Source organism: Aptenodytes forsteri, unplaced genomic scaffold, assembly GCF_000699145.1.
Source record: "Aptenodytes forsteri isolate BGI_AS27 unplaced genomic scaffold, ASM69914v1 Scaffold154, whole genome shotgun sequence".
Taxonomy (NCBI): domain Eukaryota; kingdom Metazoa; phylum Chordata; class Aves; order Sphenisciformes; family Spheniscidae; genus Aptenodytes; species Aptenodytes forsteri.
The window spans coordinates 2,820,281-2,880,154 of NW_008794083.1; the positions used below are offsets into that span (position 1 = coordinate 2,820,281).

General features: G+C 40.4%; 1 protein-coding gene across 1 annotated transcript; it reads left to right on the forward strand.

Moving 5' to 3' along the window:
• Positions 1 to 31,990: 31,990 nt before the first annotated feature.
• LOC103893967 (solute carrier family 28 member 3-like) lies at positions 31,991 to 54,860 on the forward strand (the record flags this gene model as incomplete). Its single annotated transcript, XM_009273273.1, has 8 exons — positions 31,991 to 32,047; positions 40,070 to 40,171; positions 43,892 to 43,974; positions 47,678 to 47,769; positions 49,196 to 49,385; positions 51,377 to 51,521; positions 53,184 to 53,297; positions 54,783 to 54,860. Coding segments are annotated over exons 1-8 (861 nt in total), but the record flags the coding sequence as incomplete, so codon positions are not given.
• Between the last annotated feature and the right edge of the window lie 5,014 nt (positions 54,861 to 59,874).

Here is a 59,874-nt window from a genome sequence, read left to right on the forward strand (position 1 = left end):
GGGGCAACCCCCAGTATCAATACAGGCTGGGGGATGAAGGGATTGAGAGCAGCCCTGCCGAGAAGGACACAGGGGTACTGGTGGATGAAAAGCTGGACATGAGCCAGCAATGTGCGCTCGCAGCCCAGAAGGCCAATTGTATCCTGGGCTGCATCAAAAGAAGCGTGGCCAGCAGGCTGACAGAGGAGATTCTGCCCCTCTACTCTGCTCTTGTGAGTCCCCACCTGGAGTACTGCATCCAGCTCTGGGGTCCCCAGTACAAGAAAGACATGGACCTGTTATCGCAGGTCCAGAGGAAGGCCACAGAAACGGTCAGAGGGCTGGAATGACACTCTTCTTTCCTATGAAGAAAGGCTGAAAGAGTTGGGGTTATTCAGCCTGGAGAAGAGAAGACTCCAGGGACACCTTATTGTGGCCTTTCACTACATTAAGGGGGCTTATAAGAAAGATGGAGAGAGACTTTTTACTAAGGCCTGTAGTGACAGAACAACGGGTAACAGTTTTAAACTGAAGAAGGTAGGTTTAGACTGGATGTAAAGAAATTTTTTACAATGAGGATGGTGAGATACTGGAACAGCTTGAGTTGAGAGAAGTTGTGGATGCCCCATCACTGGAAGTGCTCAAGGTCAAGTTGGATAGGGTTTTGAGCAACCTGATCTAGTGAAAAATGTTGTGGTTGGACTAGATGATCTTTAAAGGTTCCTTCCAACCCAAACTATTCTACAATTCTATGATACTATGAACTTTGTTCCTTATAGCAGCATTGTATTTTGTGTTAACATGGCACAAAGGACCTGACAATATCCCGTTTGGGGCCATTACAAAATTATCAGAGGGGCATATGGGATATTAGCTCCCTAGTAGCACTGCCTGGCATTGTGACAATGGCCCAGGCAATGAGGTTGTGTTCTTATGCGGTCTCCCAACTCTTAAATCATTATTAGATATTCAGCTGAAGTGGGTAAACCAGCTTAGCTGGTTGTTTTCCTCCCTTTTCCCCACTCCAGACACCCATCTTCTAATTTGTGTCCCAACATTACCCCATGTGCTTTTCTAGCACAAGCAACTATGTGGCAAACCAGATTAGGGAATGAACCTGGCAGAAACGTAACCTCTTATTTTAACAGAGTTATTTTTTGGTTTGCCACACAGCCAAGCATAACACAGAGATGGTAAACAAGTGGCCAGGGAAACACTTAGCTACATAAACCCTCAGAAAGTTCCCAAACAACTGCTGCAGGCCTTGCAGTGGGAGTTTGACATTACACCATCTCCTTGGTGAAAATTCTGATGTTACTGCCTCAGGAAGCAAAACACTTGATTTAATATTCACATATACTAGTAAGGAAGTACATCATTAGTATGTATTTCTTATCTATTACACATGAAAGCAAAGAGAGCCTGTATTGTATAGACCCACATAAAGAAAGGGACTGTTTAGAAAATCCACAGTGTTTCCCATGAATACTAATATCTCATGCTCTGCACAACTCACTTCCCAGCTCCCCTCGCTGTGTCATGGGTGACATATATCCTTCAGTCATGTTTACACCAGAAGTGGTATAATCTCTACTATTGTCACACAACACACATGCACACCAAGCATTTACGGTGGTAACACAGCTTCATGCCAACTCAGCTGCCAACTTATGGTCTGGTCATAAGGTGAAATCTATGTCATCTTGATTTGGCCCTTATATATCAGCTATTAGTATACAGTAAAATAACACCACAGGAAAAGGGAAACTTAATTTGAGGTGATTTGGGATTTATTTTTCTTAAGATCACATTTCTATATTTTTCCTTTTTTGGGGGGAAAAGCTTCTGAGATAGTCAGGATTCTCTCAGAGACCAGTGAGCCACGTGAATCCAGAAACTCAGTCAGTTTCTCAATTTGGTTAGAAGAATATGGTGCTGTATTCTCTGAGCTTGCAAATGTTTTTACTTTGATGTTTTATGTTTTGCTCTCCTGAGCCTCCATAAATGAGACTCTAGAAGCCCATTTGCTTCATTTGAGACATTTTAACAGAATATTGAACAAAGCATTAGCTCCTCAAAGAGAACTACTACATAATATATTTATGGATTCAAAAACTGGTATATGCTCAGATTGTATGGGTTTATGTGCATGAGGAAAGAAAGACCTAATGGATGTAATTTATAGTAAGCATGTGAGATTGATACCCTTGTTTATTGATGGCAATAATCTATTAATAATTGAAATACAGCTCCATCCCTATTATTTATACATACTCTACAACATTATTCATATTTATTCTGTGATGGTTTATCAGTATCATCTGCACATTTCTACTAATTATGTTTTTACAATGATATATTTTTAGGGCTATGCTGGATTTGCCTCCAACTTTGAAATCCATGGGCAACCATAAATTCAGAAGTTTAATGAAGTGTTTTAGTTTTTCTTAAGAGAGCAGAGCGAGTGTAGGTGTGGAAAACCTCCAATTAAAAAAAAGCAAATAAATGTGAAGTGAGGAATCAAAGGATTAAAAATCACACCATACAGTCCATGGGAGGAAAAAAAAAAAAAAAAGAGGAAAATATACGTTCTAGCTGCCAAATATATCTTGGGACAAGACACCTGCACTACTTTGCTCACCTTGCTCAGCTCAAACTGCATAAAACTAGTATAAAATGACATCAAACTCCTTGCTGGTGTATCTGTCTTACAGATATGCTTAAGCAGGATTTATACGCAGGATCTGGAGTGAATGTATTTACATCTGAACTTCCATTCAGGTGGAAAAATGAGGCAAGGAAAGGTATATTAACTATCACATTCTGTTTGACCTGAGACTTTACAAGACATCAGCAGTTCCATTTCTAAGCTTGACCAGAACTACTTTAGACTGAAGAGCTAGGTGTCTAACTGCCATAAAAGCATACAAGAAAAAGTGGAGGAATTTTTAAGTTCTTTGATAAGCGCTGTCCAGTTGGATACTGTGAGTACTTTTCTTACACACAGACTCTGACTGAAGTTTGTTAGCTGCTTTCTCTCAAAATGCAGCCAAAAGAGGCCCCTCTCATTTTATGTAACAACCCAGCAAATAAAGCAGTTACATAGGTGATACAGAATGAGTTTCTGGCCCTCCTTTGATGAGGTTCAAGCCATGAAAACACTCTGACAACCAGGTTATAGGTCATCAGAAAACATACAGAAGAAAGCTAGGAACACGGACTGGCATCCCTTTCTCCTACCAACTTAAACAGTAAGCTACCTCCTTCTGGCCCAAGAAATTTTATACTCTTTTACCCAATCATAAAATGTGCATAGGACACAAGAACTCGTTGTAGACAAGCACAAAGTTGAGGAGCACACGTTGAGGACCTTTACAACCCAAACCTTCTACGATGAAGAGATCTTTAACAGCACTGAGGAAATTCTAACATATTAAGATGGCCCCTACCAACTCCTCAGCCCCTCCATAAAGGGATAAGATTTCACCACACCCCTGCTTCCAGGCATTTCCTATTGACTTGTTCAGGATACAGACTTTGTGGAGCACTGCTCTGAAATACACACTATCCTGAAATACACACTGTCTTTACAGACTATAAAAGGAAAAAAGGGCCTTCAGCTCTGGGTTTTATATTCCAGTCCTGCACCACACCTTTGACTTCCAGGTGTTCATGTTTATTGGTTTGAATTCTCAACCTTAAGTGGCATCAGGTCAGCTCTTCAGCTTACTCCCATAGAATACGCCAGAAGAGCACTAAAAAGCCTATCCTTCAAGAACAATCTGATGTGAACATTACAGTAATTACTTTACTACCTCATTTCATACTGATTCAGTTTTTAGCTCACTTACAACTTGCCTTTAATGAGGCGCTAAGTCTTTCAATTAAAGACAAAGGCTGCAGAGAGACCTTTGCTCTTCACAGATGTGCTACTTAAAAGATTTCCCCTTCTCCACTCCCCAGCTGTTAGCAACTGCTTGCCGGCTGGAGGTTGCCACCCTTGCAGAACAATGTGTATGAATGATGCCTAATCCACTGCCGGCAAACCAGCTGCATTAATTTAAACAGTTCATATAATGGTTTGAATTAACTTGGTTTATTTTGCCTGAACTGGATTAGGGAGTATTCCAGGATCACTGTAACCCGCCACAACCGTGGGAGGTGGAAATTTCAAACCAGCCAAGAAAGACACTCAGAGGGAGCGGGCAATAACGTCTTCAGCTGAAGCTGGTACACTCGAAAGAGAACATCTGTCCATAAAATAAAATGCAGTTTCAGAGGCAGTAATACTGGAGCTTTTCACTGCTGGATTACCAGATATTATGAATTTGATCTGAATCAGGTGTGAACACATAATCGCATTTTTATCAAATTAGCCATAGTAAGCAATCTCTGATCCAATAGAAAGTTAGAGAAGTATGACAAATTATGTTTGATCCAAAATAAAATTGGCCTGGGAAACCACAGGCACGATACATTAAAACCACTTTGGGTGAGGAAAGTGAATTTATATTGCTTTGGTGATTCGTATCATAGTAATGCAGCTTTTTTGATCCATGTACAAGTACCCCAAATCAAATTTACCATCCTATGGAACCACAGCTTGACAGAAGCTTATTCTGGGGTGTTTTGTTTTTTTTTTGGGGGGGGGAGGTATTTGGTTTTTTATGGGTTATTGTAAAAGAATTCATGCTGCTTATGTTTTTGAAGGGTTCAGAGATCCCCTTCTATAGGGACAAGGGCAACTTCATAGAACAAACAGGGGAGAGGAGGCCCCTGTTTGTCAATGAAGCTATGGAGTCAATAGGGCAGACTAGGGCCCTAATTGTAGGAAAATCTGCAACAGCCTTTTTGGTATGAAATGCTGTCTTACTTCAAAAGTAAACCCATGATAATTAAACACATTGAGATCACTGGGACCACAACCAGAGTAAGAAGCATCTCATAACAGGCAAAAGGACCACAACCTGACACAACTTTCGTACCTCAATGCAGATATTGATTTACTCTGTATGGAGATCTTTGCACATTGCTTTGATCTTTATATTCTTTTGAAGTATTCTGACTCACTATCCTCAAAGCGCCCCCCCCCTCCAGTCCAAGTCCAAGTCCCCGAGCTTCAATTATTGATCCATGTGTAAGTAAGCCAGTGGATTGAGCACTGATTCAAGAAACTGTTTTTGAAATTACATCTTGAAGATAAAACATTTCAAAACTTTTATTATCAAAAACAATAATGCTGCTTGGGGCAGATGATTGCAGGGAAGACTTAGATTTCCCTTAAGTATTGCTTGCCTTAACTATTTTGTCTTAACCATTATCATTAGACTAAAATATCCAACTGAAGGATGAGCCAAACCCAAAGTGACTGAGCCAATCGTTCTTGATGTAGAATGGAAACCAAATCCGGATTAGGATTTTGAATTGATCACTGTAAAATTTAAAAAAAAAAGGTCTAGGATTAACATCTCTTGAACTATGCAGGATTTAAAACCCTGGTCCAGTTTCAGATCAGAATTTTATCTCAACATTTGGACCAGACTCTCAACCACACTGCAGCTCCTTTATACACCTAAGATTAAAGAAAATCTATAAAACTCAATTAACCAGACTACTAAGGATGCCTTTAGACAAGGAAAGTCTGTGTATGGATAAAAGCCCTGCCTTGCGAGTTATATAGATGTGCTGAGGAATAGTGGGGGATGGTTGCAAGAACACAACTCTTCTCTGGTGATCAGAAACAGTTTTTAATTGACAGGTAAGACAAAACTTTCTGCTTCCTGGCTGCTGGTTTATGGTCCTCTCCCTCTGTGCAAATTCTAAAGCTTAAAAAAAAAAAAAATCACAATTTTAAAGTACAAATCTGTAGATTACTTTCTGTTTGTGAAAAGCAGAAAAACAAAGAACTAGTTCAAGACTGATGTTTGCACTGCAAATATTCTAGCCTCCACTCTCTCAGCTGTTTGGTTTTGTTTGGGGTTTGTTTTGGTTTTGGTTTTTTTAAATTTATTTATATTGTTATTTCTGTATTCCCTAGAGGCACTAAAGAGAATCTGGGCTTGAGTGAATCAAGTTATCCAAATACACAAGAAAACACTACCACATTCCAGAAGATATTTGAAAATTTGCAGCCATTTTTTATGACTGAGTTTTGCACCTTTAAATTAAATTACTGGGAGCTACGTATCGTGATCATCTTCGCAAATCAAGTCATGATCATCTTTGCACTCAAGGAGATAATGGGACACTCCCTCCAAGAATCCTTTTCTACTATAAAAAAGCAACAGATTTTTCTGCTCCCGTAAAGCAGAAAATAACATTACATACTCTGGAGCACCATCTGCTGGTACCTGACCAATTCTTTAGCTACTAGAGTATTTGATTTTTTTTTTCCTTGGTGAGCAGCTTTGTATTTCCTGTGATTTGGAATCTTGGCGGGGGAGCGGAGTTGGAGGGGGCAGCTGATGTTTTAATAGAAAGTGGAAAAGTTGACTACAGCAAGAAAAAGTGCTGCATTTCACAAAAAGATTCATAGAATTTCCAGCCACCCTCAGCATATGCATTACGTGGCTATCTCTTTTTTTACAGCTTACCCTTATAAATGCACCTGTATCTCGGAATGCACAGGACAGCTCAGAAACTGTAACAACCCAGCTTTAAAGGCAGCCCAGGGCAAAAGGGGCTTGGCTACGTAGACTCACTTGGGAGGACAGCAAGAAAAGATTAAATGAAATACCAGAGAATAAATGTGGAATGGGGTCTTAATAAACTACGTAGGTTTGTCTCACAATGGCTATTGTCATTATAGCTCCAGTATGAAGCAATAATCCACTCTTCAGAAGTGGTGCCAAAGGAGACAACGGGGGTCACTGTTACTATGTTGTCGTTCCAGTGTCTCCAACATTTGACCTGCCTATTGAAAACAGTTGGCTAGGAGTTTCTATTTGAAATGGCTTTTCATAAAATATTTGAAAATGTAACCTGTGAAAACTGAAATATTGCATGACCATAGTCCAAGAAAACAGGCAGGGTTTTGTTCTCTCCTGGCTCTTCCAGCCAGCTCAGGGAACGACCTAAGGCGCTAGAACCACCATGAACTGCAGTTCTGGGGTGGTACCATTATCCTTCTAGGTAGCTGGGGCTGGAGAGTGCCTCAGCTATAGGTTTCAGGACAGCTAACCTTCTCCCTGGGAGTGACACAGCCAAGTCAAGAAGCTCGGAACATGGATTCCCAAAGGAAATAATAAAAAACCCCACAACTATACCCTAAATAAATTACTTTAATCACTATTAAATAAAGGTCCTCAAATTTTTCATCCCACTGGAAACACTGGAAAATCTATTTACCTTTTCCAAGCACAGAGAACATTTTTAGAAATTTCCATGGAGGGGAACTTCAGTTTCCAAAGCGTTCTGGTGCTGACCAAGATTGCTCAGTGCGGTGCTGTCTTCCTAAATCATGCCATTGCTAGTCATTCCTTTGGGAAAGTAAAAGGGACCAAAACTCTCCTCTCTCTCCCCCCAAACACACACATGCATGCATCTTAATATCTCCTGGAGCCATAGTGATTTCAGCAAATGTTTTCAATGGGCCCTGCAACTCCTTAATTTTGATTAGTTCAACTCCCAACTCCCAGCACTATTGCTTCACTTAGCATAAATTATTAATTTATTACAGAGCATTTCAAGGGGACAGAGGAATAATTCAGCTGGATAAGGACATCAACTGAAACAAGGAGAGTGAACATCCCGTGTAGTGAGAGGGGAAAATTTCTTTTCACAGTTTATCAAAGGAAAACAGGTGGAAAGGTGACTCAACTGGACATGAAAACTCCCCAACTTCATCCCTAAATTAATTACTCACTGGATCAGATCCACAGTTGGTAAAAATAAGCAATATTAAATCTATACTGCTTTACACCAGCTAAGGACCTCTCTTAGCATTTGAGGGGGACTGAGTTGTTTTCTTGTGTGATTTTCTTTTACTTCCTGACACTATATTTTAGAAAAAAAATCTGGAGTTGGGAGCATCATGAGGAAAGCCATACTATATGTCCTGGTTTCATCTGGGATGGAGTTAATTTTCTTATTGGTAGCTGGTACAGTGCCGTTTTTGGATTTAGTATGAGAACAATGTTGATAATACACCGATGTTTTCATCGGGGGCACAGCCATGACAGCTGACCCAAACTGACCAAAGGGCCATTCCATACCGTATGACGTCATGGTCAGTGTATAAACTGGGGGGAGTTGGCCAGGGGGCGGTGACGGCTGCTCGGGAACTGGTTGGGCATCAGTCAGCGGGTGGTGAGCAATTGCATTGTGCATCACTTATTTTGTATATTCTTTTATTATTATTATTATTATTATTATTATTATTATTATTATTATTATTATTATTATTATTATTATTATTATTATTATTATTATTATTATTATTATCATTGTTATCATATTATCATTGTTATTGTTATTATTTTCTCTTCCTTTGCTGTCCTATTAAACTGCCTAATATGATTTTACTGCACACCCAAAGCTGTGAAAACCATCTCATGAGACCAAGGGATGTTCTTCTCTGAAACAAGCAGGAAAAGGAGAAACAAAATTGGGGGGGGGGGGGGGGGGGTGTGCGGGGGGGGGGTGGGGGGGGGGGTGGGTGGGAGAAACACAGTTTTCTTTCTAATCCACTGCAAACAGCTGATTGCATTAGGGAAACAAAATATCTACCAAGAATAAATGTCTGGCATTTCACAGTTTTACCAGAGCACCAGGATGTAGCTTTTACCATTTGCACCGCAAAGACTTGCATCTGTTGTTCACATTTGCAAAAAAAATCTAAGCATTTCCACAAATCTTGTTTGTTAATAGGGTAGGATTGAAAATATGCCACAGCCTACGAGTTTCAGAACATAGAAGAAGTTGAATTTAGATATTGGTATACATATGCCAAAGTGCTTTATGTATTCTTCTTGGCTGCAGTCCTTGTATTGAGCTAGGGTGCACTTGCCAACCCCCCAAAAATGGCTTCTTGCCACCTTTATACCTCTGCCATTTGTGTGCAACACTAACAGGGGATTGCTTCAGTCATCTGTACAGGCTAGGCAACCTCAGATAACCATTTCCAAAGGTACCACCAGTGGCAGGTCAGCGGTAAGCTGTACAGGAGGCTGCCCCTTGTTGCAGTTGGAGACCTCTCTCGCCTACTCACCAGTTTAGAGATATTTTGCAGCACCAGCAAGTTGCCAAGTGCTTCAGCCACTGCTGAAGCATTGTAGCCCCCTGAAGGCAATAATTATTGGAGGCTAATGTTGTCATAACAATCCTACCTTCACTCTTAATCAATATAACCCAGATCAATGCTATCGGTGACACTGTGATAGATTTCAAATAACTGTTCACTTAACTTTTGTCCTGAGATTGAGCAGATAGGGTCAATGAGAGCTGCTGAGGCAGAAAGTCAACAATAACCAGGAAAATGAAATATTTAAAGCAAAACTGTGTCTGACAACTGTGGCTGTAGGGCTGAAAAAAAGTAAGTCATATTTACTGTCCTTCCACTCCTCTTCCTCTGTGATTACTCTCTTTCCCTTCCCTCGCCACCTCCCCTCCCCAGGCAGCCAAAAATGCCCATAGCTCTCCGGAGGCTGCAATGGAAACCATAGAGCTAATGGAGTTACTGGTGCAAGAACCCAATGCAAATACTGCCATCAAGTGCCCAACCGACCTGCTTGCAGTGCAGACTCTTCCATCTACAGCTATGTGCAGAGATGTGGATGTTAATATGGACAGCATACATCAGTCATGGATGCTCGTATACCAGCCTCTCTGGTACAGTGTCAAACAGTTAACGAATCTGAACGTACAGGTAAATGCAACCATCCTCCTGGAGACAGCAGAGCTGCATTAAAATTTAAAAAGTGTAGCCAGGATGGGAAATCATTCTCCCCATGGCCTGGCTTCTGTGACTGTAAGGGCTATTCCATTTCCCAGCATGCCCCAAAATTAAATTTAAACCCTCTCTCTTGATTCAGCACTTAGGTGTGCTGGCAAGGGCTTCAGGAGAAAGCACACTGAAACGCGCGGGATTGTTGCCAGCACCCGCAAGGGCTGGCATTAATGTGGGCTTCTCAGTCGATGCCTTGACCACAGCACAAGATGGCCCTACAATGCCTCGGAGGAGCCCCCAGCCCACTGGTGACCCCCAGGGCACTCCCCACCCGAAGGCAGGGACCAGCTCCTGGGATTATCGCTTCTTCCTGCCTGCTTACATGGGAGGTGAGACCCCGCTGCCTGCCTGCCCCTCTGGCTCACTGGCACCAAACACATTTCCCCTCCTTAACTTTTGAGCTTACAGGCCAATTTCAACTAAATCTAACTGAACGTATATACCTTTTGAAAACTGGTGATTTTCAGTGAAAAAGAGAAACCCTATCTGAGGTTTTTTATTATTATTCTTGTGAGCCAACTGATCCATAGTAAGGATCGGGATCGGATGTCTTCTCATTATCAATAATTATGCTTGCATTTTTCACTATGCGTTATTTTAAGCAGTTAATGTACAAAGAGTGCTTTGGAGTCATCAAAAAAATGTGTCCTCTGGCCATGTTAATTGTAAAGCTGTAAATGAATGTATCAGCAGACTAAATCAAAGTTTTGAGGGAACTGAGTGCAAACAACAATCGGCATTAAGAAAAGCAGGAGCAGGAAAGATTTCTGGCTAAACAGTCATCAAAGATACTTGCAGGGAACTGCTTGTGGACAGAAATTGAGCAACTTTTTGAAGCTTAGGAAGCACCAGGGCAGGAGATAGGAAGTTGAGAGGCAGAGAAAGAGATGAAAGAAAGGGTGAAATGAAAAGATTAGGAAAACCAAAGGAATTTAGGAGGAAATTACAATAAACAAAGCTGGAGATTAAAGCAGAAACATGCCTGTATGGGACACTCAACGTAAAAACATAGGAGAGATGAGATAGAAAAAATAGCTTCAATATTGTATGAGGCTTAAAAGTGAAGGCTAAAAGCCTGAATATGATGTAGAGAGATAATCAGATAATCAATGTGGTGTTTCTAAATGTGATCCAAGACACTGAACAAGAAGAAAATTTTCTAGGCAGGAGTGGGTTAGATTATTCTGAGTGTGTAAAATATTAGTATTACGGTAATTAATATTTCTGGCCATAATACTGGTTGAGCTTAGGGATCCTTACACTGACAAAAAGAGAAAATCCTTACTCAGGAAGACTGGACATATAAACAAGCTAAGGAGTGATTTAATATAAGTGCTGGAAAGAGGAAGATTACAGTTAACCCAAGTAGGAGATACCAGGGCAAAAGAGAAGGGGGGATTCCAGTGCCAGCAGAGGAGGAGGCGGGAAGGGAGTTAGCTGCTGCTGTGCCTCGGCAGAGGATCTAGGACCAGGGATGACCTCTCCATCTGGGTGCCCTCATAGGCAGTAGAGGAAGCCAGCACCGACTTTCAAGTCAAACTTTGACTCTTGGCAGGAACACTGATCCAAATGTATGCTAAGCAATGCCTCTGTCTGTATGCATGGACCAGATATTTTTGTTCTGTTATTTGGTCAGGGAATGAGGGCATACGTATGAATAATCACATACAAGTAATAGGAAGAATAATGCTTATATTCACTTTTCAGACCTCAAAGACAGCTCAAAAGACCAGTGCTTACTAACAGTGTCACTTTAGAATAAACAGAGGCTTCCTGCTCTGACAGTCTCTGGTGCGTGGCCTATCTGAAGAACACCACGCATACACTGAATGTCTGCTACCAACAAATGTTACTCCTCTGCTTAGAATGAGATAATTTATTGGTGCTTGTTCCCCCTCCCAAGAAAGAAAGAGGGCAGGGATTGCACCTGACCTTTCATAGTTCTCCACATCAATCACTGCTAGAACTGTAATACGATTCCCACACACTGTGGTTTGGTGCTGCCTAACAATTAATCTCATGTACAGCCAGTGCAGGGCAGCTCTGCAAGGTAATTTGCTTCCAGTGGAATTTTCGAATATGCTTTAAAGTACTTAAGTGTAAAGCTTTGTAAAATGAATAATCCATCACAAATAATTAGAGCTGCCCCTAGAGGAGTTGGATAATCAGTGAGAAACAGATGTGTCATGCATTTAACTTACTGGTTATGGGTGGCCTGAAGAGTCAGCTTTTCTGATAAAGGCTCCGTCTTGGATGGTAGTTAGCAACTCCAGAGGGTGTCAATGGACAATTTGTTCATGTGAGAAAAGGCCACAAAGGGTGGCAAGAATGGAAAAGGAATTAGCAAGTACTTTTACAGTGGTTATAGGGAGATGTGACATTCTAATTACTTAATTTTTTTTTCATGTGGCGTTCACTATTCAACGGGCATTTGCTAGTTTTCTGGCACACAAGAGCTTTTATCTCATTATGTTCTGCACCCGATTCCATAATTGACTAGAACGTCTTGCTCAGCTGCATGGTTACAATTCCTTCCTGCTTTTAAACTAATTCTTTACTTTTTAGTCCAAAGGTAAATAATTCAATTTTTCCTCCACTGCTTCTTTTAAGCAAGGTGTTACTCCTCATATATACTGAATATGCCCCTGTCCCACCCCACTATGATGTGTTTGGGTATACGGTTCAGGTTTGAAAATGGAGCCTGAAAGGATTTGAGTTTGACTTTCTTTACGGTACTCTCCTTCCCCTCCTAACTCTTTAAAAGGTCTTATTTATTCACCAGTAACCCTCAAGGATCCCATAGACCTATACAGGCCAAAAGATATGGAATTTAAAGACATGCAGAGAAATTGCAACCTGTAATGAGATATGCCAAAATTAAAAGGAACTATATGAGTGTGGGGGATCAGAAGACTAAAGTGAACAGGAGACTTTTCTATCTAGTAGTTTTGTGCAACACCTATCGGCAAATTACAAAAGTGTTTCCAGTGTAAGTTAGATCAACATGGAGTAGCTAATTCTTCTCCGACAACATTGCTGTGTGTCATCAATCTTTGGTTCTAGGTGGCATAAATCAGCTAGAGGGAGCCCTGTTGTTGAAAAAGCTGCGAGAAAAATTACATTTGTAATATGGTGAAGTGGGATAGATGATGGCTTTGTCTATCAGAAACATAGGGAAAAATTGTTTTGAGGTTATGTTGTGTCAGTTTTATGATTAGGTTGCTTTGTCTAGCAGTATATTTAAGAAATTCAGAAAGGTCACTAAGTCAGCAAATATTTAGCTGAAAGGGCACTAATGAACCATCAGTAGATACACCCTGCAGTACGGAAACATTATAATAAACATGCAAGGTAGGAGCTTTGGATATTTTTGAGACATAGTAAAACAAGATCTGCAAAAAAAAGACTGCAAATATAAACTTCCCACCAACAGATTAGTTGTGTGAACATGGGATCTGTTGGCTAAAAGAGGAATCCTTTGGGTCATTATGGTACTGGTTGTCCAAATCCACTTACTTCCTGTTAAATCCTTTGTTTTGACAGACAAGCTGTAGTTTTGTGTCTCTTGGACCTTAAAGATGTATATCCTGAATTGCTTAGTGGGGAGGGGGGTTTGCAACTCCTTATACTAAACTGTGCTTGGAACACATATTTTTTAATCTTAGGCATAATTCCAGGTTGGGTGTCTTGCAAGACAATTTTAACTGTTTCCCAGACAAAGAAAACTTAGTGCAGGGGATGGGTGAAATGGTCCTGTTGGGATGACACAGGGCACAAACATCTCCAAGCTCCAACATAGGGTTCATTTCAGCTGGGATAACTTGTCTGGGCAACACTGCTGTGATGCTGGGGCAACCTAGAGCTGCCCCAAACTGTGCTCTAGGCCAAGCCCTCCCTGAAAGCTATCAGGTTGATAACAGTTTTAGCTGTGTTAAAGCAGTATGTTAAGAGTGGTGTTTAGCCACTCTTGACCTCTTCATCTCCTCAGCTGCCACAAAGGCCTGAACTTCTAAATACCCATTAAAAATTCAAAAGAGCATTTTAAATGGTGCCTTTCCCTCCCCAGGTGGCAGCAGTTTAAAAAAATGCCCTGGAGTTCAAACTGAGTGCACATGTTGCCCTTGGTTGGTGTAGTATTTCACAACCCAAGGAGTTGTTTTCTCAACTGGAGCACATTTCACTTCAACTTCTGCATCTGGTCAATAAATGTAAAATACACAGAAATGGAAAATACCAAAGGATGCTTAATCATGTTTAAGAATTTCAATGAATTTACTTCCCGATATTCAAAGGGGAGGGTTCTTTCTTTCTTTTAAAAGGTTTTGATGTTCCTATTTCTTTTAAGTTGCATTCAGCACTTGAGAGATGACTTTTAATAGAATCACACTGGGTGATCCCATTGCATCAAGCAGAGAGACACTATATCATCTCTAGTACACGTAGAGAACCAGCATGGGAGAGAGATTTAGCCCAGTCACTTCAAGTTAATAGGTTATATTCAACCTTATTTGTCTTCAAGACTTTATCTTCCATACTGGGCTTGTTTTTGAAGTTTTGTTCTTGCTGTAGACCTATGGAATATTTATTCAAAACCACAGTGTGTGCTTGCCCTGCTTCAAAGTCATTCATTCAACCAAACTTGAGATATGTAATTAAAGTAGGATTGTTTAATGAAGGTGTATGAGTAGTGTATTTTCCATCCCCTCAGAGGAAGTATCAGCCAAGCAAAAAAATCCCCAAAACCCAAAAGAAAGCTAATGGGTAAGAAATTTTCCCCAAAAGAGCTTGTATTAGTATAGTCCTTTAGCTGATTAAGTCCACATTCTTTCTTTACTTCCTCTTGAAAGTACACAGAGAGTCCACATCCTTGGACAGGCCTTGCTATCTGTACCAGATGAAAAGTACTTCTCATACTACTATACTAGATGAAAGGGTAGCATGTGTTAGTAAGGAGGCTCTGATGCTGGAGGAATGGAAACTGGGGGTCCTGGTCAGAGCAGTAAATTAGGGCACAATCCTTAGCTTTGTTATTTTGAAAATATATGCCTGCTGAACTGACAGTGTGGATCAGGTGATGGTTAAAAAAGGAAAGCTAGGACCTTTGGTTGGCAGTTAAGACAGTCTTAGGAGAAGTCAAGGTTAAATCTCTCACCAGTGCTGCTGGTTTTCAAATCTGGGTAACTTGGACTGCAGGTAAATTTACAGATCTGTGTAAAAATGTTGAACCTCACTGTGATGGTGCCAGCCCAGGGACTACAGTCAGCAGAGCTCTATAAGGAGCATGAGCTACGCTGGTTGTGATTTTTACAGCAGTGAAGCTTTGTTGCCTGCGTAATGAGTGTCTCCACAGGGAGCCACACTGAGCACTGTATATTCACACTGTTTCTAAATTACCTTGGATCCCAATAATATCAATGAGGGATTTACCATTAAAGGTAAGGAGTATAAGCACAGAGCTGTTTGTGATGTCCTTTTCATTCCCCAGTGAGGATTCCCACTGGCTGGTTTAAGTTCCTGCTTTTCAATGTCCTCCTGCAGTTCCAAGTTCCAGACACACTGTTAAGTGTGTCAAGGAAGCAATAATCACACAGAAGAATAAGTGTTGTGTTATGTGTATAGCTTTTCCTTGTAGACAGACATCTAAATACTTTCAGGACTTTTGGTCAGGTTCTTCAGATTTCTGATCCATGACTTCCCTCTTTTTGGTCCTTTTGAAGTACTTTATCATAAAAACCACATTTGTTTGTGCTGCTAGAACTTCAAGATTGGTACCACACTTGAGCTTATATTGCACTGGCAGTTCAGAGCAGGACACCTCTATTTACTTATGTAAAAAGCACTTCAGAAAGTGGGTAAGTATCATTGTTTGGGTCATGACAGGAACAAACAATCATATAATAAACACTGACATATTCAAAACTTGTCAGATTCTGACCCCACTTTTAAACAAGTAGAAATAATTGACACTGTTTTATAGCAGAAGATTTTGTTTCACGAGAAAGACTCCCTGAGCTGTACAGACATTCACAGGTGGAGTGCTAGTTACAAAAATAATTTATTGTGAGCTTTTGCATGGATAGGGTAATGTTTACATGGGGAACCAAATCTCTCAAACAGGGCTGTCAGTCACTATGCAGACGGTGCAGGACTCCCCATTGCAAGTGTTGCAATGGCATCTTCACTGGATCAGATGAGACTCCCCAAACTGTAGTTGAGGTGAATTCTTACAGCCCTAGTGATCCTACCAGGATTATAAGTGTCCTGCTCAGTCCTATTAGCAGGACAATTACTCCAGCAAGTGCATGATCCATTGCTTAGGGCTATTTTTAAGTACCTACAAAACATTCTATCTTAGCTGTGAACAAAAGACTATCCTACCTTACCATTCCTACATAGGCAAGAACCGTCTCTACTGACTATTCAAATTCTCTTATCTATGCACATTTTGGTCAACTCCTTTCCCTTCAGTAGGAACTGCCCAGGGCGTCCCCCAGGATTAGTCAGTTTCTCCGCCCAGGGTGTGAATTGACACATCTCAACTTGCTCATAGTGCCTATCCACTGGTCTCAGCCCCGCAGGGGCTGCCAGGGTAAGCCCTGGCGCCGCTGGGAATCCAGCACATGGAGAGATCCAGTACCAATTAGGCAGTTGCTTTGAGACAAAGCAAGCTCGGAATTCAGTCAAGTAATTTGTCACAAATGAGTCCACTCTCTCATCTGTACAGAGAAAGCTGAGGAGTTGCCATGACTAAGCACTCCAGGTATGCACACAGGCACAGCCTTTGTATACACAGTCCTTGCACATGCCAGCCACACCACAACTATAACTACAGGAAGAACTTGAATTTCCTCCTTATATCACAATTATAAACTAATTTCCATGGGTTTTACCACACCTGCCTTCACAGAAAGTGCAACATGCATGCATTACTTACCTTTAATTCACCTTCGACCTCAGAGGTCTAATTTTCACAACCACCGTGATTCTCTATCTTGTTGACTCTCTGTAGCATTTCATCCCACTGAACAGAAAGGCAAAACTGTTACAAGTAAAAATCAACTAATGAGTCTGCACACATGCCCAAAGCTAAACTGCGTCCTCTGTGAAGCTTATTGACACAATTGTCCGACGAAAATCAGTTGTCTTTACACCGTCTGTAGGCTCTATTCATGTGTCTAAGCAATGACTAGAAGTGGTGTTGGAAAGATTTCCAGCATACAAAAGGTATAATTTAGCAAGCATAATTAAAAGAAACAAACAAACAAACAAACAAACAAACTACTGCCCAAAGAAAACATGGTATGCTAACATTTCAGCTCATCTCTGCATGTGACATTTACAGATTGATGCCAGTTATATTTCTATACATAAAAGGTTAGAAGAAACAGTTCAAGTGACAGATAGCCAATAGATATATTTTTTCCTCAGTTAGATTAAGAGAATTATATCCAAATACCATCTATTGATGAAGATATTTTAGATCAATAAGGCAATTTTAGATTAATAAGACATTAAAAGACAGCCTTGTAAACCCAATTGAATTTCTCTGTCTTTGAACTTATGTTCACAGCTGCAGATGCCTAACCCCTTTCTGAAACGTAGTCATTGAACCTAGGTAAGATTTCCACCCTAATTAAGTAATTTCCCTATTAGTAATCTTTTAAATAATCCTTCCTATTACCTTTAAGTGTATATCTTTCTTCTTTTGTTTGTTTGTTTGTTTTCATTCTGTATTATCATGAATGTGCTATGGAAGCATCTATGTAGTGTTATTCTCTTTTACTTAGCCTGTGTCACACGATTAAGATATCACATAAAATCCTTTTCCTCTGTTTCTCAGAAAGCCTGCTTTATTTGGGGTGGTCTCTTTGAACTCTCCTGAAGTTGCTGCTAATGTCTGAGAATCAACAGCTGTAGGATTCCTGCTGTTTAGCCTTACACGGGTATTTGTCATAAGGTAAAACACAATAGCCCTCAAAGGCCCTTGACTTTCCTCCAAGAAATCTTTCCTCCCTAATTCATTGCGCTTGCTAAACATGAAGTTCTTTTACATTAATGTTTCCCTCCTGTCAAGGGGCAACTTTAGGTCATCTGGGAGGGATGAAAAAGTTTAATTTCTACTGCCACAGAAAACCAAGGAAGTGAATAATTTTCTCAGCAGTTAGTCCACTCAACTATTCACACAGATTTCAACAGTATCTCAGAGGGATACCTGGGAGCCAGACTAGGAGCAAGAGGCAGTGACTAGTGTGGACCGAAGACTGAACTCACAGCGGAACCTGGGAGAGAAGAAAGCAGCACCTGGCCACTCAGCCATCTCATAACTGTGGGAGTAGTATATTTTCATAAAGTCCATCTGGCAAGAAGTTAAAATTATTCTGAAAATGCTCAAATTTCCCCCACCATTTATCTATGTAGCAAACAAATTCTCCAACACGCGTTATGAAAGAATTCAAAGTATTCCACACACGCTAGATGTCATGTCTCAAATGTAAGATGCTCTGGACTGTCCAGCCTTTATTCTCTCCCCTGCCTCCATTAGCTTACTTAATTTTCCAAAAAGTTTAATACTTTCTTTGCTTTCTTAGCAAAAGACTTCAGATGAAGGAACAGAACAGTCCAATCAATATCAATGCTTTATGAGGTATGCAAAATATATGTTTGTACAAAAATAGCTACAAAAACACATAATGTTTCTTTAATAGCATTTTCTGTCACTTTGTACAGATGTAGAAGAGTTTTAAAAACGAAGATTCAGGGGTTTGTGTCCACATCTCATCAAACTTGACACCATTCTAATTTTTTCAAAACTGTTTTTATCTTAGTAAGAACTTTTTACTTTCTGCTTTTCCCCTAAGAATGCAAGACAAGTAGCTGGGAATTTTGGAGAAAAATGTTCCCCTGTGGTAAAAATTAGTCCCGAAGTCAGATTTTCCAAGAAAACCGTGTGTTGAGGGATGAACTTACATACATAAAATTGTGTTTCTTTCCCAGAAGACAGTAATTTCTTCCCTTCATCCTTTATTCTCATGATACTGTGGAGTTTTAGGGTTTATCTTTTACATTGATAACATAATGAAAATGTTTCTAAAAACTGAATAGGCCATAGTGCAAACACCTGCATCTTGGAGATTATAGCAATTAACAAATAATACCTTTTTGGTCCAAGTTTTTCAAATATGGAAGGGACCTTTTTCACTCAGAGAAGTCAGTAGAGAGATAAGCAGGACTGGCTAAATAAATGTTAGGATATATAGCAAAAAGTAAAGCAACTAATCTTCCACTTGCCAACCATTTGTGAATGATAACCGTGCTTTTCTTTCACTCACCTTTCCTTTGAGGAGCAAAATCTAAGCAGTAATATGGAATAATCATAAAAATACTTGTCCGTCTACAGTTTCACCCTGACTTTTCCCACAACTCTTCTTTTGTTTTTTTTTCTGGCTTTCATCATGGAGATCTCGGCAGCTTTCGCAAAAATTTGCATCGAAAAACATGGTCACTGATTGCCAGAATCGGGAAAACTCTGGAAAATCTACCTGCGTTTTGTCATTAGGTCGGGATTGAAGCTGCTCTGCCCACCTCATGGCCTAGCTCTTTTTTGTTTGAAGTCACAGTTTACCCAGGGAATGTAAGAGAGATTGTTCGAGATTTTATTACCTCAAAGCTTTTGAAATTTGTCACAAAATGTTCTAGAAACCACAGCTGAGTAAAGTTAGCACAACTATAAATACTGAATATGATCAGTTAAGTATGTTAAAAAATTGAATTTTTGAACAACTGCACAAGTCCTAGCTATGAAGTTACTTCCCGCAGTTCAGCAATGAAAAAACAATGACCTTTCTCTTTTTAGATACCTCACCTGTTTCTTCATACTCCTGCTTATCTTCTCTATGTACCTTCCAAATTATTAAGAATCATATTGCTATGTATTTGCCTGCTGTGTATACAGTAAGCAGTGCTGTACATTAACATTTTTATAGGACCCAAAAAACCCTTTCTGGCCTAGCCAGGCTGCACTGAAACAAAGTTGGTACCGAGCCCACATCTTTCGATGCTCCTCACAGGAGGAGGCTCGATCGGGACGGTTTTCCGAGGTAAATAACTCAATAACAACCAGTTTGTTATTAAGCAGGCATGCTTTAATACAGCGCTGGGCAGCACTGGGGATTGCTCCGCCACAAGTGCTCCAACGGGTTAGCAAAGCACATCAGTTTATATACAGAAAAACCATACATATTCATCAGATTTCCTGGAAAGGGTGGTCTTACGGTGATGAGTTCCCGGAATTCATTTACATAGTCCAAGCATGCTCAGTGAAATTAGGGTTAGGGTCTTTTCACCCTCTGGTGGTCGTCCATAGTCTTCCTCACTCTGTCCGCTAGTTGAACTTTGGGCTTCCTTTGTCCATGTATAGTCATTAAATTAGCTTATCATCAGCCCTTCGACTCTGGAATGTTACAAGGGGGTCAGTTTAAATTAGTTTTTTGGCACTTATCTCAACACAGTCATCCTGAGTTCCTACTATCAGTGATTTACACAGGAAGCCTAATGAGCTAGCTCAAGGCCTGTTTAATCTTGTCAGGCAAGAAGTTACATGTTTTGAAATGTCCTATCATCAACTCTACTCGGCAAATAACTAAAACTATGCAAGTGAAGCTAAGAAAAATACAAGTAAAGCTTTTTGTGTATCACAGCAAGGTTTTAGCCAGGGATTGTCAGGGATTTAATCCTTTCATTCCCCCCTTTTCTCTAAACTTTGTAAATTCCTTTACAAAGATTCTAGGTTGTCATATTTCATTACCTTAGGCAAAGCCCAAACTCTCATAGCCAGTTTGTTTAGCTCATACCACAAAAGGCAATTGACGGCTGTTAATACAATGACAAACATCAACAATATCAAAAGTGGGTAAACTAAAACATTCAAAGTTTTTTCTGCAGAGGGTGAGTATCCTGAAAAGATATCCCACCATTGATGGGCGGTATCAGATTCAATTTGGCTAGACAGTCCAACAAGTTTGTCTCTAGCTATCACTGTTTTAATGATAGATTCGGCCAGTGTCTTATTTCGTCTCTTTAAATGTTCTCGAAGTTCTTGAGATTGGTTCAATGTCTTATTTAATTTCTCTAGAGATAAACTTGTATGACTTAAATTTAAGCTCTTATAATGCCAAAACATTGCTGCTTGTTCTTCTGTATATGCAAAAAATGAATATGTTTGTCCATACCAAGTTAAATGGGTTATATTTTTGAGGCATCCTATGAATGGGGTGGTCATGTTGTATTCTTCAACTACTGATCGATTATTAGTCACTAAGCACACATATCTAGCATTAACTTCTACAAACATTTCGAACTCATTAGGAGACAGGATTGTCCATTTACAACTATTAATAGAATGTTCTAACAAGCAGGGTTCATATAATTGGGATTGTTGTCCACACAAGGTGCCATCAAAGGTGGTTTCACAAAGATCTAAATCGTATGTTTTATTATTATTTCCAATATACTTCGCTCGGAATTCTGGTAACCAATATTCTAGGTTCTCTTGGCTCAAAAAGAGTGTTGGTAGAATTAAAAATTTACACATTACTTCAGGGTTGGTTACATTATAGAATATCAATTTCCCTGCGCACCATCTATCATTGCACTGCACAGATTGTGAATAGGCTTTTATCCCGTGTCTAGGATGGACCCATTGTCCAAATAGTTTCCTCCACATGAACTCATTATTACCCCTCAGGTAGGACTGCACCTTATCCTTTTGTTTCAACTGCCACATAGTTTGTAGGGTGCAAACAGTCCAATCCATAAATTTTGTCAAATTTTTAAGCGATTGTATTTGGGCAATTGTACTTTCATTAAAGAGAAATAAGGACTCTTTATCATATTTCAAAGTCTGTATCTGAGGATTAAAGGTGGTTGGCATCCATTCAGCCTGAATCTTAATTGCTTGAGCTACATCGAATCCTGCTGTTCCAACTTTGTTCCTTGAAGTCTCTGGATCTACTGAATTTATGAATCCTATTCCAGTTCCTGCATCTCCAAGCAAAGTGTCATACCAAGCTCATTTTGTTCTACAGGGAGGTGTGGCTGGAAAGGAGACGTTAAAAAACAACATATGTTTTTGCTTAATTCTTGCCACATTTATACAAGTTGATGGCAATCTGATTAGTTGGTCCTGATTCATGGTGGGTCGTGGGTTTAACAATGTTAAGGAGGCCACCACTCCAGCAGTTCTCCTAACACTTCCATTTGTACACATTAGTGTATCCCAATCACCAGTTTTCCAGGTGTGTGTCTCATTTATAGGGGTGTTACTCCCAAGAAAGCACTTCTTCATTTGCAGTGGAGGTCCTATCCCTTTGACTGCACAACATTTTAAGGTGACGTCTGTTACCACAGTGATATTCGTCAAATTTGAGCATAATATAAAGGTCGTCCCATGCCACCCTGTCAATTTGCTGCTTCTAGTATAGGGTTCCTATAGAGAACAGTTTTCAGAAAAGTAGACTAATGTCTCAGTGTTGTTTCCCCAAATCCACCTGAAACCATCAACAGATTCATTTGTTTTTCTCAAGGGCCAACCGGGAGTGAATGCACTTATCAACCCAAGGCTGAAGCATAGCAACATTAATATTTGTTTCAGATCAGTCTTACAGATGTGGGTTCTACGGGTTGGGATTTCCATGATCCACCAGGCGCCTTTTTAATTCTCGAATAGTGGATCCAAGCAGTGTGCTTCTCAAGCTTGACTGCAATGTAGGTCGTGAGTAGAACTTGAAAAGGGCCGCTCCACTTCTCTTCGAGAGGATCACCTGAAATATTTTTAACATAAGCCCAATCTCCGGGTTTAAACAAGTGCGTCGGGGAATCCAAACCCCATGCTCTGGTGGACATTAGTAATCTATTTACTTCTTGTAATTGTTTCCCTAATGCAGTCAGATATTGTTGTATATTAATTTCTCCTACTTGGGTGAGATCTTGCCCTTGGTATCTAGTTTGAAATGGTCTTCCATATAGAATTTCAAAAGGACTCAGTTTTTCCTTAATTCTTGGTTTGACTTGGAGCCTTAGTAATGCGATAGAGAGGGCATGATCCCATCTTAAATTGGTTTCCTGGCAAATCTTACTCAATTGTGTCTTTATTAAATGATTCATCTTTTCCACTTGCCCACTTGCTTGCGGGTGATAAGCTGTGTGCAATTTCCAATTGATTTTTAAAAATTCACTAACTTTTTGAACTATTTGTGACACTAAGTGTGGTCCCCTATCAGAGGAGATCACTTCTGGCACTCCAAATCTGGGAATAATTTCTTTCAATAAAATTCTCATTACCTCTCAGGTTTTATTTGTTCTGCAAGGGAAAGCCTCAGGCCATCCAGAAAAGGTGTCAGTTAATACTAATAGGTACTTATACCCCCTTTTTCTAGGGAGTTCTGAAAAGTCTGTCTGCCAATTTTGACCCGGAACTTTCCCTTTGTCAACACTTCCAAATTTTACACTATTTTCTACCTTTGGATTATTCTTTAAGCGTATTTCACATCTATCAACCGTGGTTTTTATAGTTTGAAACAAATTCCTGGCTACTATTTGCTTCATTAGGGAACTATACAAAGCTCCAGTTCCCCAATGAGTCTTGTCATGTTCTGTTTTTACCAGTTTCCATAATATTCTAAAGGGAAATATTATTCTGTTATCCTTTCATTTTGCCCAACCTGATGATTCAACTTCTGCTTCCAAATCTTTAATTAATCTAAGGTCCTTTTCATCATAATCAATCAAGTCTGGTAGTGGCAAAGCTCTTTCAGGAATCAAACTAAATACCTCACCTTGTTCCACCGCTCTTTTTACCTTATAATCTGCCAATTTATTCCCCACCTCCTGAGCAGTGTTACCCTTTTGGTGCCCCTTGCAGTGCATAATTGCAACTGCCAAAGGCAATTGTACTGCATCTAGAAGTCTTAGGATCATGTCAGCATGCTTAATATGTTTCCCTTGGGCTGTCAGAAGTCCCCGTTCCTTCCAGATAGCTCCATGGGCATGAACTACACCAAAGGCATATTTTGAATCCGTCCAGATATTCACTCGCAGTCCTTCGGCAAGTTCTAATGCTCTCACTAAAGCAATTATTTCACCTCATTGTGCGAATGTACCCTTAGGGAGTGACTTTGCTCCCACCACTTGGTCTGTGGTGGTCACAGCATACCCTGCCATCCGAGCTCCATCCTTTACAAAACTACTCCCTGTCGGTATACCAAGTGTGTTCAGCTTCCTCCAGCGGCTCCTCCTTCAAGTCAGGCCTGCTTGCATACACAGTCTCAATGGTCTCTATGCAGTCATGCACAACAGTCTCCATTTCCTGCTTATCACTTAGAAAAGAAGCAGGGTTAATAACGGTAGATGTGACAATTTCTACATCACCTTGTTCCATCAGGACTGCTTGATATTTCAGGAACCTTGATGGCGAGAGCCAATGTCCTCCTTTTTGTTCCAAAACAGAAGTTACAGCATGGGAAGTGTGCACAATCATCTTTTGTCCCAAAGTGAATTTTCGGGCTTCTTGAATAATCAAAACAGCAGTGCCCACCGCCCGAAGGCATCCTGGCCATCCTTTACTGACCTCATCCAATTGTTTGGAAAAGTACGCTACTGCTCGCTTATAACGGCCCAGCCTCTGGGCTAGAATTCCCAAAGCCACTCCTTGCCTCTCATACGAGAACAGCCAGAAGGGCTTTGTTGTATTGGGCAGACCCAAAGCTGGAGCCCTCATTAGTTCCAATTTCAATTCTTTGAACGCCCTCTTAGCTTCATGAGTCCATATTAGTTGTGTCTGGCTATTTTTCAGCAGTTCATATAGAGGCTTAACCAAAAGTCCATAATTATAGATCCACAATCAGCACCAACCTGTCATTCCCAAAAAGGTTCGAAACTCTTTTACCGTGGTTGGTTCTGGAGCCTGCAAATAGCTTCTTTTTGGTCATTCCCGAGCTGTCTCTGTCCCTTAGAAACCACAAATCCCAGGTATATTACTTCTCTCTTCAAGATCTGGGCTTTCTGTAATGAGACTCGGTAACCACTTAGTCCAAGAAAAGTCAACAAACTCACAGTCCGTTCTTTACATTCTTCGTCCTTTTCTGTGGCTACCAAAATATCATCCACATATTGCAAAAGAATCCCATTTCCTGGAGTTCTTTCCCAGGCGTCTAATTCTTTAGCTAATTGATTTCCAAAGATCGTGGGGCTGTTTTTAAATCCTTGAGGTAGCACTGTCCAGGTTAGTTGGGGTTTTCATCCTGAATCAGGGTTTTCCCATTCAGAGGCGAATAGATTGCAACTTTCAAGGGCCAAGGTGAGGCAAAAGAATGCATCTTTCAGATCTAATACTGTGAACCATTCATGGGTTTCTTTTAAACTAGTCAATAAGGTGTATGGGCTTGCCACCACCGGGTGTAAATGTTCAACTATCTTATTTATTGCCTGCAGGTCTTGTACCAATCGATAGGTTTTGCCATCAGGCTTTTTGACAGGCAGAATAGGGGTGTTGTACTCTGAAGAGCATTCAGTTAATAATCCGAATTTTATAAATTCTTCTATAATGCTTTTCACTCCTCGCCTGTCTTCCAATTTCAGGGGATATTGCTTTACCCTAATGGGTCGTGCTCCCTCTTTGAGTTTAACAACAACCAATTCTGCATTTTTAGCCTTTCCAGGTATTCCTGAGGCCCATACTGCTGGGTAGACCTGGTCTTTTATTTCTTGTATAATTTCCTCTTCCTTAATTTGGGGTTCAGTAAGAGCCAAACTTAACATTTCAATGTGGTTTTCTTCTGGTATTTTAAATTCAACTTTTCCATCTCTAAATCTTATTTTGGCATTCAATTGTTCTAATAATTCCTTTCCTAACAGTGATTTAGGAGCCTCAGGCAGATAGAGGAATTTATGAATCCCTACACTTTTTCCAATTTTGAATTTTAATGGTTTCAGAAAGAACGCCTTCTCAACCTGTCCAGTTGCTCCCACAATATTAACAGTTTGCCTACTCACAGGTAATAAGGTCTGATTTAATGCTGAAAATGTGGCACCTGTATCTATTAAAAATTCTACAGGTTTCTCTTCCTTCCCTAGCTGAACTTTTATCAAGGGTTCCGCTAGGGAAGATTCCCCTGGTCCCTGTCAATTATCTTTCATATCAGTAACCATCACCGACTTGCCCAATCTTGGGCAATCCTTTTTCCAATGCCCCATTTGCTTATAATACGCACGCTGATCCTTCAGGAGGGGTTGATTTCCCCTAGGTGGGGCACTTACACCGCTTCTCATGGCTCCTCTCCCTCCATCAGTGTTATTTCTTGATGGGTTCCCTGAGGGTACCTGGCCCCCTGTGGTGCACAAAGCAGCCACTGTAGCATTGGCAATCGTTTTGCTCATTACTCTCTCTTTCTGACTATCTCTATTCCGATACACTTGCCAAGCAGTCTCCAGCAATTTCTCTAAATCTCTAACATTTGTTCCTTGCACTTTCTATAACTTTCTCTTGATATCATCCACTAACTATCCTAAAAACAGGAATATCAACTGACCCTTTCCCTCCTGAGAGTTAGGGTCTAAAGGAGTATATTTCTGCATCCCTTCTTTTAATCGGTTCAAAAAATCAGTAGGGGATTCTTTTCTATCTTGTTTAATTTCATACAATTTAGACCAATTCACTGATTTGGGGACAGCATTTCTTATTCCGTAGGCAATCCATTCCCTGTACCACACTAATAAATCCCGGGCTCCCATCTGGTTAGGGTCCCAACCGGGATTAGTAATCGGAACATGGTTATCCACTCTTCCCGGCAGAGTTCCAGCCAAATCAGAGCCTGTACCTGGGCTCTGGCCGCTCTTGCAACCATCTGCTTTTCTGACTCACTAAACACCGCATCCAACATTGCATCCACATCCTCCCAATCAGGGTCCTGAGTTTTAACAATCAATTCAAATCCTTTAGCAACCTTTTCGGGATCATCCCGATAATTCCCTGCAGTAGCTCGCCAACCATCTAAATCCGCTAAAGTGAAAGGCACTTTAATTCTGACAGGTCCTCCCACTCCCATTGCCTGTCTTAGTGGAGCCTGTATGATAGGTCCCACCTTACTTCGAGTTCTGGTAATGATGGGAGAAAATCCAACATTAGTTTCTTCCCTTTCCCTTGCCCCTGGTTCCTCACCCCCAACAGCACTAGTATTTCCTTCTCTATCACCTTCTTTTTCTGGTGGAGGCAAACAATCCTCTAATCTCTCATTCTATGGATCAATCTTTAAACATCTCTGTCCAATGCTACAAGCCGAGCAACATCTTTTTAGTTTCCCATTTTGCTTGTTTTTCTCTTTTTCTGTCGCCAGGACCATAGGGTCCCGAGGTGCTAAATTGATTCCGCATTCTTTCTGCCATTCAGGGTGATTTCGCAGAGTAAAAAAACATATCTGCATAAACCACTTCATCCCATTTTCCTTCTTGGCGCAGAAATAACATGAGTTGCAACACAATACTGGAGTTCAATGTTCCGTTAAAAGACCATTTTTCTCCATCTTCTAGCTTATATAAAGGCCACCACTGATTACAATATTTAATTAAGGTTTTATGATTTACACTCCCTCCAGGTGGTCCCCCAATATTTTTCCAATGAGCTAAAATACAGCCCAAAGTGTTCTTTTTCAAAACTCTGCCTGGTTGGTTCCCCATTCTAAAATTTATGCGACACAAGGACAGGAGCCGGGGCACGAACACCACACACAACTAACAATTAGTATCATAGATTCAATAACAATTATGACATAGATAGCATGATCAGAGATTTTCAAATACGCGTATACCAGACATATGCGTGTATCACACATGCATATGTAAACCAAAATCAGATACAAATGCACAAACAAACAACCATACTAATCAAATGATCAATACAACCATGCAACGGAGTAACCAAATGATCAATACAAATTGTACATGCAATTGTATGCCACCCGACGGGGTTCTCACGAACCGCGACTTATGAGCAGCTTCAAATGACCGGTCTTGAAACCAAAAGAATGCTTTATTCTTACCAGAGGTCCTTGTCTGCCCCCGCGAGGATCCACCAAATCGGTGAGTCCCTCCAGAGAATTCTCCGGGGCCAGCCAAGGGAGTCGCCGGCTCAGGGGTTCCTGCAGCCGGACAGAGATGGTCCCATCTGGGTCGCCAAACTGAAACAAAGTTGGTACCGAGCCCACATCTTTCGATGCTCCTCACAGGAGGAGGCTCGATCGGGACGGTTTTCTGAGGTAAATAACTCAATAACAACCAGTTTGTTATTAAGCAGGCATGCTTTAATACAGCGCTGGGCAGCACTGGGGATTGCTCCGCCACAAGTGCTCCAACGGGTTAGCAAAGCACATCAGTTTATATACAGAAAAATCATACATATTCATCAGATTTCCTGGAAAGGGTGGTCTTACGGTGATGAGTTCCCGGAATTCATTTACATAGTCCAAGCATGCTCAGTGAAATTAGGGTTAGGGTCTTTTCACCCTCCGGTGGTCGTCCATAGTCTTCCTCACTCTGTCCGCTAGTTGAACTTTGGGCTTCCTTTGTCCATGTATAGTCATTAAATTAGCTTATCATCAGCCCTTCGACTCTGGAATGTTACAAGGGGGTCAGTTTAAATTAGTTTTTTGGCACTTATCTCAACACAGTCATCCTGAGTTCCTACTATCAGTGATTTACACAGGAAGCCTAATGAGCTAGCTCAAGGCCTGTTTAATCTTGTCAGGCAAGAAGTTACATGTTTTGAAATGTCCTATCATCAACTCTACTCGGCAAATAACTAAAACTATGCAAGTGAAGCTAAGAAAAATACAAGTAAAGCTTTTTGTGTATCACAGCAAGGTTTTAGCCAGGGATTGTCAGGGATTTAACCCTTTCAGCATGACAACTTCAGAGCAGATTGAGCATTGCTGTGTTGTTGAAAGCCTCTCCTGTTAGCAAGACCTCTGGTTTCCTTTACCTGCATTAGAATCTAAGGAAAACACTTTGAGGGGGTGATGTTCAAGCTTTCTGCTTCCTTAATAAATTTCTGGGGAATGACTGAAAACACCTCTTGCGTTTTGAGGAAAGGATCCAAGAAAATAACTGTTATATACAAAACTTTTTAAAAAATTTTCATTTCTCAAGTTTATTCATTTTCTAGGTTTTGGTCATATGTGTGATAAAACAACAGTGGTTCATTGTGCCAGCTGCCTGCAAAGTTGTAAAGATACACAATACATTGAAATGAAATCTTCCTTAGTCCATATAAAAAAGTAGTTTCGCATACTCATTGTGCTATGGAGCTCCTTTTCCAGATTGCTGTTTTAATACAATAAAATGCTTTCCTTTCCTAGTTTCTCAGGCCTGCTAAGCAAAATAGCAGCATTCTTTCAGTAAACTCATAAATTTCTACCATTAAAGAAGGAAGTGAGAAGCACCCAGGAAAATTATGTCTTCAAATGAGAATGAACTTGCTCCATGTATTATTCACACTAGGAAAAATATAAATCTCAATTACCTGTGAAACTCGGTGAAAGAATTAGGCTTTTTGGTTGGTCTTCCTCTAACTAAGAGAAAGAGAGTCCAGAGTTCATGCAGAAATACTGGGATGGAACATAAAATTTCTTAGTGTTATTCTTAGGAAGTAACTCTTCAGTTATTGTAAATTTTTCTCTCTGTTATTAGTCAGGAGAATTTTGGCAACACGTATTTGCTTGAGCCTAGCACTGTTAGTCTAGTGTTGTAACAACACCCTAAAAATTGAGAGTGCAAGTCTTAAATGCCTTCTTGTAGCTGGAGGAATCACATAAGTGGAAAACAGATGTCCAGGCTTGTTATCAATTGAAATGGCAGGATGTGAGATCCTTCAGACACGTAACACTTCTTGAAAGCCCATGTCTTCATGTAAGTATTTAAACTAACCAGAAACGGGAAGGGGTTTGCTGTAAATCAAACATTAAGTAGACTGCTGGCTGATCCTGACAAAAAACATCAGTGAGTTCCCACATTTTGTTTAACTACATGGTCCTTTGTCCACAGGGAAATGGCATATTTCATGTTTTCTACAGTGGGTTCAGGATTGGTCTTGGGTATGTGGGTGTTTTTGCTTTCAGTATCCTGTGAGTTTTCTAACATAAAATATAATTCAGAAGAGGAAACTTTGCACTGAAATGGTCAAGTCAGTGTTATCCTGACATTTTTCAATGAGAAAACCAGTTTTAAAAATGATCTAACAAGTTGCCAGAAGAGGAACAATAGCAGAAAATACTTGTGTCTTGGCATAGTTACCAGGGTAGAACTTTCTTCCAACCATTCAAGTGCAGACTACAGATTTTAGGATTGCATGGGCTGGATTTGAAAATGACTCACTGCCTTGTTTCCTCTGCCCTCTTCCCTCTGATAGGAAAAGCATGTCCAAGAACTGGCAGCAGGATAGAAGGAAGAAAGGAAGAGAGAAACAGCTGAGGTATGCAGTAATCAGCAGGCAATTATATCAAATTTGTTAAAGATATTTGCAGCTATTTTTGCTGGTGAGTAGTGTGCAGAGAGAAGCAATTAGTCACAGAAATTGCTCTACTCACAGGGCAAATACAAATAGCAACAAACATGCTGTTTTCAAAACCTGGGGCATCAAAAAAGATTCTGAACACTGAAAAACAGAATATATCATTAAAAGTCTTGCTTCCTTACTGAAAAAAAAAGAAAAAAAACCCTAGTCCTTCTTTTTGAGCAATAGTTACAAGATTCAGAGAGCATGTATTGCAACTGTATGATTTATAATATAATTAAAACATAGTTGGAAGATTCCTCAGAAAGATGCATCATCTTATTTTTCATGTAACTGTTCTTTATTTCCAAGAATATATTCAATCATGCTAGTCCATTCTGGTTTTATTGCTAAAACAGGACATAATTTTTTGTTTTTTCACAGGATGAGGCAAAACTCATGACATTTTCAATCCCCATGTAGATTCCTCAGAAGCATCATCTTATTTTTCATGTAACTGTTCTTTATTTCCAAGAATATATTCAATCATGCTAGTCCATTCTGGTTTTATTGCTAAAACAGGACATAATTTTTTGTTTTTTCACAGGATGAGGCAAAACTCATGACATTTTCAATCCCCATGTAGAAAGTTACAAATTTAGGCACTTAATGAGTACATAAATATACATTGCTGTATATCAAAGAAACAGAACACTCCCTCATTTTTGTTGTCCTTAAAGACAAAAGTTATATTCATTCAAATCCTGTCTGACATTAGTGTCTGTAATAGTGCTACTATTTTCAGTGAACTTACACAGAACAAGCTGTAAATACAAAGTCCATAGGCAACCAAAAACATGGGTAAGAGACCCAGCTGATAGTTCTAAGAATATAACTTTGCCATACTGCAAATAGCAAGCCTGAAAAGTATTAGAAAACTCTCCAGTTAAAAGTGAGTTATCTGAGAACAGATAACCAAATGACCCCATGCCATAAGATTTGGCATGCCAACTGAAAATGCATAACCAATATTTGTTGGAGGTTTGGGAGTTGCTCTTTTTCCCTTGTTTTCTCTTGCTAGATGAAGTCCCTAATCACTATGAAAATAGAGCCACAATAACGTCACGGAAACAGTGATTTGAGAATAGCTGTAAAAACACAAAACCTGTGTTGATCTCTCTAAGATCTGGGTGGGGAAGATTTTCCCCCAGGCAAGTGAGGAAAGCCAGAAGTCATATAAGTACACATATTTGCATTTGGGATCACCCAGAGATACAGGAATCCTCCCTTCTTGTCTCAAGAAACATTGAATGCATTTTCCCACACTGTCCAAAAGGGGCTGTGCCAGGGGAGAGAGAAGGTGGAGCTATAAGCGACCAAGAGCAACCTGAGAGTGCCTCCAGCTAACTAGACTTCAAGTGACAGTCACCAACCCTGTGAATGGATTAACCAGGTGCTGGCTGCTGTTGCCCTGTGCTGCAAGTAGCTTTCTACATTCACCCAAAAATCCTTCTGCCCATACTAGGCACATGGAGCTGAAGGAGACCATCCGTGATCGCTCAGGAGTGCACAATTTGGCCTTCCAGGTAAGCGTGGTTTCCTTTGCTTTGTGGGGAAGAGGAAGGACTTAAAAACAATTAACAATGCTTACTTCAGTCCCTGAACAAAGAAAAAGCAATTTCTGCTCTCTGCCTGCAGATATTTTACAACACTCCACATGATTTGCACTGATATCCTGCCAAAGTACAAGGCTCTCGTATAAAAAGCTGGAGCACAATCGACACATTCAGGAGTAGGCTCCGCTTATTGCCTTCATCTGCTGCCTAGCATACTGGTATCTTTGAAAAGTCTCCTGACTCAGTAATATTTCATAGGCTGATGGATCTCACAACTAGCTCATCCACCTCTCCCATCTGGTCTATCAGTTGCTGCTTTTTCCTGAGGATAGGTAATTCACAGTTTTGTTGAAGAGGAGGTCATCATTATGCAGCAGACATATATCTCATCAAAGCAATGTATATTAATAATACGAGAAAAATAACCATATAATCACAGTAGGGCATATCTTCTTTCTTCCATGCATAAAATAAGTGCAATTGTCTTGTTTTTCTCCCCAGAAGAGCACAGAGAGGAGGTAAGGAGCCAACCCAGAAGGTTCTGCATATTATGCGCACGAAGTAATGTTAACAGCCATTTAAAAAATGCAGATTTCAAAAGTGGAAGCACCAAAAAAACTGTTAACCAGTTAGTTAGTGTTTCTCAGTGCCCAGCATCCCTGCACTTTCATAGGAATTAGAGCAGAGACAAACAGAACCCACAGCCAGGCCGGTTCACTGTACTCGTTACTGAAGGTAGAACAGGTCAGGGAGAGGCAGTGGCTCTAAAAAGTGCTGTGCTAGCAAAGTACCTCTTGCTCTCCTCTGCAGCCTCTGATCCTTACGCTGCTCCTGAGCTCAGCTACCAGGAAGGGTAGCAAGTAGTGGGTGTGAACATCGGCCAACAGTATTCAAATAACACAGAAAAGTCTTTGTAGATGCTAAGCATGTGGAATATTATGTAACACCAGTGACATCCAACCATCTGGATATTTATTCATTGGGCTATAGAGACAGACAAGCAATAGGTTGATTTGATAATCTGCCGGTCAGGGAATATTTGCGGAATAGAAGGGAGTTAGGGTCAAGTCCCTGCTCCAGCCAACAGTTAATAATTCACGCTAAGTGGGCAGCTTCAAGAGGAAACAGAGAGATAACTCTTAAAACATGATAGCCCAGTGGTTAGGGCATTCTCCTGGGTAATCAGAGAGCCCTCAACGCATCTGTGCTTCAGAGCAGATAGACAAGCAATTTGAACTTGGGTTTCCCTCAGTTCAAGTGAATGAGCTATGAGAGGGCTTCATCCTGGCTGCATTTTCACACAAAATGTGTGCCTAAGATAGCGCAGTCAGCTTCCAAAGTCTGTGCATACAAACCCATGAAGGAGAGAAGTCCCTCCCTAGCTGCAGAAGCTCGGTGCCGAATGCTCTTGAATGACCTAAGCTGAAAATCACCTCTTGCCCAGCAGTCTGTGTGGAGCACAGTACAGTCACCCGGGATAATTCTCTGACTTATGCAGCTAGTTCACCTGGGCAATGTGTAGGGAACCCAGGTGCTTCCTTTCCTGTCCATTGCAGAGGTTTGCAAGAGCCTGCAAATCCTCTCTGATTTAAATAATTCAAATGCCAAATCATGGAGACTGTCCAACAATGAAACCTGGGGCCCGAGTCATGTTTTCTGGTTACTTTTTCTTCCTGGAACACCAGAAGATGTTCACATTTACATTTACACTGTCTATCTCTGCCTCAACATATAAGTAATTTCCTAGAGAAAATAAGACACAGAAGGAAATAGGTAAACTTCTGCATATAGAAAAACAAATCACAGTAGAAGCCACTGAGAAGAAAACAATCTCATAATTTTTGCCAATTTTCTTGTATTTGAGCTTTTCTTGCACAAAGAGTGAATGCTTTTCTTCCTCCAAGATACTGTGTCTTCTAGTATTAAGCAATGAGTATCTTCTCTAAACCACAAAATATAAAGGTGTTCTGGAAAGGGATTAATTTAAGCCATTTTAAGTATCAGTATGGGATTGCACTCCATAGGTACCTTCAGATGTACCTGAGCCATTTAATGATTAACGAACAAAGGGATAGAAAAAATAAGACAGGGACAAAGTAAACCTGGGTTAAGTAGTTTGTTTTATAAAGTAAATAAATCAAGAAAAGAGCTCTCAACGTAATACAAAGCAGCTCAAGCCTAGCAAGTAATGCATGAAGGATCATATCAGAGCTTTATTATGTCAAGAATGAGAGGCATTGTGCCTTCTGTTGTGGAGGGACTCTAACAGGATGAAGAGATTGTAATACAGAGTAATCTGCCTTTTGATTAGTCATACAAATGGTCAAAGAGGGGTAACTATTTGAGCTCTTCTCAATTTCATATTGGCTGAAACACACGCATTCTTCTGTACTATGATAGGATTTTCATTGCATCACGGAAGTATAAAACTTTTTCAACCAACCCTCAGAAATCAGTTAACCAATGTTAACTTTCAGAGAGGGCATGCATCCACATAACATAAAGTTCTGTTAACACCATCAATTACATTTAAAAAAAGTATGATCCTGCAAAATATCATCTACTTCTTTTGTACACTGTGCAGATTCCACTTGAACTGTTTATAGGCATAGCATCAAAAACTGCCGGTCCTGCGTTATTGCCTTGTGATAATGCCAGTACCTGGGAGACGCAGGAGCAACTTTTTATCTCATTAACAGCTCAAAACGGTCTCAAAAGAAAACAGACAACAAAACCCAAATGTACAGCTCCTCTGTGTCTCTCATTCTCTCTCTCTTTTCAATATTAGGGACATCTGAGTTACTAACAGCCATTTGAGTGTATTACAATGAGTAAGCTTCTTGTATCAGTTTTAAGAACATACATAGCTCTACTCACACTGCCAATCTTCCCAAGCACTCTCCTGCCTTTCAGTGCAATGTAACCTTAATAAAACCCCAATGCAATTGTTAAGTCCTACATGCTAAAGTTACCTGCTCTGGATGTTACCTCGTAGCTAGAATCAACAGATTGCCACGTTGTTTATACCGAGACATTGAGGTTTTTAATATTTTTTCCCCCTGTAAATATGTCATGCAATTTAAGGAACCTAAATCATTATCCTCATAGTCTCATCGCTATCCAGAAGATTGTTCATGTTAAGTGTCTACATGCCAATGTAATACATTCTGTATCTATACCTACAATAATGTCACACACAGTGTATAGAAACACTACTGAGTCTCTTGCATTTCTCATCTCTCTCTGATGGCACTGGCTGGAGGATCACTACAGTTGCCCACAGAATTTCCTTCTCAGAAACCCTGCAACACTAACAGTAACCTTAAAACTGAGATTGGATTTACCTAGCTTGTGTTTAGCCCTCATTTAAGAGGCAAAGGTTTTACCTAATCTGTTCCAATGATTCAGATCTCTGCTAACGATGACATTAAACAACAAGTCACACTTACTCTTCAAGGAATTATAAGAGCTGGCTCATAAAAAGGAGTGGTAGATGGGACCAAAAAACTCCCTGACTTTTAAAAGGAACACAGAGGTAAACATAAAATAAATACAATGCAAAGGGAAGATAACATCTAATAAATACTTATTGTTCACTGGCCTCCTATGGTCAGGGTTATGATGCATTAAGCAGTTGGTACCTGTTTCTGTAGCAAAGCACACCGTGCTCTTAAGAAGCTGACTTGAGGAAGGATCTGCTTTAAAATTCTGCTTTTTACTCATTCTACATAAGGACATTGATACTGCTATAACATATGCAGCTTTCATACTCCATTACATTCAAACAAGCTTATAACATATCCTAAAAAATGCCATTTATTTCTGTGTTTATCACCATTCTCTACAGCTTCCTAGATACTCTTGTCTGGTTGGTTAATTAAGACTATAGGCACTATTAAGAATTTCAATTTCATGGGTATGGTTGTTGTAATTTCCCTTGGAAATTATGAAGGCATTGCACTGCATAGCGCCATCAGATCCAGGCAGGAAATTATGCAGTCCTTTTCCACATTTTCAAAACTTGCTTTCCAAAGCCATGCTTGTTTTAAAAAAAAAAAAATTAACTGTGACATACCACCCCATCTCTTACAGGAAATAGTGGAAGTTAGTTATATCTTTAAGCTCTTTTCTTCTCAGGCTAAGTAAATATTCCTTGTGAAAACCATTTTTAGGATTCTTGTCCTTGTCATCCTCATTGTGTTCCTGCTTGCCATCAACAGATGTTTTGAATGCCATAATAGCAAGAGTCATGTGCACCTTGTTATCTTCTCAGGAATGTGCACATCTTTTTTTCCTGTTTCGGTTTTTCTGGTTTTTGCTTTCTGCCTCTCATACATTTTACTTGCTCCGAGAGCAAACGGATTTCCTATTTCTTTTTTTTATGGCCAGCTTGTGCCAGTCTATCATTTTAACTTGTTTATCCTGCATTTCAGGATACTATCCAACCATCCTACTCAAGGCTGACAACTTAAGTTTTTAAAGAAAACACTGGTGTACTCAGAGGTGGATGAGCCTAATTTACAACCCATTTCAAAACACCTCATGAAGATTTAGCCAGTTGAATTTAAATCTGGCAGTACGTTTCTTATCTGCTGTCTCTACAGCTCATTTACTATAGTTTAACACATGGATAATGAACATTCATCCCTCCTGTCCTGTACACTGAATTCTATCATTTGACAGGAATTTATGAATGCTACGATTATTGATCGAAAAAATTCTTCCTCAATGCTTAAAATGCATTTTAACTCCTTCAGAATCATGACACTCTAGCTAGCAAAATGTAGTACATGGGGGAAAACTTAGATGAATGGTCTTCAATTACACTGAGTATTAAAAGAATAGCAAAGTTTTGAACTGTAAATCAGATGGCTTAATTTGAGCTGACTGAATGCAATTGGAAATCCAATGAAATCCAACATAGTAACTTAAAACATTTGCCTTTGAAGCATCTGGTTTCCTCTGAGTTCCTTAAGTACCCTGATTCTAATCTCCAAAGCTATTGTAATGACCCACCCTTAAACCATAAACAGTTTAAGCAGCTGCCTAGATGCTCTGATAGCCGATCTGTTTTCATCGCTAACTGGCAGGGGCGGAAAACCATCTACTCTAGAGTGTGTGCTGCTGTTAAAAGCACAACCGATAGAAGTTATGTGCTCTTTGCAAAACCACTCCTCCCTCGAAAGGCAGGGGAGAGAGGAGGGAAGGTCAAAGAATGTACTTACGCAAAAAAAACTTGGCAAATGAACCGCTCATCTAGAGGGAACTAAACAAACATTGAAAGAGCACTTCACTTACAAGTACGAGATAGCTCCATGCCCTTGCCTTTTCAAATATTTTACAAGCAGGAAATTCCAATCACGAAAAGTACAGCAGAGTGTGAAAGCAGAAGCGCAACTGTGTAACTCTTTTCATGTTGTCAACATTCAAAGTAGATGGATGAATTCTGTAATCCTTCAAGTGTGGCCTAAAGGGAATCTTCCCAACCAAGCTTCTCTAATTTGGTTTTAACTTCCTGCTTCCTTATGTCACTCAGATTGAGTAGGTTCAGAAGTGACTTGGCATATTGCTGGATCTGGCCTGTGCTCGTAACAGGACTGTGCTGGCTATAGTCCCTAAGGCTTGAATTCCCGTTTTCTGTTGCAACGTTTTGTTCTGCGGACATTTCCAGGGAGGTAGAAAAGGATACTGAGCAAATGAGGTAGAAGCTTTTCTGCTTGAGCCGGGTGCTTAGGTAGCAATCTGCAACAGCAGGTGATAAGCACAGAAAGATTGACATTTTGGTGAGGGGTTCCTTCAGCAAACTCAGAAAGACTCTAAGCAAACAGGAAAATGGAATAGGCAGGTTTATATCACTTGAATGCTGCTATTCTTATCAGAAATTAAAAAGAATTCTTTTTCTTCAAGGGGCAGGGTTAAATAACATGCACTTTCACCAAACAAAATAAAAAAACTGTATAAAGGGGAAGATGAAGAGATTGTACTTGAAAAATCAGGTGTGAAATCTATGAAAATTTCTCAGCTTCACGGCACTCAAACGCCGTTTTAGTCAACAGAAGTAGTCTCTTACTGAAGTAAACTTGTTATCAATACTAATTAACCAGTTTCTACTGAATTTGGAACATGCCAGAAATGTGGTATGAACAGTTGAAATGACTGCCTTTTACGCTTGCAGAAAATAACACAATTCTATCATTCTGCAGTGTGGGCTATTTAGAGTTCCAGCAATCATGTGGTGCTCTTACTAGTTTTCTGTTACATTACTCATACATTCATATATTTTAATTACTCTATAAATGAAACTCTTATGTAATTATTGCAGTTGAGCAGTGGGTTGGACAAAGTGACTTCTAGAGGTTTCTTCCAACACAAATTATTCTGTACTTCTGGTACGTATAGAGAGCAACTTACATGTTTACTGTTTTTCACATGTTCGCTGACAAAAGTCCTAAGAAATCTCTGCTTTTTCTTGCTCAGCAACAAGTACAGAAATCTTCAAACAGACTATCCCCAGGGAGGTGTGTGTGTCAATTACAGAACTGTACCACTTTGACTTCTCTATGCTGTCCTGTATAGTATTTTTAATATATTATATCTCAATGCTACAGTCAAGCACTGCTTCTTGTGATAATTTTTTTTTGCACTGCATGGAGTATTCAGTAGAGGCTTTCACTGTCGACTGCAGGGGAGGCCATGGCAAACTCCTAAGACAGCACCGTTAGAAGACAAATGAGTAACAGAGGTGCTTTTAGAAAAAAAAAATACCTCCCTCTTAAGGGAATGCAAAGATACTCTTCTCTTAGAAGGAAGGGAACTGAGGTATCGGCATCTGGTTTATCAGGGCCACAGCAGGTGAATCAACAGCTTCTTGCGACTCATTCCTCTTCCCCCAGACACACAAGGCTCCAGAAACACTTTTACTGAAACAGATTTTTTATGAAGTTTAGAGGCAGAGTATTTTTAAGGAAAATATGTTACTGAAGTGTGTTCTGGTTGCTTCTAAGGTCATGTTTCCACTAAAAGGCAAAATTTAATTTATGTCTAGTAGTACTGCTTATTCCTGCCTTATCATAATTTACTATGATTAAGCTTATTTTGTATTGTTCATTTGGAAATGATCATTTTCTTAGAAGCCAAAATGTAGATACTAATTTACTGGTTTTATTACCATGTAAATAATGAGATACTTCATGCAATAAAACACAGTGAAACGACCATACCATAACTGCTGCCATAAGAAACCACTGAAATACAAAACATTCATATCAATTGCGGATGTAAGTTATCTGACATTTTGTTTAAGCAGCTTTCTTACGAAACCACAGTAAGAACCAGCCCTTCAAGGATCGTTAAAAAGAAATAATGTACCCTTCAAGACATTAAGAAACGAGAAAACTCAGCTTCAGAATAAAAAAAAAAAGTAGAAATAGTGAAGCTGGTTATGGCTGTCTTCAACTCTCAGTACACTCTGATAAAAGGTATACCACAGAGAGTTAATGTACTAAAGCTAACTGCTCTCTTTAAAGATACTCTGAGTGTTTTATTCCAAGAGCAATAGAAGTATGTATTTTTTAAAAAATATGCATTTACTGCATATGCATAAGGAGCATATAAACTGGAGCAAAGGTACTAACAACCTGGGGAAGGCTCACGTAGGCCATTTTGCCCTTGGTGGGGAGAAGGGCTGGATCTTTGTAAACTTGTTGAACCAGTCCTGAGGCAAAGGGCAGCACTGGGAGGACATGTAAGTTTGGGTCAAGAAAACAGCAGATTCACATTAGTAAAGGGTCATCCATGACCGACACAACTTTGTGTAATAGTGCAGGGACTTGAACACCTGAGCTCCGTACACTGAGTTTCAGGCTTCCCATACTAGTAAAGTAAAACCTCGAAGCACAGGCATCAGAGTATAAATCAGTTCTTGCTGCACATGAGAAAGGCTTCCAGCTTTTGATTTGAACTGATACAATTTCTGGTCTTGTCATGCCCCAGAACGACAGCGAAGGTGTGGATGTTATAAATCCAAAAGGTCTCAGAGACAATTCACAGAGAATCAAGAATTCACAAAATAAGAAAACTGTACATACTAATCAGGTATGGTTTTTTCTTTTTTTTTTCTTTTGAATATCCTTATGTAAATTCATAAACCTCAAATTCAATGTCAGTAATTGGCTGTGGTAATAAATCCAAGACAGATATTTTAACAAAACCTGAATTTGATTTAAAATTCATAAACTGACAGGGAAACGAGTTCTGTTCTCAGAAATACATGAAGGAAAAAACACAGAAAATCGACAGGACATGTAGGATTCAGAAAAATGTTTTCTAATGTCATAATGGCTTCATACAAGATACAAAAGAGGCATCAGGAATGGTGATCAGAGGGAATACTATGGACGAGGAGTTGATATAGAAGCATTTTCTCCCAAGACGTTGGAAAAAGAGAAGCTGGAAACATTTGGTTTAGTGATACAATCTTCGAGTCAGACACGGCATACATATTATTAAATACCTACTCATCCAAAATAGGGGAAATTTCAGACAAACACAAACTGCAGGCAACAGCTCTGATGTACAACTGACCAGAGAAAGAACAGGAGAATACAATACAGATGACTTCATAATAAACACATCCATTTTGACTTCTTTCGACTGTACATTTGTTTAAGCTCACATAGTGAGTAGCTCACTATGAAGACATGAGAGTCAGGTTAAAAAAAAAACACAGATATTTTACCAGTGTCATGTATTAATATTTTCACATCCACACTCCAGAAATAATCTGCTACTCTAAAAGTTCCATTAAAAACTTCTAGTGATTTCTTGTGTTGTAATCATATCTACTTGCCAAGTTTGGTGATGGTATTGAAACAGCACGTAAGAAATAGAAGTTTTCTCATGCTGTGGATATTCTTTTCTATCTTCCAATATTTTTTTCATATGATCAGAGGCAGCAAAGGCATGCTGCCAAAGAAATGCCTCTGCTGTCAAAGTTGAAGTGATTCCAGATTTACAGTAGTGGAAAGGATCACTTGGACTGTTCTGATATACATTCCTGGGAACTAGACCAGGATCTGAGATCTTAGGAGAGGAAGGTGGTAGACAGTGCCTATGCCTTCCTCTTCAAAAAAGCTAGCAAAAAAGAAAATGTCAAAACAAAAAGAATAAAAGGACATTCAGAACTGATTGAAACTGTTGAAAAATGGAGAAAAGTAGTGGCAGTCAATGAAAGCTTGATTTTAATCAAAGAAATCAATTTCCCACTGAAAAGGTTCAGCTGGAAGCATTCAGTCACTACTTTGTGCAAGTGTAGTAGAGATAGTTATACCCACACCGACACTTTCTCAGGCACACTGTGACTGAGGCAGAAGAGTTTATTTTGAGGCTCTGCAGAGTATGGACTTTGCTGTGCCCCTGCTGGCAGAAGTCCACGCGCTCCGTGCAGCCCTTGGGTTAGCCTCAGCAAGGGCCAACACTGCCCAAGAACCAGATCTGATGTCATGTTTGGCCATGAAAAAAGAAGAAGAGGGGTTTGGATCCATTCTCCCTTTTCCTTGTGTGTCTGCATAGAGTTAGACACAAAGTGATCTTCGATTTCAGATTTTCTTAACACCTTTTAATGTAGAGGTAGGAAAGCATTTGTGACAATAAAATAGCAACATAATAATATTCTGAGAATATTTAAATGCATTGTAGACAATGTGAAAAGATGTAGATTGATGCTTTTTATATTGAGATACTCAAAAGAAAAAATAGGTTAGACAAACAGTATATTTCACAAATTCAAAGAGCCAGAGCCCAGGCTGTGGGTGATCCAGGCGAGCTCCTGGCCCGGGGAGGATGCTGTGGCATGGGGGAGAGCGATGGGGGAGCACGGTCTGGCCTGGGCAGTACATGAAGCGGGGGACACTGGGAATGGTAGTGGGGATGGAGGCAGGAGGTGTGGGACATGGGCTTCGAGCTGTGACCAGGAGAGAGGACATGGTGCCACAGGGAGCGTAGGTGCCTGCAAACGTGAAAGCATGGCTCTTCGACCCAATCGACTCCTGATTTATAATGTAGATTCAAAAATCTGTGAGAAGGACTGGCATGCAACATACTGCAAATTTAAGCCCAGGAATAAATGATATTTCAATCCTATCAGCACCCAGTGTCCTTCAGGTGAGAAGCCCACCTCCTACAGCCACTGACAAGAGTGCTCCCTGTTACCAAAATAATAGCAACTTAGTAGGCGGCAGCATCTGCATTTTTCAGGTTTGCTTTATTTCACAGTCAAGACCAAAGACAGAAAGAAATTGAGTTTAGCAAAAATGCAGATGTAAGTTACAGTGCAGCTCCACAGAACCACACGACTCCCACCACCCCTCCAAAAACTGCAATCAAGAGGACTGAGAGAGTCCTGTCCTTGTCACGCTGAGCTTTTTCCTAGGGGAACGAAAAGCAGCTTCTACATACATACTCCTCCACACCATTTTAATTACTGGCCGTGTGTTAATTTTGCCTTTGAGCTGGTTCAAGTCTCTCACTAGGAACCAACCGAGGGCTTTCCAGGACTTTCAGCAGCACCTGCAGCAGGAACGCCAGACAGAAGGCAGGGGCCAGGGCAAGGTCCGCAGTGGGCCTTGCTTCACACAGCAGTTTGGGGAATGCTGTTAGCACAAATAATAGTGACACAAAACAAAAAGTTAAACTCACCTGCAGCCTGCCACTGTTCCAAGTGGCTGGGCACAGCAGGCCAGCTCCTCTCGAGAGGGTTGGACACAACCACCAGCTCAGGAAAACACTGTCTGCCTTCACCGTGGTCCTGACTGGACACCCAAGGGCAGGCGACCAATCATGCCGCCCTGGCACAGCATTAAAACGAGGAGGCGTGAGTGTGGCACAAAGGGCACTGCTGCCTTTGAATGTAATGGTCGCCTGCCCCAGGTTGCTGTCCCCTCCGCAGGCCCCACCATGAGCATGGAGGTACATACCCATGGGACAGGCGCTTTCCCTCTGCCCCTCTGGACCAGGCTGGGGGAAGTAACGGGGGGTGAGCACAGCAGCCCCCACGGGTGCGCCGAGCAACTTTGGGGGCTGTGCTGCTCCCAGCCTCCTCAAGGACAGTCCTCGAATGTGGTGGAGGTCAGACTGTGGTTGTTCAAAAGCTTTAATGCAACCAGGCTTATGTGGATTCAGGTGGCAAAAAGGTGTGTTCCTGATGAAAATGTGCTATCATCTGGACAAATTTCAAGTCTCTGCTACAAAGCCCATGGATGCTAGCTCTCTTTAAAGGATCGTTACCTGTTACCGTTTCCCAACAGCTTTTCTTAAGAATAAATTTATTGGCTTAGTTAAATTTTTAAAACAATAAGCCCCACCCCTTTAACCATTCTCCATACATAAAATTTCCACCATACTAAAGTTCTGCAAAGAGAGAAGCAACAAAAACAGGGGGTCGTCAACAGGAGGTGCTGGGCAAGCTGGCTAATTAGCAGCTCTACTATCCCTACCCACAGCTCTCCCCTTTCAGTGGTACTCTGTATGGGGCCCTCTTCAGCTCTGAGTAACACTGGTGGGTTTTTTCCCCTTTATTTCCCCTTTCAAAATGGTGTGGATGGGTTGGGAAAGTTCACAGCCATGGTCTAACCACTGGGTTTGCCTGATACTGATCACAGCATTGGTGGCAGACAGGAGAGATGGAGCCATGCACTCAGTGCAGACAGGAAAGTCTTGAGACTGCTTCAGCCATCTGCCAGCGGGGATCTGTTTTTTCGCACCTTACTTAACAAGCGTGCACCCCTCTCACAGCTTTGGCACCGATCTGTTTTCCAGGAGGATGAATACATCAATATTGAGAGCGATCTGCATGAAAACAAACGTGACTCAGTAGATGATGAGCAACCACGCTTGAAAGGGTAACGTCTTTTGGATGAGTAAATTTTCCACTCATTTCATCCTGGCCTAAGCAATAAGCTGCCAGTGTTTTTGCTTCTGGAGCGACAGCGCTAAATTTCACTGCCATACTCCTATGCTACACAGACCTTTGTATTGCCTAGCAATTTGTGTAACACAGAAACACATTGTATTTAAAATTATTATACTTTTCAACTGACATGTGTGATCGTGGAACTATCCTTCTAAAGCCTTGCAAATGAAAGGAGAAATATTTTTTCTTTTTGTACATTAAGTACTTTTCCAACATTTCCATAAGAGCCTTTTTTAAAGAGAGGTCTTAAACAGTGATCTCTTTCAGGAAGTTAAAGATTCATTATTGTCCTTCAGTTTGCATAGCTATTTACCCAAGTGCAAAATAAGAATAGAATAGCTGTAAAAAAAGCCAATTTGATGGAGCAGAATTTTTACACTTCGTTAGCACTGGTGCCGAGTGACCACACAGTGAAAGCACACATCTACATTTTACTTGAGGATTAGTTTTTTTGGTGAAAACTACAAACCCTGTATAAGACATTAAAAAAATTAAGATACAATACTTAAAATTATGTTTTAATGTCTTAGTGTTTTTCTGTCATATTGAATCTTCATATAAACCTTCACAGAAATCATACTGTACTTTTCCCCTGATTTCTATGACTGCATTCTGTTATACAGTGCACCATTTCAGCTTTGAACCTGTCTTTCTATCAGCAGATTCTAGGAACTCGCTTGCTGGATATTTTAGATAGGAGTTTGTCTCACTCAAATTGGACTACTTGGAAAGGTCTCATGCCTGTACAAATGATACACTTACATACAGAAGTAGTTGTGAAGATTTTAATTATGCTTTCAAGTTGTACATAAACAGAACTTAAAGACTTGTTAATATGATCAGGTTTACTGATGACATCATATTAAAATACTGCTTCAAAAATCTAGCAAAAGTATTTAGAAGTCACTTAAATATTCTCTCATTTCTCCTCTCTGTTCTTTGGAGATTTGTCATTCCTTTAGCAGTACATAACATGAAACACTTTCTTGTTTAAAACATTTAAGGTCTGGTCTAGCAAAAACAAAAGCTGAGATTCAATAGATCAAACATCCAAGTTTGATAAGCCTCTCCAGCGGCAGGCATCCAGCTTCTCCCCAGAAGTAAGCTAATTGCACAGGCAAGTGTTGGCTGTACAAGGTTAGTGGGGTCTCTCCCCCTCAAACTCTGGCCCACAGAGTCACTCAACAAGAGGCATCTCTGCACAGAGATGGGTTGAGTTGCGGCAGAGATGAAGCCTGTGTGGTTTTTATTCATTCCTGTTTATTTGTACTCCCATGGAGAGCCGTGGGATAAATAAGGTTTAATTCACAGGGCTTACTGTTCCCTAGGTCCCCTTGTTCTTCCATCAGCAGCAGGTACCATTGCCTCAAGCAGTGAAAGCCCCTTGTAGGCTGGAAGCTGAAGTGCACTGCTCTATTCTGATTACATTCAGGCTATGGCTTGTTCTATGCTCTTCGGTTTTGTACTTGGTTTTGTACTTTGTCTAGGTTTATTTTTATGTTGAGCACCTGACAAGGGCAATGGTATCTCTACCAAGTCATTTTTTGCAAATTAGCTCCTAAAAGCAGGCACTAATGTGATCTAATGTGTTCCTTGTATCTGCTCAAAAGGGGCATTCACAAAGCGTGCCTCAATTTTGAATGTCATCGATTTCTTTCAACAGATAGTACTGAATAGCCTGTGGTCTGAGACACAACCCCTTTGAAAGATCAGTCTGTTGATAACAAGGATTCATTACATGTGCAAGGTGTTAACATTCACTTATAGAGTACATGCAGACCAGAAAAAGGATTTCTGAGTTGCAAAATGCAAGCAAGAATAGTTTTGGCATATAAAAATATTTCACATTAAAGTACTCCTTTAAACGTGCTTAAGTGATATCTGCTTTTTCAACATCTTTGGTTAAGTAAAAGCCATCAGCAGCATGCTGCACTTTAAGCCTATAGGATCAGCTTTTAGAAAATAATGTTTCCTTAGTTAAATTAACCAGATTTCATAAGGAAGATGTTTTTTCTGCCACCTTTCACAACAGAGCTGCATATTTATTACATATCTGCCTAAACATTTAAGATATCCTGGTACCAAAGTGATAATCACTTAAAATAGTAAAATAACAAGGGAGAGAGAGATGTTAGAGCAAAGAAGAGATTACAAGGAATTGTAATCTTAAAATAACAATTTTAAATGCCAAAGGACTCATAAGTAGTGGTAACAGATAGTAGACAATATTTTTTCCTTTTTTTGGTTGATGGATGAACCATAAATTTGATAAAGTAACTCTGGCTTATTCATGCATCTGTCTCTCATTTCTCCTTTCCTTTCTTTTCCTGTTGTATCTAATCTCTCTGCTGAGATTGGGTAGATAACCTAATGTTCTTACAAGTAAAAAAAAAAAAGAGCTATGATTTGTGAGGCAACAGGAATTCCCAGAACTAAAAGTGAAATATCAAAAGCAATAAAGATTTCTCAGAGACCCTGTTACTCTCTGTACTGGTGAAGGAGTAAGTTCCTGCTCTGCTGTTCTGAATGCTGATATGAATTAAGTTAACATTCCTTGTTTCTCTCCAATTTCTTTCAAATTAATTGATTTTTTTTTTTAGTACAGAAAAGAAGGGTATTTGTGCTGAATTTTCATGTGCATCTGACTCCAGCTGCATCTAGTTTCCAAACAAGTACGGTCTGGATAATTAGCATCTCTAAATATAACGTTGCCTTTATAGACTGTAGGGTGTGAGGCACCGCTTTAGAGAGACAGAGCTATAGCTGTGGTTCCTTTTTCAGCTTGCACAATACGAGGATGTTTACTTAGCTACAGCTTTTTTAACTGAAATACATCCGCATCACCAGCATACTTAACACCAGAAATCTGTGTTGAATTAACTCCTTTAACTGCTATTTCCCTAAATTTCAGCCTCCCTCATGAAATCACTCTGTTACCCTTAGTGAGATGAGAAAAGAACGAAAGTGAAGTATGTAATAATTGGAAGAACAGATACTAGAATAGAACATTCAAATATAACAAATCATTTTAGCTTCTATGAACTAATGAGTCTTAGATGAAAAGTTAACATAATTAACAACCAAATTTTCAAATATCCAGAAACATCTATGCACACTGTAATAAGGTTTTGGATGGATATTGGTTATTTTGCACACACAAATGCAGCCTTAGGCCTTCGCAACTATAGCAACACTACTGCTCCACATAGCAATGCTGGGCTGGCTATATTAACAATCTTTGTGGGTCTAGTAATGGGCACTGAATCTTTAACTACCTATCCAGTTTGCACTAACCCTGTTGGCAGACGTCACAGAAGAGCTGTGCTTCAGAGGCTAGCCCAACTGACCTGCTAACTTCGGCCCGTTGGATAGCTGATAATATTGGTCCATTAGATATCTGCCAGATTTTCTTTTTTACTTGTCCAACATCAAACCAAAGAAGTCCCCCCCAAAAGCTCTGCAGATCTCAGCACAATCTTCTTTGGCACTTTGGGATCCAAATTTAACCCATACCAAGTGTAGCATACTCCAGTGGAGAAATTTTGATCAATTTAACCTGATCTTCCTGTGCAAATTTCTCTTCTTTTTTATCTACAGCTTAAGTTTCTGTTCTGTTTTTTGCATTTTCCTAGGCATTTAGAAAAGAAATATGATAAAGCCTGTGAATTTTGCAAGAAACATAAAACCAGAATTCACTACGTGATCTATGGAATTTTAATAACAGGTACAGTATATTACACCCAGGGTTGCTGAAGCCTTATTTATTTATCTATATGAGATTATAAACTGTGCCTGTCTTCTATCTGCTACAAAAAACTCATGACTGTCTTAAAGAATGCATTTGAAAGGAGGTAAAAGTTAATTTACTCCCAGAGAAAGCTCCAGATCGCAAAACCTCCGCTCATTCCCAAATTTAACAAAAGCAGAGACCTTGCTACACTGCTTCTCCAGCATGTTTCAGCTCTGACTAGCAATTACATTTGGGGTAAAAGGGTAGTTCAGTCTTTGTGTCTACTCCATTACCAGCCTCCTCCAAGAGGCCCGTTAAATTACAGTTTTAGGAACTTGCCCAAAACCATGAAATCACATTAAAAAGAGTCAGGCACCAACTTGGACTGAACTTAAGTCAGCAGGCTAGAAATGAAAGTTTTCTGTTCTGACCCATATCACTTGATATCCACAGCAAATGTTTACTAGAGGAATGTTTTATGTCAGCATGCACTATAAAGTTATTCAGATGTTCTTCTTTGCCCCTTTCCTAATTAGTCAGTAGGTTGGTTTGTTTCCTTCCACTTCACCAAGTTTCTTTTTGACATCCTCCTATTTGAACACTGCGAACACGTAGACCTAAAATATGTCTGTGTGATAGGCATCAGCATACCATAAAGTGGCTATAAAAGGGCCGCTTGCGTGCTGAATAACCTGCCCTCCTAGCATCAGCTCATCTTGCTTTGTCATAGTACAGACATATCTTGGCTCAAGAAAGCGAGAGAGTTCTAAGGATATGTCAGGGTTTCATGCATTAATTCCATAAAAAAACAACTTGCCTTACAAAAATCAGTAGTTCTTCTCCTTATTTGCCATAGACAAAATCAGATTATTATTTACAAGAACTGAATATTTCATTGGCCAGCATGTATTAGCAATGAACCTGCCAAATGACAAGTCATTTCACAGCTACTTTATGAAATAAACTACTCCTAAGCTTCCCAATTACTTGAGAGGGCCATCAAATCAGGCAATTGACAAATGTCTCTAAGTGTTTCTTCTAGTTTTATGGGATAAAGTCATCCTCCTGTGAAAGAAGGAACAAGACCCATTGTTCTTAATTCTGTTTTTACACAGGAAAAAGCAGTTCTGTAGACGTGTTTAATTTTCCCAAGTGATTAACATGTTTGATATGAACTTGGCTTGGCCAAAGCATATAAACTGCTCTGACAGGATGAAAGCCACCTTTCATATCAATGAGCATATCGTAAGTAACAACACTACCTATGAAAGCTAAATTTTTCAGTATTTAAGCCGAGTCAGAAAAGCACTTAAAAGATAAACACAGGCCTGATTTTAAGCACATCCTTTACATTTAAGATTTGATTCTGTTTTGAAAAAGACCAACCTAACTGACATGTATATTCTTGTTTCTGTGACAGCATACTTGGCGGTAGTTATTGCAGCCTGCAGCTTGAATTTTCAGAGAGCCTTGCCACTCTTTATCATCACTGTCCTAGCCATCTTCTTCATCTGCTGGGATTTTTTAATAGCTAAGTATGAAGACAGAATTGCTGCATTCTTTTCCCCTGGAGAAAGATATCTGGAGAAACACTGGTTTTGGCTGAAATGGTAAATATTAATTACTTCCTATTTATGCAGAAGGACAAAGCATTAGTCAATTCAGCCCTATAATTTTATTTCATTTTACATCCCCATAAGCACAGGGAGATGGATCGATCATACAAATTGCAATAAGATCAAAGAATACATACAGAATAATTCAATATTTTCCAGTTTATAGATTTCAAGCACACCTTTAAGATTGCAATACAGTAGCTGGGTATCAAAAACCTTGACAGAAAGTGTAAAAAAATTCCTCAAATTGATATATGACAAGTTTGTTGTTGCAAAAGAACATGTTCACAGAAGTTCAGGTGTATTGTAGCCTTCTGCATTCATTCTGCAAGCCAGAAAGTGCCTTACTGTCACTTGTTCAGAGAGCTGTGAGATTCGTAAAAGTCTTAACAACTCTAATGTATGCAAATTGCTAAAGACTGAAGTGTGTTATCTAGACACTACTTGTTCACATATCCCTATAGCGATTTTTACTTGACCTTCAGGAATCAAAACATGCCAGCCACATTTAGTGTCATAATAAGATCATACAACTTTATTTGGGATGGTGGACATTCATCTGGTAGATAAATGGTAGATACTTAGATCTGGTAGATACTTATTCCAAGTATTCCTGAGCAGTTATCAGGAACATTTAAGTTATTCCTGGGAAAATGGGAAGCCAAAGGAAGCTCATAGACCAAAGAAAAGACCAAATGAAATCTCATTAAAAAGGAAAAGGAAATTGGCCAGCTGCCTTCTATCTCAGCTAGGTCACCTTCTATCTGAGAGAGAAAGAGCTCTAAGGAGGAGTCATTCTGGGCTCAGGAAATGTCCCAACTTATTCTTAAGATTTTGAAATGGTTTTGCCACAGGAGCAGGAATTTCTAAGAAAGATGCTATAAAGATTGTGGTCCTTCTGCTCAGGAGCCACATTAGAGAGTAGTCACACACAGGCATCTCCATTAGACGATCTCTTTGGGGGAAGGAGCAAACAGAACAGGAGCACCCTGATAAGCAGATGGAACAAGCCAGGGGCAGTAAGTGCTGTATTACCTGGGCTGCAATCCTTAAATTGTACATATCACAGATTAAGTCTTTAACTGTAGATCACGGATTCCTCCAAGAGACAGAAATTCTCTCAGGTGTAGAAAGCATTATTCAGCATTGCAATGTCCAAGTCATTTTGTAGGGTTGGCCTGCAATATTTTTGATCCAGGTCTGAAAACGGAATTTAGGTATCTAGCTACCACTGAAATCAGTGGAAGCTAAACTACTGTTAGACACAAGTAACATTAAAGAACTGGGACTATGTTTAGTTTTCCCCTCTGTAAATGGGATGATGTATTTCCTTGCCTCTCAGTCTGTTGTTGTGGTAATTACCTTCAATATGCAAGCTGAACACAGTTCTGTGATAGTGGGGATCATAGAAACACTGGACACAGATCTTGTCATTGTTTCTGAGATAGCTAAAATTGTTGTAATTAAAATTTATTTTTCTAAACAGACTACTGCCATTTACAAAGAAGTAAACAGTTTATAACCTGCTCCTCAATAGTGTGTGTTTCATAGGTCCACCAGTTAAACAGCATACTGCAATTCATAAAAACCACAGCCTGTCTTGCCCAGAGCTAAGAAAAGATTCAATGAAGAAGACAGGAAAGGAAAAGGAGGATGGAGTGAGAAAGGAGGGTATCTTCTCACGCTTCATTTAATAGAAATAACTCCCAGAAAATAGTCACTCGTGCTTTATTGGGTTTCCCCCACACTCTGACTTTGGGGACATGGTTGGAGGACATTTCTTCTGGATGCCACCAAGGGATGTTGTTATCAGAGTTGCATCAGCAAAGGCAGGTTCCTGTTTGTGTAGAGCTACACGTTTCAGCTTAATACATTGCTCAGAGAGTTCGTTCACAGACAGAGTTGTAAATGTTGCGGGGAGGGGAAGGGGAAGGAATACCTGGTCTTCTTTCAGGATGTCATACTTGACACTTTTTTTTTCCTAGGGTGTTGTGTGCAGCTCTTATTATAACTATCATCTGCTGGCTCATCTTTGACACAGCAAAACAGGGATCCTGCCAGCTGATCTCCTTTGGTGGGCTTGTGATGTATGTTCTCTTGATGTTTATTTTTTCCAAATACCCAACCAGAGTGAGTATTTAGTCCATGTTGGATCTTTTGGGGGGGTTTTGTTCAATGTCTCAAAAGCTATTCCCCTACTCTAGCACCAAGTTCAGTAAGAGTAACAGAAACTCATGAACATCAAAATTCAGGCTTGCCAAAAGCCAGTGATGTATTTCATTTCTGAGGAAAGTAATTTTGCTCTGACATCTTGGGGAGCATGTGTGGGGCTGTACCAGCATCTGGCTCTCACTATTTTGGGAGGCCACTGTGCATCCTTTGTTCCAGCCCTGATGCAGATTGGAACACATTTGCTCCTGGAGCATCAGTGCAAGCTGAGGCAGGCCTGCTCCATGCTTTCCACCCACAGGAGTCTCACCGCAGTCCTCAGGACATCACAGGCACTTATTTGAGGACACTGTCATCACAACAGCACAAATCACATGGAACTGGAGGTGTGCTTCCCTCATGTAGCTTTTAATCCCTCACAAGTTTGATTCCCACTGCAAATGCAGCAGCTGAGGCCAAGCTGAGGTCTTCACTTTTCACTAACCCATTCCCATAGGCTTGTCAATGCCACTTATTTTAATTTTCCAGCTGAGATGTCCACTCTGTACTACTGTGATATTACAAAGGGGTTACTTCAGCCACCACAACTCCCACCTCAGCTTTTACCCCTGTGTGCATGCCTAGCATGCACCACATGTTTTCATCAGTCATATATTAATCCTTTGTCCAGGTCACCAAGTTTCACCAACATTTTTTCAACACTCTTGCATCAGTGCTGAGGCTTTCTTAACAGAAAAAGTCCCCTCAGCAGGGACTAATGGACCTGCCACTCCCCATCCTTTGCATCTGGTGCTGTCTCCAACTGAGGTGAAAACTCATGTATTCCAAATGCTTTGTGCTCTCCCATGGGTCCTCATTACATCTAATTGGCTTGTGTTATTCAAATATCATCTGAATAAATTAGAGAGTGCCATCTCAGCTCTTTGTCTTGTAAATAATCAGATTCAATTTTCACAAAACAAAGATGTTTTCTGAGGCAGCAGAGCAAAAATCTGCAGTGTAGTGAAGAGGGACTGGTCACAGGCAACCACAGTTTTTCCTACAACTGCCTTTATGTCATACGAATCGCAATACCTAACTGTGAGTAGTTCTTAAGTATCAAAGCTCTTTAAAGCTGGGGAACAGAAACAGAGTTGAAATTACCCAAGCACACAAAAAAACCTGTAGCAAAATCTCCTTGTTCCTAGTCCAGATATGTGAAGAATCTGCATGCTTCATTACTTCGTTTTTGATGTTTCCATTCCAGTTAAAAAAAAAAAAAAAGCATCATGTCTGCTGCCCTCATGTACGCCTATTTCACCTATAAACTGTAGCACAGGAAGAACTATCTCTCCTTTTCCTACTACTTGATTACTTGCAGTCTGTAATGGTGAAATGGGCATGTCCGTACTTACCTAGCCAGGCTTTCAGCAGCTAGCTCAGATGGAGACATCCACCTTGCAGAGTTCTCAAATTAGAAGAGGTGATTCACACTCCAAGTCCCCTACAACCTGTTTTGGCAGCTGCTCCTATCCTGTAGTATAGTCAGACAATCCCCTTACATTATTTTAACAAACAACTAAAGTAAATTATTATTTATTTAAATAACAAAATAAAATTATTTTTATTTTTCTGTCCATCTAGGTTACTTGGAGACCAGTATTTTCAGGAATAGGAATGCAGTTTATTCTTGGGCTTCTTATTCTGAGGACAAAAGTGGGGTTTGATGTGTTTAACTGGCTAGGCATTCAGATCCAGGTAAGCTACTGGGCAAAAATTTGTTTTTTATATCACTTTCTGTCTTGAGACTCTTACATAACAGCCAGGCAATTCAAGGGTCCATTTGCCACCGGATGTTTTCCCCTCTTGAGAAAAACTGGGTTCTCAGAAAGGTAATTGACTACCTGAATTCAACCTTCTCATTTCTTTTTTGTCCAGTTAATACACAACCATGTAGGACAGGCTGATGAGTAATGGCCAGAGTGACCCTGTTTCCTAATGGCTTTACCATCCTTGGGCTGAAATTATAACTTGCACCCTCCAAACACAAAACCACTATTGTGCCAGGGCATGCACAGAAACTCTTAGACCTGGCCCAACTCCAAAGCATCCTTGCAATAAACCTGATACACTGAAAAGCCTTGGGATTTAGCAAGGCAGAACCACTGTTGTCTTCAGAGTAGCCACAGTCCTGGCCCCAGGGGCATTTCATAGTTCTCACAACATATAAGAAAATGAATTCAACTACAGGTGGCAAAATCCACAGCTGCAAGCAGCAAAGGATCTCTAGAGAGAGGACAGGATCCGTCTGTAGGTGTCCCTGCAGGCAGTCTGCAGGCACAAAGTTTTTTTAAAAAAGTCCATTACTGTAAAGTAATAAATAAGAGAAATCCAAAATACAGATCATAGAGTACCCACTGAAGGACATTCAGACTTTTCACCCCAGGGATACTATTCACACAGCTGTTCTTCACAGTAAGGATAATTAAGCGCATTTAAAACAAGACAGTGCAGAATGTACTGTCTCTGCGCCGGAGCGAAAGCACAGGTCTGACGTCTCTCTGTCTGCTAATCTGCAAGCAGTGGGAGTCATCTGGGTTTTGTCACCAGGTTCTCAGTCTCCCCTTCCGTCTCCAACTGGAGCGGGTCTGGTGCCCCCTTTTGTTAGCTCCGTATGGCTTACGGTCACTCCTGTCATAACTCATTACTCTAGCTATTACATCTCCATTTTAAACTGTAACATTAATTGCATATGTTGGCATCAGGAGTACAAAAATGCACCACCACATCAGAATTAAAAAGTAGAAGATTTTTTTTAGACTAGCTTTTGGCTACTCCTTTCAAAACTCATTACTTCAGCCATTAAATCTCCATTTTAAACTGTATTGTTTATTGCACTTATTAGCATGAGAGGGAGTGTAGAAATGCACCACAGTATTGGGATTAAAAAATAAATTTTTCTTTTAGTATAGCTTACGGCCTTTATCATGTTGGGTACTGCAGGAAAATGTGCCCTATGCCCTTGCTGTTTATCTACATACTCTGAAGCAGCCTGCCCTCTTGGCAGGGCAAAGCAGAGACCCGCAGTTTAGCCTGACACAGTCAGTGAAGCCTGGACCCATACAGAGCAGAGCACAAGCTCCTTGGACCTCACCAGATCTCTGCAGACAACTAGCAGTATTTGCTTAGTTTTTGGCAGGGACCCGGAGCTTATGGCTAACTTTCTTTGCTTTCTGTCCCTAGACTTTTCTGGAGTACTCTGACACAGGTGCTAAGTTTGTGTTCGGTGAGAAATACACAGATCATTTCTTTGCTTTTAAGGTAAGACAGGTTTTATATATACTGTATGTGGCAGACAGACAACAGAAAAAGGAACAGTATGGCTGGGAAATAAATTGTTTGTATGTCTTGTGATACCAGTGTGCTCACCAGAGAAATCAGCTAAGAGGTGAACTATTCCTTACTGTGTGACACTCCAAACAGAAAATTTGGGAACACCACATAAAGCCCTCGATTTACTGCCATACACCGAGTTAGGTTACACTTATTTGGGCTAATTATAACAACATATATTACAAGTAGACAGAACTTTGGGATATGTTTCTACAAGGAGTAAGTTAAAAGGCTCCTACCTAGTCACTGTAAGAAATATTACCTCCAGACTATCTTCCCCACCTCTCCACAAGTAAAGGTGCTATACCATGCTATGCTGTTCTATCCTAAATTGCTGTGCAGACCACTGCCTCACAGACATTGTCCCTGTATAAGTGGAAAGCCTAGATGTATACTTTATACCAGGTAGAGAGGTAGAAGCTGCCCATGCATAAGCAGGAAGAATTACATTACATTATTATTACATTAATAAGATCCCAGTGAGATTTCCCAGCTCTCCATTAGGAGACCTTGTTGGGAAACTGTTGGAATACAGCATATGTGCTCTGTGCTCTCTAACCTGTACCAGCATCCTGTCTGGTTTTGCTCCCACACATACCCCATGCTATAATACCTGCTTAGGCTGGATTCAAGAACATATAAAGCAAAAAAACCCCAAAAACATCCATGAGAAATTTTTCAGGACTTTCTCGGAGACCATTCTTCTGTCTGGTATTTCAGACACCTGACCATGGACTTACACACCTTTTATCTTCTTTTTTTCTGGAGGTGATATTCCAAACTGGATATTCTTCACATTTAGCTCTTTCACTACTTAAGAAAAAAGATGCTACCTGTAAGATATGCTGCTACTAAGAATAGTCAGAACATCTTAGAGGGGAAAAAAATGAAGCATTTCAGAAAGAAATATAAATTATATTTTAATTGCAGTATTTTTGTACTTTCCTTTTGTTTCACTTTCCAGTCTCCTCTCACCTTTACTCTACTGAGCACTCAAATGACAATTTGCATTCACAATTACATATTTTGGGGGTGAAATGGTTTAATTCCTACCCCCAATGCTATTTTTCCTGTGTTTTTCCACAATGCCTTATGAATATGATTTTTTCAAAGTGATTTTTTTAATGCCTCAGTGGTGATGCAAATTACTTAGCTGACTAAAGCCATAACTAGGGACCAGACAGTCAAAAGTTTGCTTCTGTGTACGCACGCATCCATCAGCCTTATTCTATGGGATAAGCCAGCAAAAGATGTGGAATTTCTAAAGAGGATAACAGGGACAAGTAGGTTATTTTCACACTGAAAAACAAGAAGGCAAAACCCGTGAGCTGATTTTCAGAGCTGCATATGTCTTGGTATAGGTATATACAGGGTAAACAGAGTGGCAGACAAGTGCACAGCAACACCAAAACATGCTCCATCTGCTCCTCCTGTAGAAAGAGATTTTTCTCTTCCAACATCAGTGACAGCCTGCCTATTCTCTCTTGAAACACTTGTCATTTATTTAGAGGTCAAGACAGCCAAAAGTGCTTTTTTGTGTCTTTCAAATATTTTATGAGGTTTGCATGTAGTGCTGAGCTGTCCAAATCTTGCCCCAAGATATTTCAAAGTGCCCTCCAAAAGAGAAATGTCTCAATCTTGGCTTAGCTCTTGAGAGAGAGTAGACAAGTGATAGGGTATGTCTTTGCAGAAAACTGTCAGAGCCCAATTGTATCCATACCGCATCCTTAGCAGTATGCAGGGACACCTCAGTTTCCTGCTAACTCAGATGGACACAGTTACCAGAGCAGACACATCCCTTGCATGCACCCCCTGCATGTTCTGACCCGTCCCACTACAGCCTTTGAGCACATAGTCTTGGAAGCACTAATTAGTCATAAATACATGCATTTGCATGCATAAACTGGGTTATTTTAAATGCCTATTTGTGTATGCAGATGCAGAGTTTCAGAGTTCTGAAAAAAACACCCATATAAACAAGCACACCCAAGTACTTAAGTAGTTGGAAAAAACTTCTTAGTACTAAGTCATCTATCCTGTTGACTACGAAAGGCAAAGTTTGCTTTGAGCAAGCAGAAAGTTAGACTTCTGTTACATCAGTAGCTTCCCTTCTATGCCAGGAGGATTACACAAAGGCTTTGTTTTGAAGGTCAGGCTTTAGGAGTGTCTGAAGCCAGGATGTTCCTTAAACATCAATAGCAACTTCTCCTTTAAAGGAACATAAGGAAAAAGCTGAACATCAAGCCACAAACGGGAGAGGAGTTGTGAGCAGCCAACAATTTCAACTCCCTGCCCTGCATGTAGCATAGGCAATAACCATGATCCGGAAAGTAGCTCTTTAGTAAGGTCAGACCATATTGCAGAATTGATAATAAATATGAAATAACCCAGTTTATAAAAAATACCAATTAAAGAATTTATTTTCTTAGAGGTTGTATTATAGGAAGCATTAACTGCAAAATTTGTAGGCCACATAAATGTAATTCTAAAGAGCTCTGTGATACCAATTCTCCATTGAAATGTTGTGGGACTTTTCAGGGTGCTCATTAAATTTATTCATCAGTTAAAACTTGACTACTTAAAGGTATGTAGCAGGTATCAGGAGCTATACATATTGGAGACTAAACTTCCACACAAGTTTGTCCACAGAGAGAAATATAATTCTAATAGTTTAACCATGCAGGTATAATTACACTGCAGGACCCATCCACATCCACTCCTCCCCTATGGAAACACGCTAGCCCTTTCTGAGGAGTAGGCTTCTGCTGCAGCTGAGGTCCATCTGACTTCCCTGTCATATCTCCTTTTGCAGTTCTCTCTCCACTTTTCTCAGAATTGACAACTGTTTCCGCCTACAGGCTGTAATGGTGTGTGTATATCCAAATTAAACTGGTGAATTTTTTAATGGCAGAAGCAAGTTGGAGACAATCTCTTTGTCACACCCTGTTCAGAGTAGCCACATCTTTGAGGCAGACTTTTGCACTCAGATAATAAGGGCACTGCAGCAGAAAGAGGGAACTGAGAGTCCATGAGACAGAAGAATGTTCTAAGAGCTTTTCTTGCCTTAAAAGCAATTTCATGCAATCAATGCATGTTTTCTGAAAAAAAAAAGAGGGGACTCTTGACCTTTTATTTCCAAATACATTTCACATTTAACCAACAAAGGAAACACTGCCAATTAAGACTGATGTTCCACCATGACCTCCCCCTGCTGTGCAGATATTCTTACACACACAGGGTGTGTGACAGACCCATAGTTACAGAGGGAAGCTGTTCACAGACTCCTTGGATCATCCCCATGCCTCCTTTTTTCCTAACAGTCCTGCCTCCACATACATATGCCTGCCCCCCCGATGCCCTAGCCCTCCAGATCCTTCCTCAAATACAAAGGTTTGCATGGTCTATTCCCCTTCTCACCTCGCCAGATCCTGTACCCGCAGGTCCAGCAAGGCTGGGCTCCTTCCACCCTCCCCAGACCTGCTCCTAGCCTGGGCTCCCTTCACCCTCTGGGTGCTTTGCTAGGTGCCTGACCCTGGAGCACCACCAGAGCTTTCCCCTCCCACTCCCATGCCCCTGCACAGCTCTTCACCATTGAAGTATTGCCCAGACAGGCACACCCCGCTACCCAAGCCCTAAGACTCTCAGAGGGAGCCCTCCGATGTTATTGACCCCGTGCCACCTACTCCCCTGGTTTTGGCACCGCAAAGAAGGGGAAGGAGAGGATGGGGAGTGGGAGAAGACACTCCTGCATCAGTTTTCCCACTCTCGTCCCACCCGCAACATGCAACCCCATGTGGGCCCAGTGCAAAGGCAAAGCTCCTTTCGGGGCTGGTGGAGAGGAGGTGGCTGCTCCATATAGACATGGGACAGAAGGAGTTTTCCTGAGGCTGTTCTCTCCTCTCTCCCAAGTTTCAAAACCACTGACTTAACACTTCAGTGTATTAACACTGTGGGGAGCCTTTCTGTAAAAGAGTTCTGGGTTTTTTCCGTTAAACTAGTTGTTTCATGTTAAGTGCTTTTCATTGCGTTTTCTCTGCAGACAACACAATGGAAAACCCGCTGCAATTCGATGTGTTGCAAGTAGCTTATTTACATTCTGCTTATGTTAGAGTAATAATTTGCCAGTGTTTTCCACATGATTTTGTTATGTCTTAGATAAAAGCTAGCCTGGACATGACAAATCATTACAATTTCTTACCTATTAAATGGTTGCTACACTTTTCTGATGAAGACATAACATAATAGGTACCACATTAAGTCACTGGGGATTTAGGCAGGAGGGTTTAGTTATAAAATAGTCCCCAACTTCTTTATGCAGTCAAGGCACAAATGATCGCAACTGGAAAACAAATTCCCTGTTTTGTAAAGACAAATGCTTCATCCAGAAATGCCTGCAACTACAAAAATGGAAAAGCTTGTTTTAAAGTTATCTAAGGTATTTTCAGAGGAATGTGCACAAGAAACAGGCCGAAGGGTGCTAGCTGTCACCCAGCATAGACAGAACATTGTCTTCTCGCTCCTTCAGCTAAAACCAAACCACAGGTCTCAAACCTGAGAGCTCTTCTCATCCATTTGGAGTGAAAGATGGGAGGACACTCGCTTATGATTTTTACCATCCAGTACAGACAGTTGACCTTTGCCTGTCTAACCACTGCCTCTCCAGACCCATTTCCCTACAGGCATCGTGGCAGTCCCTACTTGTGCCAGGGTATAGAGTCGGCTGAGAGCCAGATGCCTCTCCAGCTAGCACACACTTAGGAACAGGGAAGGGAAATGCCAGGAGAGAAAAGATGGGGGAGAAAGGTGTTACTTTTACTGAACTAAACTTTCTGCTATCACTGCAGGGCAAACCACCCCTAGAGGATCACTGTTGTGTTTTAACCCGGCAGGCAGTTAAACACCACACAGCCATTTGCTCACTCCTCCCCACCACCCCCGCGGT